Raw genomic sequence first — 71611 nt, forward strand, 5'->3', positions numbered from 1 at the left:
ACTGATAAACAAATTCAGCATGTAGCAGGATACAAGATTGACATACATAAATTGGTTGCATTTCTTTACACCAACAATGAAATATCAGAAAGGGAATGTAAAAAAAAAAAATAGCTTTTAAAATTGCACCCCCCCCCAAAATAAAATGCTTAGGAATAAACCTGACCAAAGAGGTAAAAGACTTATATGCTGAGAACTATAAAGCATTAATAAAGAAGCCTGAAGATGATTCAAAGAAAGATAAAGATATCCCATGCTCTTGGATTGAAATAATTAATATTGTTAAAATGGCCATACTACCCAAAGCAATCTACAGATTTAATGTAATCCCTATCAAATTACCCATGACATTTTTCACAGAACTAGAATAATCCTAAAATTCATATGGAACCATAAAAGACCCAGAATTGCCAAAGCAATCCTGATGAAAAAGGACAAAGCAGGAAACATAACCCTCCCAGCCTTCAGACAATATTACAAAGCTACAGTAATTGAAACAGCATGGTACTGGCACAGAAACAGACATATGGATCAATGGAACAGAATAGAGAGCCCAGAAACAAACCCACACACCTATGGTCAATTAATCTTCAACAAAGGAGGCAAGAACACACAGTGGGTAAAAGACAGTCTCTTCAGCAAGTGGTGCTGGTAAAGTTGGACAGCCACATGTAAATCAATGAAGTTAGAACACACCCTCTCACCATACACAAAAATAAACTCAAAATGACTTAAAGACTTAAGACATGACGCCATAAAACCTAGAAGAGATCATAGGCAAAACATTCTCTGATATAAATTGTACCAATGTTTTCTTAGGTCAGTCTCCCAAGGCAGTAAAAACAAAAATAAACAAATGGGACCTAATCAAACTTACAAGCTTTTGCACAGCAAAGGAAACCATAAACAAAACAAAAAACCTACAGAATGGGAGAAAAATTTGCAAACAACACAACCAACAAGGGCTAAATTTCCAAAATATACAAACAACTCATACAACTGACCAACAAAAAAAACCAAACAACCCAATTGAAAAATGGGCAGAAGACCTAAATAGACATTTCTCCAAAGAAGAAATACAGATGATCAATAGGCACATGAAAAGATGCTCAACATCGCTAATTTTTAAAGATATGCAAATCAAAAAAACTACAATGAAATACCACCTCACACTGGTCAGAATGGCCATCATTTAAAAGTCTACAAATAACAAATGCTGGAGTGGGGGTGGAAAAAAGAGAACCCTCCTACACTGTTGGTGAGAATGTAAGTTGGTGCAGCCACTGTGGAAAACAGTATGGAGGTCCCTCAGAAAACTGAAAATAGAATTACCATATGATCCAGCAATCCCACTCCTGGGCATATATCCAGACAAAACTATAATTCAAAAAGATACATGCACCCATATGTTCATAGCAGCACTGTTCACAATAGCCAAGACATGGAAACAACCTAAATGTCCATCAACAGATGAATTGATAAAGATGTGGTACATATATACAATGGAATACTACTCAGCCATAAAAAAGAATGAAATAATACCATTTGCAGAGATTATCATACTAAGTGAAGTCAGAAAGAGAAAGACAAATATATGATATCATATATATGTAGAATCTAAAATATGACACAAATGAACCTATCTATGAAATAGAAACAGAATCAGGGACATAGAGAATAGACTGGTGGTTGCCAAGGAGGAGGGGCTGGGAGAGGGTTGGATTGGAAGTTTAGGGTTAGCAGATGAAAACTGGTATATACAAAATGGATAAACAACAAGGTCCTACTGTATAGCACAGGGAACTATATTCAATATCCTGTGATAAACCATAATGCAAAAGAATATGAAAAAGAATGTGTATATATATGTATAACTGAGTCACTTTGCTATACAGCAGTAGTTAACACAACATTGTAATTCAACTATACTTCAATAAAAAATAAATTTAAAAAAAAATAAAATATGACACAAATGAACCTATCTATGAAATAGAAAGAGAATCACAAACAGAGGGCACTGGTGGTTGCCAAGGGGTAGGGGTTGGGGAGGGATGGAGTGGGAAGTTGGGGTTAGCAGATGTAAGCTTTTATATACAGAATGGATAAACAACAAGTTTCTACTGTATAGCACAGAGAACTATATTCAGTATCTGTGATAAACCATAATGGAAAAGAATATAAAAAAGAATGTATATATATGTATAACTGAATCACTTTGCTGTACAGCAGAAGTTAACACAACACTGTAAATCAACTATATTTTAATTTTTATAAAAAGAAAAAAAAGAAAATGCACATTCCTGAGTCCCCACACCCAGAGATCCTGAATCAGTGGGTCTGGAATGGGGCTCAGTAATCTGCATTTTTCATCAGCAACTCTGGTGATTCTGACATACTTACTTTGAGTATAACTTTTTGAAGAATAGGCAAATTTAAGGAAATAGTCTATCAACAAGCAGGCCAAGACTGCATGAGTTAGTAATAAGTAAGATCATTTCCAAGGTGGAATAGCTTTTAAGAAGCCTTCAGACTCCTGGAGACTTGTGTATCTGCTAGCCAAGTTCAGTTGGAGTAAGCATAATTGCTGTCATTAAACAGGAAAGTAATTTATTCTCTGTTCTTCCATTTCCACTATAAAATATGTTGACTCTAATATGCCATGCACCCAGCTTCAAATAAGCACACTTACTAACCTCAAGAACACCAAGATTGATGAGTGGTATCCAAGTGGATAGCAAACTACCTGGTTATTGTAGTGAAATACGACTTCCTAAACTAGTTACAATGCATGTGGTTCCAGCACTCTGGAAAACAATTTCACCATGTCTACAAGGAACTGCAGTCTTAGGAGCAGACAGGCACGCTGCTTGAGTGCTGTGGAGAAAGAACTCCCTTTAAATCAACAGGGAACGTTTTGATCTCAGAAGTTTCACTGACTTGGTGGGAATAGGAATTTTTATTATATATTTTGATTTTCTTATACATCACTGTCCTTTTTTTTTTTTTTTTTTTTTTTGTGGTACGCGGGCCTCTCACTGTTGTGGCCTCTCCCGTTGCGGAGCACGGGCTCCGAACACGCAGGCTCAGTGGCCATGGCTCACGGGCCCAGCCGCTCCGCGGCATGTGGGATCTTCCCGGACTGCGGCACGAACCCGTATCCCCTGCATCGGCAGGTGGACTCTCAACCACTGCGCCACCAGGGAAGCCCCACTGTCCATTTTTGACTGAGACAAACTGTCACATGTTGAAAGTCATTGTGTTTTTCTAAGATTACGGTATCACTAACATTTAATAGCTTGAAGTCACGTGCTATGTCAATTTTCCAAGTGTTTCTGAGCTAGAATGAAATTCATCTGCATATGAATAGTAGAAAGTGTTTCCACTTACATTGTACACCCATATCTTTAGTAAGTTGAAATCAGTGATTTCAAAAGAGGTTCCTGTGGGACTCTCTTTGAACTACTTTAATAGATTATCATCTCCAGAACTGTCTATAACTGATGTGACATATATAATCTGTAAGACATTATGTAACTATTATACCATAATCATCAGTGTCAAAGACCTTTTATAAAAATTGACAATACTATTCTGGTACTTTACCAATGTCTGCAGATCCTTAAATACTGTTCTAAGAAATAGGATTTTACTGTGGTTTCCTTAATGAAATGATCTTTCCCACTATAATGTGAGATCTTTCAAATACTATAATTTATCATTCATTACACGTTAGGTCACAGTAACTGAACAAGTTCATGTATTATCTAAGATATTCTCACTCAAAGTTACCATGGTAACATGAAGACAGTTTCACTTCAGACTTGTACATGAATTACTTGGAGATCAGAAAGATCATTTAGTCCAGAACCCACTTTTAATAATCTATATACATAATTTAATCCCTAAAAATATATATTTATCAGCATTCTTTCTCTTTACAATTCAAGAACATGAATTCCTAGTGTGTGATTCTGTTCTTAGTGTAAATGTTGTGTCAATTGAGCATCTTTTCTATGTGGACTTTAAATAACAGCTGCTCTCCAACCTTAAAAATGTCATTTCTCAGTGCATATACTTTAGTAACATTTACTTTTAATTTTATAAGTAAACTAAGCAGAAAGTGAAAACTAGCAAACTAATCTTTTTGTCTAGTGTGCTGTTCTCAGTTCAGCCCACTTCTGCCATTTTTCATTTTAACCATCAGTAAAATGAGTGGCTGCTCTGTGTCAGGGGTCTTTATCCAACGTCTGTCCAACATCCTCTCCGTGTGATCAGTTAACTTATGTAGACATGTGCACGTAAATAGGGTTTTTAAATGAAAATGAAAGCATTCTTACCTAATTCTGCGTGATGCTTTGCTTCAATCAAACCACAACTTTTTCTGTTACTTACAATCATTCAAATGTTTTCTTTTTTACCAAAGCCTTTATCAAATGTAAGCATAAGCTTTAACTGACCTATTTTTCTGTGTCTAGAACAAAGAAAACAAATAGTCACATTAGTCTCCCATAACTTTATGAATTATTATGAACATCTTTGGACCAGCTCAGTCACAATTTCCAAATACCACATGTCCCTCCTGGAATAGCATTCAAGGCCTGCATGGATCCAAGGGGCACAGGGAGTCTTAATGGTTAAAAGTCTTACGAGGTACTACTAAGAATCACGTAACATTCTTATTTCAGAAATTCAAAGCAGTCATGTACATCTAGGAGCTTAAGTTCCATTTCGCAGCAATGTTCTTTACTATCTGCTAATGAGATAATCCCTGATTTTAAAAACAATTATTCCTAGGATGACAAGAACTGGGATAAATGAATACAAAATCAGAAAGTTGGCTGTGAATCTGGACGTTGCACCTGGGCAGGTTCTCTCAATGAACTGAATTCCTTGACTGAAGGCACACATTGGATTAGTTGACATAGAACCATTTGAGTTGCCTGCCAGGGAAAAGATTGACAATGTCAAATATGGTACTTGCAAGGTAATTTAATCAACACGTATTTATCAGATGCCCACTAAATGCTCAGCAGTCTGCTAAGTACTCTTCTTCATGAAGATACAGGAAATTTTAGAGAGCCCAGAATTCATTATTAGATGAAGCAATAGTGAGTGTTGGGGGCCTTGAAGATGGAAATGGGTTTGTTTCCATTTTGGGTGTATATTCAGTACCATAGTACTAATAAAAATTATGATCACTTAGCACTGAATATCCCAAGGTTACTAATGTTATCACCTAAAGATAGATAAAACGACTACTAAATTCTGCCCTGTCCTTTAGGTGTCTTCACAGAGTGGCCTGGGATTTCCAATGGCCAGGAGGGCCTTGCTGTGCTCCCACTGCCCTCTTGCGGGATTAGGGAACAGATTTTTGCCAAAAATGGCTTCACTCAGCTACATACTCTGTACATTTGGGGGAAGAAGAAGCCACTGCAGCCTGCTTCAACCTGTTCAGTAGGTATAGGAACTGATCCATCCAGAATATACTAGAGTTTACCTCAGTATACATTAAGTCTATCATTTTCTAAAAACATCGGAGTGCCCTTAAGCTACTGACCTTTGACAACTGACTAACTTGACTACTGCTTATTATTTTCAAAATCAGAGAAAATGTTAGACTCTTCAAAACAAAGTTTTAAATCTCTTTTACAATATAGCATTTACTTAAAAAAAAAATACATTTCCCTCAAGGAATTGTTTTTTTCAAACTAATATGTAAAAATAAATTCCAAAATTGAGTACTTACCACAAGTGAAATTCTGGCCATAGAACTCATTGACTACAAGAATCTCACAGCAATATTTTTGGAATGTAAAATAACTGAAGATTTTAAAAGGAAGGGGCATTTCTTCTGTGTTTCTTAAGAAAAAGCAAAAAGAAAGAAAGATGAACTTCAATAGGCTCTGGTAGCAGTCCTACCAAATGAAAAGAAAGGCAACCCTTATGTTTCCCAACAGGAATATACATAGTTTTTCATCTCTCATTATAAAAATATGTTCATTAGAAAAACTTCAAACTACACTGAGAAGTATAAAGAAATACCACTGCCCAGAAATAACTATTGTTAACATTTTGGTGATATATGTAATGTGTATTTATAACATTTTACATAAATGGAATTAAACTCCTCATCCTCTTTCCTAACCTGCTTTTTCAAACAAACGTATGCCTCAGACATCCTTTCAAGTCAGTAAGCATAACACACCATCATTTTTAATCACAACTTGGTGATCCATTATAGTAGGAACCTTAATTTAACACACCCCTAATGATGGATTGGTGTCTAATTTTATTGGTAAGCACCATTGATATAAAAGAAAACAAATAACACACCACATTAGAGGAGGACGTTTGTGATTAAACAGATTTGAGGTGCTAATGTATGAAGTGAGAACTAAACTATAATACAAGGGGAAAAGGATGGTGAGAAAAGCAGACATTCGTTGTGAAACCTGTTTCAGGAGAAACTTCACGCTGACCCTGTGGCCTTCTTAGTTCACTCAATAGCTTTTATCAACCAACAAATATGTATTACATTCTATTTGTGAGGCACTAGTTCTAGGTGCTTACGGAATTCGAAAGAAGTATCCTACCCCTAAAGACTCATAATGTAGTTGGGAGACATAAACTATACATTCTCAAGGCTATAAAAATACAGTAGTGAACAATTTGTGCTTAGAAAGTACAGAAAACCAGTACTACATGTCCGTGACATTCTTGTATTTAGTATTTATGGTTTCACCAAGTGATCCCCAAACTCCATGACTTTCAGTTATTGGCAATTTTCTGAGGCACAAAATTGAATTAGCCACATTGAGAGGCTGCTAACTGGAAAGGACAGATCGGAGTCTGGGGAGGATGTAGGGGCAGAGGAAGGACACTCTAGGAAGGCAGAATGGTATGAGCACAGGCATGTGGGACTGGATGGACTAGAAAGGCAGAGGATCCGAAGTGGGAGCGGTGGGAGGTGAGTTTGGAATGGTAGCCATGAGCCGGCTACTTCAGGGCCTTGCAGGCAGTTGGCACTGAAGGACCATGATAAAAGTCACGTTGCAATCAGTGACTTAAGAAAATTAAAGTGGCACCAGCAAGTAGGATGGACCAGAATAAGAGTAGAGTAGGAACAGCAAAAAACAAAGCAGCCTACAGCAGAAGTTCAAGGATGAGATGACAAAGGCTTGTAAGAGGATGATGGCCATGAGAAGATGGCTGCCCAGATGGCTAGAGTGTGAGGTGGGAACCATGTGTCTTCATCTTGTACCATACCACACAAGGCAAACTCAAAAGCTCCACGTGCATCTGTGATTTGACATCAGAGAAGAAAACCGTGATTTGGTGACTGATCCAGTGCGTAGGCAGTCCAAGAAGAGAGAGTAGTCATTCATTTATTCACTCAATCCAAATATTTTTGGCAAACCTAATTGGTTAAAGGCCTTGGGCCAGCCACTGAGAAGAGCTATAACTATGAATGAGACACAGCTGCTGCCCTCAAGAGGCTGACTGCAACTGAGCAGCATGTGATGGGCTGTGAGACCCAACAAAGGGGGCTTTCAGAGAGAGCTCGCCCTGCCAAGGGAACAACAGCCAGGCTTTGTGCAGGCGGCAGAGGGGGGACAAATGGATCTGTGAAAGACACAGGAGGAGAGCTAGGCTGTGTCACAGCAATCCTTGCAGTACATCCAAGAGGGAGGAACCACAGATCTAAATTTACTGATGTGGGACCATCTACATTATATTGTTAAAAGGGGGGAAAAGCATGCATACCTTACTCCTTCACAATAGTATGAGCTCATTTTAATTAAAGATTATATAAAAGTCTAGCAAAATACACAACAAAATTGAACTCTGGGTTGTGATACTTCAGGTAACTTTTACTTAACTTCCTTATACATTTCTGTATTGTGTGCATTCCTCCCCCTAAGAACTTGCATTATTTTGTAAGCAGAAAGAACAACAAAGCTATTTCCACTTGTGTTTAAAGGAAGAGACAGCCAAAAGTGCACATGTTGCAGGCACTCAGTCAGGAAAGATGATGACTTGAGGGAAAATACATAAACTCAATGACTAGGAGGTTGATGTGGGGCCTTCAGGAGCGCAGTTTCACCCCAGTGATGGAGCAGAACCCAGGTGAAGCCTTGGGATGTTGAGATCTTGCAAAGAACCCAACAGCATTTTGATAATGTTGGCCACTGCCCCCCTCTCAAGAATAATGAATCCCCTTTCCTATAAACCAAATACGTGAAATAGTGCCAGACTGATTGGAGCACATAATGTTTCAAATATGAAAGAGGAGATGCTGCTGAAGATTGGGTCTGTCATTTGCTGGCTTGATCCCATGCCATTGGGGTGATCTTATCTGTGCATTTTTCATAGATGCTAACAAGCCAATTAAGCAACATAGACAAATACAATGTAATGGTGTCACTGTAAAAAAATATCCTCCCTGACTGTTCAAAACGAACTCACTTGGCTTTATAATAACTCACTACAGTTCATGAAGTGTTTCCACGTTGCTGATCTCATTCCAGTCTCATGATCCCTTGAGGCAGGTGGGGCTGAGATCATTATCTCCATTTTATATATGAGGAAACTAATTTAGGTAGAAAAGTAACTTGCCAATGGTCACTTGGCAATTAAGTGGTAGGAGAAAGACTCTGACTCCAGGGTCGGTGCTGTCTCCAGGGAGCCACATGCCTCCCCGGAGAGTCTTCACAGCGTGTGACCAGAACAAAGTCAAGTCTGAGCTTAGTTTTCTTAACTGAACGTGGATTGCTCTGAGAGTTAATTAAACAAATATGATTACATACAGTAGCTGCTCAATAGCTTTTTTCTTTGATTTTTTAAAACATCTTTATTGGAGTATAATTGCTTTACAATGGTGGGTTAGTTTCTGCTGTATAACAAAGTGAATCAGCTATACATGTACATAAAACCCCATATCTCCTTGCTCTTGTGTCTCCCTCCCACCCTCCCTATCCCACCCCTCTAGGTGGTCACAAAGGACCGAGCTGATCACCCTGTGCTATGCAGCTGCTTCCCACTAGCTATCTGTTTTACATTTGGTTGTGTATATATATCCATGCCACTCTCACTTCGTCCCAGCTTACCCTTCCCCCTCCCCATGTCCTCAAGTCCATTCTCTATGCGTCTTTATTCCTGTCCTGCCCTTAGGTTCTTCAGAACCTTTTTTTTTAGATTCCGTATATATGTGTTAGCATACGGTATTTGTTTTTCTCTTTCTGAATTACTTCACTCTGTATGACAAGACTCTAGGTCCATCCACCTCACTACAAATAACTCATTTTCGTTTCTTTTTATGGCTGAGTAATATTCCATTGTATATATGTGCCACATCTTTATCCATTCATCTGTCGATGGACACTTAGGTTGCTTCCATGTCCTGGCTATTGTAATAGAGCTACAATGAACATTGTGGTACATGACTCTTTTTGAATTATGGTTTTCTCAGGGTATATGCCCAGTAGTGGGATTGCTGGGTCCTATGGTAATTCTATTTTTATTTTTTTAAGGAACCTCCATACTGTTCTCCATAGTGATTGTATAAATTTATATTCTCACCAACAGTGCAAGAGGGTTCCCTTTTCTCCACACCCTCTCCTGCATTTATTGTTTGTAGATTTTTTGATGGTGGCCATTCTGACTGGTGTGAGGTGATACCTCATTATAGTTTTGATTTGCATTTCTCTAATGATTAGTGATGTTGAGCACCCTTTCATGTGTGTGTTGGCAATCTGTATATCTTTGGAGAAATGTCTAGGTCTTTTGCCCATTTTTGGATTGGTTTGTTTGTTTTTTTGATATTGAGCTGCATGAGCTGCTTGTAAAATTTGGAGATTAATCCTTTGTCCGTTGATTCATTTGCAAATATTTTCTCTCATTCTGAGGGTTGTCTTTTCGTCTTGTTTATGGTTTCCTTTGCTGTGCAAAGGCTTTTAAGTTTCTTTAGGTCCCATTTGTTTATTTTTGTTTTTATTTCCATTCTCTAGGAGGTGGGTCAAAAAGGATCTTGCTGAGGGCTTCCCTGGTGGCGCAGTGGTTGAGAGTCCGCCTGCCAATGCAGGGGACAAGGGTTCATGCCCCGGTCCGGGAGGATCCCACATGCTACGGAGCGGCTGGGCCCGTAAGCCATGGCCGCTGAGCCTGCTCGTCCGGAGTCTGTGCTCCGCAACGGGAGAGGCCACAACAGTGAGAGGCCCGTGTACCGCAAAAAAAAAAAAAAAAAAAAAAAAAAAGATCTTGCTGGGATTTATGTCATAGAGTGTTCTGCCTATGTTTTCCTCTAAGAGTTTGATAGTGTCTGGCCTTACATTTAGGTTTTTAATCCACTTTGAGTTTATTTTTGTGTATGGTGTTAGGGAGTGTTCTAATTTCATTCTTTTACATGGAGCTGTCCAGTTTCCCAGCAGCACTTATTGAAGAGGCTGTCTTTTCTGCATTGTATATTCTTGCCTCCTTTATCAAAAATAAGGTGACCATATGTGCGTGGGTTTATCTCTGGGCTTTCTATCCTGTTCCATTGATCTATCTTTCTGCTTTTGTGCCAGTACCATACTGTCTTGATTACTGTAGCTTTGTAGTATAGTCTGAAGTCAGGGAGCCTGATTCCTCCAGCTCCATTTTTCGTTCTCAAGATTGCTTTGGCTATTCGGGGTCTTTTTGTGTTTCTATCCTGTTCCATTGAGAGATATATATATATATATATATTTTTTTTTCCCACCAGTACCATACTGTCTTGATTACTGTAGCTTTGTACTATAGTCTGAAGTCCAGGATCCTGATTCCTCCAGCTCCGTTTTTTTCCCTCAAGACTACTTTGGCTATTCGGGGTCTTTTCTGTTTCCATACAAATTATGAAATTTTTTATTCTAGTTCTGTGAAAAATGCCACTGGCAATTTGATAGGGATTTCATTGAATCTGTAGATTGCTTTGGGTAGTATAGTCATTTTCACAATATTGATTCTTTCAATCCAAAAACATGGTATATCTCTCCCTCTGTTGGTATCATCTTTGATTTCTTTCATCAGTGTCTTATACTTTTCTGCATACAGGTCTTTTGTCTCCTTAGGTAGTTTTATTCCTAGGTATTTTATTCTTTCCGTTGCAGCAGTAAATGGGACTGTTTCCTTAAATTCTCTTTCAGATATTTCATCATTAGTGTATAGGAATGCAAGAGATTTCTGTGCATTAATTTTGTATCCTGCTACTTTACCAAATTCATGATTAGCTCTAGTAGTTTTCTGGTAGCATCCTTAGGATTCTCTATGTATAGTATCATGTCATCTGCAAACAGTGACTGCTTTACTTCTTCTTTTCCTATTTGGATTCCTTTTATTTCTTTTTCTTCTCTGATTACTGTAGCTAAAACTTCCAAAACTATGTTGAATAATAGTGGTGAGAGTGGACAACCTTGTCTTGTTCCTGATCTTAGAGGAAATGGTTTCAGTTTTTCACCATTGAGAACTATGTTGGCTGTGGGTTTATCAAATATGGCCTTTATTATGTTGAGGTAAGTTCCCTCTATGCCTACTTTCTGGAGGGTTTTTAATCATAAATGGGTGTTGAATTTTGTCAAAAGCTTTTTCTGCATCTATTGAGATGATGGGTTTTTCTCCTTCAGTTTGTCAATATGGTTTATCACATTGATTTATTTGCGTATATTGAAGATTCCTTGCATTCCTGTGATAAACCCCACTTGATCATGGTGCATGATCCTTTTAATGTGCTGTTGGAGTCTGTTTGCTAGTATTTTGTTGAGGATTTTTGCATCTATGTTCATCTATGTGATATTGGCCTGTAGTTTTCTTTCTTTGTGACACCTTTGTCTGGTTTTGGTATCGGGGTGATGGTGGCCTCATAGAATGAGTTTGGGAGTGTTCCTCCTTCTGCCACATTTTGGAAGGGTTTGAGAAGGATAGGTGTTAGCTCTTCTCTAAATGTTTGATAGAATTCGCCTGTGAAGCCATCTGGTCCTGGGCTTTTGTTTGTTGGAAGATTTTTAATCACAGTTTCGATTTCAGTGCTTGTGATTGGTCTGTTTATATTTTCTGTTTCTTCCTGGTTCAGTCTCGGGAGGTTGTGCTTTTCTAAGAATTTGTCCATTTCTTCCAGGTTGTCCATTTTATTGGCATAGAGTTGCTTGTAGTAATCTCTCATGATCCTTTGTATTTCTGCAGTGTCAGGTGTTACTTCTCCTTTTTCATTTCTAATTCTGTTGATTTCAGTCTTCTCTCTTTTTTTCTTGATGAGTCTGGCTAATGGTTTATCAATTTTGTTTCTCTTCTCAAAGAACCAGCTTTTAGTTTTATTGATCTTTGCTATTGCTTCCTTCATTTCTTTTTCATTTATTTCTGATCTGATCTTTATGATTTCTTTCCTTCTGCTAACCTTGGGGTTTTCTTGTTCTTCTTTCTCTAATTGCTTTAGTTGTAAGGTTAAGTTGTTTATTTGAGAGTTTCTTATTTCTTGAGGTAGGATTGTATTGCTATCAACTTCCCTCTTAGAACTGCTTTTGCTGCATTCCCGTAGGTTTTGGGTTGTCGTGTTTTCATTGTCATTTGTTTCTAGGTATTTTTTGATTTCCTCTTTGATTTCTTCAGTGATCTCTTGGCTATTTAGTAGCGTATTGTTTAGCCTCCATATGTTTGTATTTTTTACAGTTTTTTTCCTGTAATTGATATCTAGTCTCATAGCGTTGTGGCCGGTAAAGATACCTGATACGATTTCAAATTTCTTTTTTTTTTTTTTTTTTTTTTTTTAACATCTTTATTGGGGTATAATTACGATTTCAAATTTCTTAAATTTACCAAGGCTTGATTTGTGACCCAAGATATGATATATCCTGGAGAATGTTCCATGAGCACTTGAGAAGAAAGTGTATTCTGTTGTTTTTGGATGGAATGTCCTATAAATATCAATTAAGTCCATCTTGTTTAATGTATCATTTAAAGCTTGTGTTTCCTTATTTATTTTCATTTTGGATGATCTGTCCATTGGTGAAAGTGGGGTGTTAAAGTCCCCTACTATGATTGTGTTACTGTCAATTTCCCCTTTTATGGCTGTTAGCATTTGCCTTATTTACTGAGGTGCTCCTATGTTGGGTGCGTAAATATTTACAATTGTTATATCTTCTTCTTGGATTGATCCCTTGATCATTATGTAGTGTCCTTCTTTGTCTCTTCTAATAGTCTTTATTTTAAAGTCTATTTTGTCTGATATGAGAATTGCTACTCCAGCTTTCTTCTGATTTCCATTTGTATGGAATATCTTTTTCCATCCCCTCACTTTCAGTCTGTATGTGTCCCTAGGTCTGAAGTGCGTCTCTTGTAGACAGCATATATACGGGTCTTGTTTTTGTATCCATTCAGCCAGTCTGTGTCTTTTGGTGGGAGCATTTAATCCAGTTACATTTAAGGTAGTTATTTATATGTATGTTCCTTTTACCATTTTCTTAATTGTTTTGGGTTTGTTATTGTAAGTCTTTTCCTTCTCTTGTGTTTCCTGCATAGAGAAGTTCCTTTAGCATTTGTTGTAGAGCTGGTTTGGTGGTGCTGAATTCTTTTAGCTTTTGCTTGTCTGTGAAGGTTTTAATCTCTCCATTGAATCTGAGTGAGATCCTTGCTGGGTAGAGTATTCTGGGTTGTAGGTTTTTCCCTTTCATCACTTTATATATGTCCTGCCACTCCCTTCTGGCTTTCAGAGTTTCTGCTGAAAGATCAGCTGTTAACCTTATGGGGATTCCCTTGTATGTTATTTGTTGCTTCTCCCTTGCTGCTTTTAATATTCTTTCTTTGTATTTAATTTTTGATAGTTTGATTAATATTTTTCTTGGTGTGCTTCTCCATGGATTTATCCTGTATGGGACTCTCTGCACTTCCTGGACTTGACTATTTCCTTTCCCATATTAGGGAAGTTTTCAACTATAATCTCTTCAAATATTTTCTCAGACCCTTTCTTTTTCTCTTCTTCTGGGACCCATATAATTCGAATGTTGGTGTGTTTAATGTTGTCCCAGAGGTCCCTGAGACTGTCCTCAGTTCTTTTCATTGTTTTTTCTTTATTCTGCTCTGCGGTAGTTATTTCCACTATTTTATCTTCCAGGTCACTTATCCGTTCTTCTGCCTCAGTTATTCTGCTATTGATTCCTTCTTGAGAATTTTTAATTTCATTTATTGTGTTGTTCACCATTGTTTGTTTGCTCTTTAGTTCTTCTAGGTCCTTGTTAAACGTTTCTTATATTTTCTCCATTCTATTTCCAAGACTTTGGATCATCTTTACTATCATTACTCTGAATTCTTTTTCAGGTAGACTGCCTATTTCCTCTTCATTTGTTCGGTCTGGTGGGTTTTTACCTTGCTCCTTCATCTGCTGTGTGTTTCTCATTTTGCTTAACTTACTGTGTTTGGGGTCTCCTTTTCACAGTCTGCAGGATGCAGCTTTGTAGTTCCCGTTGTTTTTGGTGTCTGTCCCCAGCGACTAAGGTTGGTCAGTGGGTTGTGGAGGCTTCCTGGTGGAGGGGACTGATGCCTGTGTTCTGGTGGATGAGGATCGTCTTTCTGGTGGGCAGGAACGTGTCCAGTGGTGTGTTTTGGGGTGTCTGTGACATTATCATGATTTTAGGCAGCCTCTCCGCTAAAGGGTGGGGCTGTATTCCTGTCTTGCTAGTTGTTTGGCATAGGGTGTCCGAAACTGTAGCTTGCTGGTTGTTGAGTGGAGCTGGGTCTTAGCACTGAGATGGAGATCTCTGAGAGTCTTCACCGTTTGACATTACATGGAGCCGGGAGGTCTCTGGTGGACCAGTGTCGTGAACTCGGCTCTCCCACCTCAGAGGCACAGGCCTGACACCTGGCCAGAGCACCAAGACCCTGTCAGCCACATGGCCAGGTACATGGGAAGTTCCTTGCCTTTTGGGAAGTCTGAGGTCTCCTGCCAGCATTCAGTAGGTGTTCTGTAGGAGTTGTTCCACATGTAGATGTATTTCTGATGTATTTGTGGGGAGGAGGGTGATCTCCACGTCTTACTCCTCTGCCATCTTGAAGGTCTCCGGGCCCTTTTCTTTGATTTTTAAGTCAAAGAAACAGAGCTGTCTTCACATTTTCTCAGGGACCCATAGTTTACTTACTGGATCCCACTCACATCACCCACTTTCACCCTTCTAAAATTTTCTGCCCTTCCTGCTACTTAGAAAAATATACAATATGTATGTATGTGTACATATATTTTTTCTTGGTTATAAAGTAATGCTTGTCCATTATAGAAAATTCACAAAATATAGGAAAATATCAAGAAAATTAAAATAAGTATCACCCAGAGATAACTACTGTTTACATTTGGTGTGTGTCCTTCTAGTCCTGATGCTTTCTTGAGCAGTCTTTTATCCTGCAGCCTCTTTTCTTATCTGACTATTCTTACTTTCTTAAAGTAACTGAGAATTGAGAGCTGGAATAGAAACTCAACAGTGCCAGGGAAGAAATGAACCAAATGCATGCTACTTAGCCTGTAATAGGCTGTGAGTATTTCTGGAGGACAGCTTGGTTTTCCTCCTCTTGATATAATGGCTTATGACATGTGATAACATGCTTCAGTCATCACTTCCTGATTCTCATTCTGAAGACGTTTTATTTAACAAATAATGAACAGTTCAAAGTCTAAGCAATACTGACTAGGAAGCACTATAAATACTCTGGACTGTAAGGTGATAGAGTATCACAGTATCACACAGCGCTTCTCTGTAACGCCTTATAATAATCATTATGAGGTGATCATTAACATCAAATCATACCAGTCTAAATCATTTGCATTATCAGATCTTACCTCAGGAATCCAGAGCCCACAAGCACCCCAGCAATGCAGAGCAGGGCCACCATGCTGTTGACCACATTTGGGTTTTGGACCACACCAAGTAGCACAAGAGTTAGAAATTCACCAATTAAGTGGGGGGCCAAGATAGCAGCAGAGAAATATCCAAATCTTGCAGCCTCAGGGTATAAGGCCAGAGTCCTAGAAAAACATAAGGTCTTTAGTTCCTCTCCAAGGGTTATCATTTAAGAAAAATTCCACACTTGACTTCTGTGGATAAATCCATGGTGGTTAAGTGGGTGGGGAGAGTCTGCAGGGCAGGCCAAACTCCCAGGGCCAACATTTGAGGCCATTTAGTCCCTCAAATTGTTTCTGTTGGCCCCAAGTCAATGGAGCCACCTTTTCCTTTTTACAGCCCCTCAGCTCTCACAGAAAAATACTAATACTCAGAGGATGGTCACAACCAACTGCAGTAAGTAGGGCTGAACTGTCCAGGCTTCTCCATAAGCAACCACATTCTGCCTGGCTGGCACTGCTCCCACCCTAGCTAGCCTACTACCCTAATGCTAAGGACTCACCCAACCTGCTTCTCAGCCCCTCCTTCCCTGAACCTCATCCTTGTTACCTGGGGTTACTGCCAGCGTGAAAACCCTTCACTGCTTTCATCCTCCAGTGGATTAGCCCTCCCCAGGCCTGTTCCATTCCATTCTTGTCTTTTATTCTACCAACCCCTTCCACTGATTGGACCTTCATGTTCTTGTAAACAAGCTACTCTATATCCATGCCCCTTAACCTCTTACATTCCTTTCACCACATGACATTTCCCTGGTGATAGCACGTCCTCAACAACTCTTAGACATGGCTACTCTTTCTTCCATTTGTAGAGCAAGTAAGAGAAGTTGGCATGTCTTACCCTCACCCCTCCCTACCACTCTTCAAGGCCATCTGCCTTTCCTCCTATACAAATCAGGAAGTTGGCTTATACTACTAATTCTCTGCCTCAAGGCAGTCCTCTGTGACTTTTAAGACATTTTCTCACCTTTGATGATTTTGTAGCTTTTAGACCAGGGTCAGTTTTGCACCCCCGTCCACCATCATTATCCTCAAGGTTTTTAACCTTCATAATCCATCAACACCAGTGCCTCCTAATTAGGTCACCTGATCAGTTCCAGTGGCTCCACCCACCTAATCTTGATCACTCACTATGTCTTGGATTTAAATGTTACTTGTTACTCAAAACTGTTGCATGACCAAGATTTCACATTCTGAAAATGCCCCTTCTGATCATGGCCTCCTCCCGTCTCCCATTTCCCCAAAGCCCTCAATGCCTCAGATCCTCATCCCTTCTGCTATTCTTTGCCTTACCAATTCCCCACCTGGGGACCTTGCTCTCTCAATTAAGCTGTGCTAATTGGATCCATTCTGCCACTTTGCCTCAGCTGATTCCTGGACCCCTAATTCTTCCTCATTGCTTATTGGGTTCCAGTGTCATGTCCCTTCATGGCTAATAAAAACTTCTACTTTATGCTCTCTTCCCAGGGAATTTCAAACTCTCTCCCCAGTGCTCAGCAGATGGATTTACCTCCCATTTTGTGAATTTCTATCTTTATCTTCCCTGCTTTGCATCTCCTCTCTTTCTCCCTGTCTCTATCTCTTACCCCATCTTTGCCAAGCTTTATCCTGTCTACTTGCATCCTTGGTACTATGTTAATCTGATTTTCCTATTTCTGCCTTGGTCTAATCTGGAAACTTGATCTGCGAATTACCCAATTTTTCTGTAGTTTCATCTACTCTCAATCTAATGGTTTTCCCTAATGGTCTTACTTACCCTGTTGTAAAATAACCACTCCTTGAGTCTGGTACCCTTTTAAGCAACTGCCCCCTCTTTATCCTCTCCTGTACCACCAAGCTTCTCAAACAGCACCTGCTTCTCCCATCTCACTCCTTGTTCCCTGGTAAACCTGACTGGCACCCCCACCACTCTACTGAACCTCTTTTATGGAAGAGCACCAGTGACCTCCTAAACCTATGCCTCACCTCCTTGAACCTCTGCAGTACTGAACGGCTTCACTACACCGTCGTGGAACTCCCTCCTCTCTTGCCTTCTCTGACACTGCCCGATCCTGCTTCTCTTTCCACCACTCTAACCACCTCTCTGCCTCTCTCGCCGGATTGCTTCCCTCTTCCCACCCTCTGAATGTGCCTCTTAAGATATCACCCTCAGACCGCTTCCTCCCTGACATTCTCGCCTATAGAATCCATTCCCAGGCCTCTCCTCTCACTCCTCTTGCCTTTTCTTTCTACACCAACCTATTGTGCCTCTGATTGACATCTCCTGTTGGGTGTCCTGTAGCATCCCAGATGCAACATATTCAAAACCAAATCCATTCTCTTTCCTCGCAAACTTGATAAGGATACTGTCCCCTTCCCATCCTCCCAGGCTGAAAACTCAGGCATCATCCATGACTCTCTTTACCCCCCAGCAAATCCATTCCATTTCTAAGTCCGTTCGATTCTACTTTCCCAGCATCTCAAAGCGAAACCCCCTTTCTGTTGCCACTGCTGCTCTCTTCACCAGAGCCTCTGCCTTTCCCAGACTGTTACCAAGGCTCCTCACTGGGCTGTTCAGCCTCTCTGCCCTAACTCTCCAGTCTGAGACGAAAGTGATGCCAGCCTCACCCCCCAGAGTCCAACACAGATGGGTCACTCCCTGGGGATCAAAATCCTCTACTATGTACCGGTATCTAATCTACTTCAGCCCGTTAGCCTGGCATTCAGCACCTCACCTACCAGGCTCCAAGGCTGTCAGTCATATTTTCCATTATTCCTTCCAATCCTCCTTTCCCCACAGCACAACTGAACTTTTTCTCTGGAAAGGTCTTGTGTGTTTTTGCTTCTGAACCTATGCTCCTTCTCTTTCTTCCCCTGAAACGCCCTTGCTCCTTTTCCATCTATTCAAATGTTGCTCATCTCTCAAGTTCTCCTTTATAAAGCCTCCAAGAGTCCCTCTCCCCATCCAGCCAAATGGACCCTTGGTCTCCTTTGTAATTCACTGTGATAATGAATGTGAGATGGGGAAGAGACATTCCCCATCGGTGCCTCAGCTTCCTCGTCTTCAAACAAGGATAATTAATAATGCCGCCTTTATAGAATGGTGCCAAGGATTACATGAATTGATATACTTAAACCTTTTAGTGCCTGACATAAAGGCAAGTGCTCACGTGTGTCAGCCGTCTTTGTTATCATATTCCTCCGCACCGTGTTTGTGCTTCTTTATAATATTAATCTTACACTTTCTTGAATTAAAGTCATCTGGAGATTTATGTCCACAATCCATCATCTGAAATACTTTAGGGCCAGATGTGTTTTGGAATGTGGCAATTTACAGATTTGGGAAAGACTTCATTCACACTGTGTAGACGATACTTGCTGCAGTGGGGTCTGGGACTCCACCTGTAACATATCTACTAAACAGGAATGTTGCTGTGGGAAAAGTACAATGAACCTCACCTTGGTTCAGATCGGATTTTGCTACTGAGTGAGTTCAAGTCTGATGTGCTGCTAAGAGTCAGAAAACACTCCGGCTTTCAGGGCCGTCTCAGTTCAGAACTGCAAGCTTGAGGGCAGCCCCTTCAGTTTACTCCCCTTTAAATCCGTAGCTGCGCCTGGCACTGTGCCTGGCACCTAGTAGGCATTCAACAAACTTTTGTATCATTGAATCAAAGTATTTGCTACATTGCTAACAGCTGTGCTGCCACCACTAGAAATGATTATGCTTTTGTCAAAAAGAGTCATGACAATACTGAACCTAGTTTAAAACCGCCCTGTTTTCTAAAATCGTACAGAACTCTTTCTCATGGGCAGTTTTACAAATATCATATGGTCTTCAAAATCAGTGCTTTGCGAATTCTAAAGTGCCTATAAATCACCTGGGGGATCATGTAAAATGTGGAATCCAATTCAGCAGGGCTGGGCATGAGATTTTGCAGGTTAAACAAGCCCCAAGGTAACACTGACACCGGGCTTCGTGGGCCACATTGAGGAGCAGGGTTCTAAATTAACAAGGTTCTCAATTTCCAACCAACCTTGGCTTACTCAAAAACGGTCACTTAAAAAAAATCTGCTCCTGGATCATTTAGCCTAAACTAGGCGGGCCTGTGGTTTACTTACATCACAGATCAGAGATTCAGCATGTTCCTGAGTGTCAGAGGATAAGAGGCTTCATCAAGGCCAGCAAGGAGGGCCATGTGGTCCCTGCCATCGCCCTGGGTTGCGAGCGCCCGCCCTCTTGCTAACCAGAGCGAGCAGCTTTGCCTCTGTCACTCCCCAGGGTGACAACAACGTCTAAGAGTCTGCACAATAAGACCTCCTAACTCTTCATCTTGGAGCTCAAACCAGGCCCTCACTTATCTTCTACTTGTATTTCCCTTGATTCATAATAATTATTCACATCGCATACCATGGGGTCTTTATACTCGTTATGGGTAGAAGCACCTGCACGTGAATCCAGTGCCCTGAAGAAAGACAGTGTCTCCAGAACCGCCTAAAGTCCTCTATTGGAAGGACAAGCTGGGCACCTTTCACTACTGGAATCACAGAATGCCGGATGATTCCCCCCATCTTTTCTTAAGGGAAAGCCAGAGGGATTAGGGAAGATACATCTCCCTATGACAACAAATCAACAAATAACTCTACACACTTTCAGATTTGCATCTGTAAAATGTTCTATGAAATAAAAAGCACTGTCTACAAACCATCAATCAAAACCCAGCATCAGGGATGCTTCATGGTTCTCCAAAGCCCTCTTCCCATAGTCACTCTTGATTCCTCCACCCCCCGTCACCCCAGCCCAACCACGATGCCCCAGGTCGGTCAAATGAAACCTCAGGCAGCGTTGCCGCTCCAGCTCACAGCAGCCTGGGAGCCACGCTGAGCTGGGTGGACAGCCTCGCTGCCTCTGCACCTGGTCCCAGCTACTCCAGAGCCCTCCCCTCAGGCCAGGCCCCGCAGTGAATGCAGGACAGGTTATTCCCTGGTGCGTGTAGTCTTGCTGGTCTGCTCTCAGGTCCCGTGTGGCCCACAGTGGGGGGTTCCTCTCTTTGTCCTGTTTACCCTGGGGCTCTCCCTCCACAGGTCCCACTGGCCATCTGGGACCCCACCATCTGGGAAGCATGGCCCGGGAAAACTGAAGGCCTCTGGACACCCTCTTCCTTACCAGTAGCACACGCTGCAGAAGATCATGGTGGCAATGACACTGAAGGGGAGCACGTACAGCACGTAGGCTAGCAGCATCTGCCACTTCTGGTACAGGCCATCCTCGCTCTCCTGATCGCTGACGGCTCGCAACACAGGAACTGGGCATGGGAGGCAGGTTGCAGAACAGCCGGTCACCACACAGCTGGAGGAGGAGGGGTGCTAGCCCAGGCTGAACTTGAGATCTATCAGCACTGGATGGTGAGGACCAGCTGGGGCCCCCTAGTCATGGAGAAAAGGAACCTGACATCCATAGAACTATAAATACCCCCACCCCAGAAATCCACTCTACCTGAATTACAATAGGATTACAAAAGCCGTCACAATTTATTTCCGTCTCTCTAAAGTGGGGGGGAGGGGTGTCACCAATTCAAGAACACACATGCAAAAGGGACACAAATGAGTGACGTGAGGCACTCTGTCCTCTTTTCTTGCAGGGTGTTGGCACAGAACATCAGGCAACTAGGTATTGCTTCTGGACTCCCACTGAGTTTGAAAACCAGGTGTTGGCTGTCCTAAAATAGGCTCCAAAAAGAACGTTAACAGTGCAAAGTTGGCCAGGCATCCGGGCCCCCATGGGCTGTGCCTCCTAATGGATAAGAGAAGATACCAGGACTGAGCTTCTAAAAAACCCTGCCCAAACTCTGCTGCATCATCTCCTCATAACTTCATGCTTCCCTGGATCCTCAGAGACCCTCAGGGAGATCCACTTGGAGAGCTAATTCCCACTAAGGTGTTACTAATTCACGAGTTACCTTGTCCCAGAGAGAGAACCCGGAGGGGGCCAGGTTGAGCTCAGAGAAATACCCCTATAATGGTGGAGTCTTGCAAGGCGTCAGCTGGAGAAAGGAGATATTCAGGGAGAGAGAAGCTCCCGCGACCCCGGGGGCCCACCTCCGGGGCAGGGCACTCACACAAGTTCACAGCGTTGAGCATGCCCGTGTACGGGACGGCGCCCACAAACTGGTACAGGAGACCCACACGGTCCTGGATGGCACCCCTTAGCACGTCGTTCTGGACCCGTAGAAGGAAGAAAACGATGAACAAACCCACGATCAGATTCTGAGTGAGACGCATAGTCACCGCCAGCTTATTTCTCATTAAGTTTCTCGTCACTCTCCTGAAAGCCAAACAACCCCGTTTTCATTGCTTTTTTTTAATGGGTGGACGTCTACCTATCTAAAATGGGGTGAGGCTCTTACCTCAAGAGAACACACAGTTTAGAAAGGGCTCCAGGAGAATCTTTGGTTTTGAAAGGAATCACTGGTAATGTTTTCAGGTGTTTTGTTCTTTCAATATCCTCCAAGGTTTTACGATACATTGCTGATTCTTTGTAGGCAGATTCAATCATCTGGACTCTCTTGTAGGTTTCTATTTCCCGTTCTTTGTTTTGGGTATCCACTGATGTCAGGTCCACTGAAATTTTTTTTCCCACAAAAAAATGACCCATGTGTTTTTAAATGCACATATATACACAGTGACTAATAATATATGTTCCATCATTGATTTAGGAGTGCTAACCATAATACCTCATCTCATCAAAATAATACCTGTTGTTAATCCCCACCTATAAAATCAGAATATTTTAAAGCTACCACAGCAGGGCCATGAAGATCCTGATAGGCCTGTCTGGGAGAATTCAGAAGTTCAGCTAATTTTTCTCTGACAAAGTAGAAGTGCACCATTTCAAGAGAGATCCCCGGGACTTTCCTTGTGGCACAATGGTTATGAATCCACCTGCCAGTGCAGGGGACACGGGTTCAAGGCCTAGTCCAGGAAGATCCCACATGCCGCAGAGCAACTAAGCCCGTGCACCACAACTACTGAGCCCGTGTGCCACAACTACTGAAGCCCATGTGCCTAGAGCCTGTGCTCCACAACAAGAGAAGCCACCGCAATGAGAAGCCCGCGCACCGCAACTAGGGAAAGCCCGCGCACAGCAACTAAGACCCAACGCAGCCAAAAATAAATAAATAAAATAAATAAATTTATTTTTTTTTTAAAGTGAAGAGTAGTGGTAAAATGTTTTAAAAAAAAAGAGATCGCCCACCTCATTCTGATAGGTCATCTATGGCAAGTTAATTGGCTCGGCCAAATTAATTTTTTGAAGAGTAAAAACACCAAAACAAAAGGAGAAATAAAACCCACGTGTGCTGGTGTCATCTAGGCAGAAATCTGAGAAGATAAAGTTTAGAAAACATATATGATGGGGACTGTGAAAGAAAAACTTACCATAAAAATCAAAAGGGTTTGAATGTTCGGGACAAGGGTAGCCGCAGCCACTGAAGAAATGAAGCATCTCCACCGGTGTCCCGCAGAAAACCAGCTCTCCGCAGCTCAGAATGGCAATTTTATCAAAGAGCTGATTGAACGACAGACAGTGTTAGTGTGTAATCAGGTCACCACATCCTTATGGAAAAGAAGCCTCAAGTAGTCAGTCCTTTGACTCTCTCAGCCATACATCAGTACTCTCACTGCGGCCATCAGAACCTCTCAAAATGCATCCCTCTTCCTTCCAGCCTGGGTTGCCTCTGTGGGTCCTGCTGCCTCCCAGCCTGCACCCAGCATCATGTCTAGGATAGAGGACAGCTCATGGAACTGGTCAGAGGACCTATAGGTTTGAGGCCCCGCCGTGCCCCGGAATGAGTGACTTTGGACCGAAAAAATTTTTTTAGATCTCAGATCCTCATCTATAAAAGGCAAATAATAGCTCCCTAAAAGGATCCTAGGAGATCAAGGTGAGATTTTTGGGAAGGAACTCTATATGATTTAGTGGAAAAGCACAGACTTGAAAGCCAACTGGAATATGAATGCCAATTCCAGCTTTTTATTAACTGTGATATTGGCTCAATGTTGGATCATTTCTAAGTCTCACTCTTCCCCTCTGTAAAGTGAAAATGCTGGTACCCACCTCATAGGGTTGTTGTGTGGATTAAAAGAGCTAGTGTATAGAAGGTATTTGGTACATGATAGGTGCTAAAAGAACTGAGTTTCCATCCTTGGCCCTTCCCATCAGGATTGCTCTGGTTTAAGTACTAATCTCTACTCCGAGATCCCCAGCCTGGCACACCTATACCCACCCTGGATGAGCTGAGCTGGAACAACAGACATCCCCCTCACCTGGAAGAGCTCGGAGCGGGGCTGGTGGATGGTAAGGATCACGATGCGGCCCCCGCGAGCCAGCTCTGCTATGAGGACAACGATCTGATTTGCAGTCACGCAGTCCAGGCCTGTGGTTGGCTCATCAAAAAGCATGACCTCTGCGGCAAAGGAAGGTCAGACATCTGAGTCACTGCCGAGCCTGGGCTCTGTGCTCTAGCCTCAGAAATTTGAACAGTTCCTTGTTGAGCTGTCTTATCCCATCCAAACAGTGTGCAGTGAGCAGTACTTTAGCCTGAGCCCAGGAGAAAGCACCTGACCTGGAAGGGCCCAACTCCCAGCTCCAGAGCACATCCCAGCCTGAATCCTTGAAGGGACAAGGCAGCAACCACGTCAGGCCTCTCGTGTGGCACTATAGACTGTTTGGGCTCCATCCAGGGGACCCTAACAGGGAACGAGGGCTGGCAGGCTGGCACCCAGGTGTTTCTAAAAGGCTGAGAGGAGGCTGGTTAAAAAGGCAAAATCTCACACATGGATAGACCTAGAGATTATCACAGTAAGAGAAGTAAGTCCAACAGAGAAAGACAAATATGATATCACTTATATGTGGAATCTAAAATATGACATAAATGAACTTATCTACGAAACAGACTCACAGACATAGAGAACAGACTCGTGGTTGTCAAGGGAGAGGGGGAGTAGGGGAGGGTGGATCGGGAATTTGGGATTAGCAGATGCAAACTATTATACATAGGATGGATAAACAACAAGGTCCTACTGTATAGCACAGGGAACTATATTCAGTATCCTGTGATAAACCATAATGGAAAAGAATATGAAAAACAATGTGTATATATGTGTGTGTGTGTGTGTGTGTGTGTATAACTGAATCACTTTGCTGTATAGCAGAAATTAACACAACATTGTAAATCAACTATACTTGAATAAATTTTTTAAAGACATAATGTCACTTCATGTCTAGCACTTTCCAACACCAACTGCGTCTTTGCACTGCAGAAAACTCTGACCTGTGAAACAAAGTCCGAGATGGGACAGGCATTTGGATTCTTTAGCGGGTTTAACTGTAGCTTATTTCTACCCAAAAGGTACAGGGTACTTTTTGTACCCTGTTCTTAAGAACATCCCTCTTATTTGTTCTGAAGAGCAGGCAGTCTTGGTCTACCCCAATGTGAAGAAAGTATCCAAATGTATCATGTCCTCTTCCAAGTGTATGTAAGTGGCAAGGTTTCCCCAGACAGTGGGGAGAATGAAGCCAGGCAGGAGAGGCAGGTGACTGGCTACCCCATCTTGATAGCCCCTCCTTCCAATATATATACTTTCTCATGTATCACTTAAAATCCTATTTTAATTCCTGCCGTTTCATAAATACTTCTAGTCACAGCAAAACTCACTGGCTTTCCAGAGTAGACACGGTGGTGCTGCTCTAGTAAGAAGTAAGGAGGGACAGGACATTCATGGAAGACCCTAACTGAACATGAACACAAACGCAGTGCTTCCAAGTCCAACAGCTTTTTTGTACCTGGGTGATGGAATCGCATCAGGAACTACTTAGATTTCCAAAGAAACTGGGTCCCCAGTTTGAGAAACCTCAGTGACTTCAGTTCCCAACCAACCAAGCCCTTTCCAAATGGAGACTGTGAAGAAAGGGCTGAAAATGTCTGCAGACACATGGAAGATGACAGGCAGCAGCCAGTAGCAGTTCTGGGTCCCACTTACTGGGATCCTGGAGGAGCTGGGCTGCAATGGAGACCCGGCGCCTCTCACCATGGGAGATTCCCCCAAAGTTGTAGTTGCCAATCAGTCGATCTGCCACGTGGCTCAGACTCAGCTCTGCCATGACTGCCTCCACCTGTAAGAGACACAACGTCCAGGAAGGCTGGTCACTGCTGGGCTGCGTCCCGATTCATGGGCTGAGGGTGGCAGGGGAAAGTGCTTCCCTTGAGTGCTTGGGCCACTTCCAGACTCACCACATCCTAGGGAAAGCACGCCTATTACAAGAGAATCCAATTTGGTTTAAATCACAATATATGTATCAGATTAAAATAAATAATATTGACATGAATTTTTTTTCAGAAGTCCTTACAGCAACAAAAAACTGTTTCAACTTGCTTCAGGGAAAGTCAGCAGTAAACTATGCAGATTTTGATGGACTCCTGTTTTCAGATGCTACAGTCAGTCCAGCCCATAGAGAAACCCCCCCCAAGGCATAGTTACAATATAGCTTATTTTTTTAGTCTTTGGTTTTTGAAACTTTATTATAATAAATGTTTTACATGTAAAAAAAAATCAATTTGGTTTGAACTAAACCTGGCTTCCCCTATGTAACCCAAATAAGTCCTGGAGTCCCATGTGGCCCAATCTCACTGTGGTTTTGCATCAAATATAATCCAGCTATCAAAAGTAATTAAAAATAAAGCCAATCTTTATTGGAATCTCTTTAAGGACTTTAAAAGGAACCCAGTTTATAACTTACAGACACACTTTTAAAAATTTCCTTTTCCCTAATTCTCCTCACTCTGCTTATCTTATACCCTTCAGCTCCCTGAAATCCTCTGCTTACTACTCAACTCCCCAAAACCATCATCACTAAAAAAAAAATTCTTTACTGACTCTCTAATCAAGAAGGTTGGCCTTTTCCCTCCCTCTCCCTCTTTCCTTCCTTAGCTTATCTCCCCACCAGAGACCCTTTCAAAAATCTCTATTTCTGGTCCTCCCCTGACTGAGTACCCCTATCTGCATTAGGCCCTGGGGAAAGCAGAGAGAAAGAGACTGGGAATACTTATATATATGATAATGAGTTTTGTTCCCATACATCTCTAATGAGATTGTGTTTCTTTTATAATGAAAAAAAGAGGACTTCCCTGGTGGTGCAGTGGTTAAGAATCCGCCTGCCAATGCAGGGGACAAGGGTTCAAGCCCTGGTCCGGGAAGATCCCACATGCCGCAGAGCAACTAAGCCCGTGCGCTACAACTGCTGAGCCTGTGCTCTAGAGCCCGCAAGCCACAACTACTGAGCCTGCGAGCCACAACTACTGAAGCCCATGCACCTAGAGCCCGTGCTCCACAAGAGAAGCCACCACAATGAGAAGCCCGCGCACCGCAACAAAGAGTAGCCCCCGCTCACCGCAACTAGAGAAAGCCCACGTGCAGCAACGAAGACCCAGTGCAGCCAAAAATAATTAATTAATTAATTTTTTAAAAATACCCTATTAAAAAATAACAACAGCAAACTAAACTGGAGTAAAGGAGGGGATGATTTATGGAACAAAGTTCCAGAGGAGACAGGGAGTGCGATCAATAGATGATGCTTTGACCAAAAGAAAGGGATACACCTGAAATAGATACAAAGGAATAAGGAGGAGGTTAGAAATGCATATGTAAACCAGTATGATTGTCTCTTCTTGCCATCAGAGTAGAAGGATTCTGGAACTGAGCTTCACTTGACATGGCAAGGTTTATGTGTTCACCAGTCAGGGTAGATTCCTGAGTGTCCCTTTCATCTTCTCTGCAACGGCAAGAAAGGAGTAAAGCTTGCCCCTCCTGGCTCAGAAGCAATGGACAGGGGAGACATTTACTTCATCTGTTTCAGATGTCTCTGGCTAGAAGCCTCTCCCATGTTTTGCAAACACTGCTGGGAATAGAATTCACAGAGTCTTGGAAGGGACCACTGGGATCATCAATCCTCTCCATGCTATGTGATTTCACATAAACTGATTCATTCCTCACATCAGCTCCAGGAGAGATGCATTATTACTCTCTCTATTATAGAACAGAAAACAGATCCTCAGACAGGTTCATAGATTACCCAAGGTCACACCACTAGCAAATGGCAGAGCTGGGACTGAGAGTAAACTGTGTGGGTTCTCAAGGGGTCCAAGAAGCACAAGGGTGGACAAAGCCTGCCACATCAATCATGGCTTTATGTTCAGGTTCGCAGAGGACAAAAGCAGATCTGCTGCACACTCTGCTCTGTTATCACAGGCACTTCCTTCTCCCTAAACTACTTTGTCGGGATTTTACATCCTGTGGACTGGATTTGCTCAGAAAGTACTCTCAAGCAGGGAGAACTTTATGATAGGAAACTTTGCAGGACACTTCGGGGCTGCCAGTGCCAGGGAGAGGGACCATTCACCGGGGGCAAATTTGCCATCAACCAACTTCAGGTACCTTGAATTTTCTAAATATTTATGCAAATATGTGCATTTTCAGGGGAAAGGTTCGGTGGCTTTCTCGGATTCTCTCCCTGGGGTATGGGATGTAAATGGATCACTCTCTCAAAAGAATCTGCTTATGACTTCATTTCTCCAACTCAAATACCAATGAGATCCTCTCCTACCCATTTTAGACACAAAAATACTAAAACAGGCAGACAGGAAGCCTACATAGGGGCTCACCTGTCACTCACTGTCAGGGCAGCTAAGTCATGTGAAGATGCCTGTGCCTCCCCGTGGGCCAAATTCCGACCTCTGTCTTCTCAGACCACAGTGAGGCCCAGGGAGGCATGATGGAGCCAGAGGACCTGGGTCCATGTCCCAGCTCTGCCAGTCCGAGGTGTGGGATCTTAATATCCTTGGGCGTCAGTTTCTTGATCTGAAAGTTGGAGATAACGCCTCCCTCATAGAGCTGATGCCAGAATGAAATGAGATGTGTGTGAACAAGGCCTGATGGATGTCAGCCACATACGAGAGCCCAGAGAATAAGCTGGTAGAATAGCAAGAACCTCGCAATGCCTTCTGAGCACTCTAAGGTAACCTCCAGGTAGGAACAGGGCTCTGTGGGGCTAATGGTCTTTCTTGAAGGTTCCTCTGGAGTGAAAGCTATGCTCCAGCACGTCCAGGACTCTGAAACAGAAGAATGCCCTTTCCTGACTTGGCATGACAACAAACAAGCCTGCTGGTACTCTGGACGCAGTTCAGACCTGGCTGCACTGGCCAAGCCCTGTCTGAGAGTCCAGCACCAGGGACAAAGAGGAGTAACTCCCTGGTGACAGGCTCAGAGGTGCCTGATAAAAAGGGAGTAACTTACTGCCCCTTCAGCTGAGATGGAGGATTCCCTTGGATCCTCAATGGCATTGAAGGAAGGCTAGCTTTGGAGCCTGAAGTGCAGATGTAATTTGTGTGCCCAGGAGGAACCTTCACTGAGGCCTCAGAGTGGTGAAGCCTCTGAGGCAGATGTCACCAGTGATCTCCGGCACCTCTGAGAGCCAGTTTCCCAGAGAACTGTGCCTGCTTCGCAGGTGTTACGTTGACCTGTCCTTGGTCGTATGTTTCCAGCCCAGACAGAAACAAGGCAATGTTTCCAGGTAAGGCCCCTGTGAGTTTACTCGCAGCCTCTTCCAAATCAGGTCCACTTAAAGAAACAGATTGGAACTTAGAGTTGACAATTCAATAGTTCCTCCTTCACCAATTGAATCCAGTTTGGATGAGGCACATTCAAGACGCCTCAAAGAAAGTTGAGAAAAATCTCAACAGGGCTGCAGGGCAACGCACAGTGAGGAAAATAGCCATATCTGTTCAAACACAGAGCTCTCAGGACAGCGCCACCCAACAGAAATATCACGCAAGCCACATTTAGAATCTAAATATTTCAGTGGCCACATTTTAGAGAGTGGAAAGAAACAGATGAAATAAATTTTAGTGGTATAATTTCTTTAACCCAATACAACCAAAATATTTCCATTTTGACCAATAAGCAATATCTTAAAAATTGTTAATGAGACGTTTCACATTCTGTGGTTCCAGACTAAGTTCCTGAAGTCTGGTGTGTATTTTACACTCACAGCACATCTCAAGTAGGTCTAGTCAGTTTCAAGTGCCCCAAAGCCACCTGGGACTAGCGGCTGCCAGCGCAGCCCTTGACTCTTAAAGGGTGGAGAGCGAAGGGGAGGAAGGGGCAAGCGGAGGGACGAGGGGGTGCAAAGCCACAGCGGGGTGATCCCTTGGGTGGCCCTGGGGCAGTACCCACCTTCTTCTGGAAGAAGCCCTGGGAGCCGCCGCGGATGGCCAGCAGCGCCGTGTAGCACAGCGTCTCGCGGACCGTGAGGCTGCTCAGCAGAGTGTCGCTCTGCAGGGGAGGGATGTGTCAGCAGCCCCCTCGCCGGCTGCGGGGCCAGCGGGCAGCCGGGCAGGGGCCGGGGACGCGCGCACCTGCAGGACGTAGGAGAAGCAGTCCTGGAACTGCTCCCTGCGCAGCGCCCGGCCGTTCACGAACACGTCTCCGAGCAGGGTCCCCGTGTGCCGCAGCCTCCTGGACATGGCGTCCAGCAAGGTGGTTTTCCCCGAGCCTGGGAGGAGACAAGAGAAGGTCCTGGAGGAGGCCCTGCACGAGGCCTCGCGGGAACTTCCCGAGACCCTCGGTGAACCCGCGGTCCAGCCCTGACTTGTTCTCTCTTTGGCCTCATGGGACAAGCTCATGGCTGGAATGAGTCCTTCCAGCTTGTCTCCTCAATGAGAGGGGACAAGCTGTTTCTCTCCTCCACGTCAGGACTGGAGGAGCTTTGTCCTCCTGTTTGTTTGTTTTTAAAGCTGCTTGAGGCTGAAAAAGAAAATACAGGATCAGAATAAAAGGAAAACCAGGGTTCTTGGAAACGTTTGGATCCTAGGACATCTGAATTTGTTTCTGTGACCCCCTGGGATCCTCTGGTGGTTCCTGAATGTAAGCGACACCGCCCAGAGCCTCGCTGACTTAATCAAGTGTGGTCTGAGGCCGAACAGCCTCAGCTCCACCTGAGAGCTTTTGCTAGAAATGCAGAATCTCAGGCCCCAACTCCTAACCCGGATTCTGCTTTTTACAAGATCCCTGGGTAGTTCTCATGCATGTTAAGAGTTTGAGAAGCACTAGCTTAGCGAGTCCTTTGGTTAAAACCAAGTTGGCCTCAGCCTACACTGAGAGCCTTGGGCATAATAACCCAGCTGGCTGTCGCTAAGGACTTGCCCACAGAGGAGGTGGGATGAACTAACTACCCTGTGCTGAGGTGACTGGAGGGTGAGGTTTCTCCTGGTTTGCTTTTTCTAGGGTTACAGTGATCCTTCAGGGTAGGACACCAGCTGGCCCTTCCCATACACAAGCTTGCATGGGCCCAGAGAGTTAATGGAGACAGGAAGAGGAGCCACCAGGCCTCTCCTGACCAAGGCTTTTAAGCAGTTAGAATGAGTAACAGGAAACAGGCAGGAGGTTCTGGGCTGTCTGAGAAGATGGCAATAGAATTCTACTGAGGATGTGATGACTTGCGCAAAACCAAAGAAAAGACCTTTTGTTCAAATATTTTAAAGAAACCGCTGGTTGCTCTGAGGGGTGCAAAGATGTATAAGCCAAGCTCCTGGAGCAGTGGTTTTCTTATCTAACCCACGACTGACACAGCTCAGAGTCAGCCCCACTATGTTCAGGTAGAGGTCAGCGTGGGGAAGGGGGCAGAGTTTTTGTAAAGAAACAAAATGTGACTTCACTGGGGTTGTCTTTCAAAATGTGCTCTGCAGTGTCCCAGTCACGATATTAAGCCTTGTCTGTGGTTCTTCTAACTTCTAACGTAGCCTCCCTAGCCTCACATTTCTGGGATCCAATCTCAACTCTGACAGACCTTCCAAAGAGCCTGTCACCTGGATTCCAGTTCCACCACTATCTCAAAACTAGCCTCCTTCTTTGTTGCCAAATCCAGTAGATGCTTCTCTGTATGTTGTCTGACTTCCCAGCAGCAGCTGGTACTGTTGCTTGCCCTTCTCTGTCAATCTCTCTCCCTTGGCCTTGAGGCCACCTCATCCTCTTGGTTCAATCCTGCTGGTCTGGCTGCTCCTTCTCAGCCTCTTGTGGGTGACCCTCAGGGTTCCTCTCATGTCACACATCCTCACTGCGCAACAGTGAGCACCAACTTGCTAGACAGCATGTGAGGGAGCCACTTTGGAAGTAGCTTCTCCAGTCGCATTCAAGCCTTCAGATGACTGCAGCCCCAGCTGACATCTGACTATCACCTCATGAGGGACCCCACACAGAAGCATCCAACCAAGGCACTTCCAAATTTCTGACTTGTAGAAACTCTGAGAGATAATTAATGATTTTTATGAAGTCACTTAGTTTGGGGATCCTTTTTTAAACATAGAAAAAGGTAACTAATATTATCCTTTTTTGAACATGTGTCAAATACCTATTAACTCATTAATGAGGGTACCAGCAGGATGACCAAAAAGGATTCATATCCTCATTCAAAAAAGGATATAAGGGACTTCCCTAGTGGCGCAGTCGTTAAGAATCCACCTGCCAATGCAGGGGACATGGGTTCAATCCCTGATCCAGGAAGATCCCACATGCCGCGGAGCAACTAAGCCCGTGTGCCACAACTACTGAGCCCACACACTGCAACTACTGAAGCCCACACGCTCTAGGGCCTGCATGCCGCAACTACTGAGCCTGCATGCCTAGAGCCTGTGCTCCACAACAAGAGAAGCCACTGCAATGAGTAGCCCGCTCACCACAGCAAAGAGTAGCCCCCGCTTGCCGCAAGTAGAGAAAGCCCATGTGCAGCAACAAAGATCCAATGCAGCCAGAAAAAAAAAGGATATAAGGAACTAGTATGTACAAGTAGTGGAGAAAAGAAGACTGGAATAAGTGGCAAAGTTAGATGCAAAAATGGTTAATGCCCTAGGATGTGACACCAAAGGGATGGGTAACAAAAGACAAAGTAGAGAAACTGGACTTCATGAAAATTTTAAACTTATGTTTTTCAACCAAAGACACTATCCACAGTACAAAAAGGCAGCCTACAGAATGAGAGGAAAATATTTGCAAACCTTATATCTGATAAAGGATTAATATCCAGAATATATAGAGAGAACTCCTAAAACTCAACAATGACAACAACAACAGAAAACAAACAAGCCAGTTCAAGATTGGTTAAAGGACTTGAATAGACATTTCTCCAAAGAAGATACACAGATGGCCAATGAGCACATGAAAAAATGTTCAACATTACTAATCATTAGGGAAATATAAATGAAAACTACAATGAGATACTACCTCATACCCAACAGCTACAATTAAAAAAATAGAAAATAACAAGTGTTGGTTAGGATGCGGAAAAACTGGAACCTTTGTGCACTATTGCTGGGAATATAAAATAGTATAGCCACTGTGGAAAAGAGTATAGAGGTTCTAAATAAATTAAAAATAGAATTACCATATGATCCAGCAATTCCACTTCTGGATATATACTCCAAAGAACTGAAAACAAGGTCTTGAAGATATTTGTACACCCTTGTTCATAGCAGCATTATTCACAATAACTAAAATGTGGAAGCAGTGAAAGTGTCCATTAATGGATGAATGGATAAGCAAACTATGTCTCTACATACAATGGAATATTACTCAGCCTTAAAAATGAAGGAAATTTTGCAATATGCTGCAACATGGGTGAACAATGAAGACATTATAAGTGAAATAAGCCAGTTAAAAAAGATAAATACTGTATGATTCCATGTATATGAGGTACTTTGAGTAGTCAAAATCATAAAAGCACAAAGTGTAATGGTGGTTGCCAGGGGCCGAGAAAATGACAGAAGGGCAGTTATTATTTAATAAGAATAGTTTCAGGACTTCCTTGGCAGCACAGTGGTTAAGAATCTGCCTACCAGTGCAGGGGACACGGGTTGGATCCCTGGCCCGGGAAGATCCCACATGCCGCAGGCCAACTGAGCCCGTGCGCCACAACTACTGAGCCTGCGCTCTAGAGCCCACAAGCCACAACTACTGAGCCCATACACCACAACTACTGAAGCCCGTGCACTCTAGGGCCCACATGCTGCAACTACTGAAGCCCACGCGCCTACAGCCCGTGCTCCACAACAAGAGAAGCCACTGCAATGAGAAGCCCACGTGCCGCAACAAAGAGTAGCCCCCGCTCACCACAACTAGAGAAAGCCCACGCGCAGCAACAAATATCCAAGGCAGCCAAAAAAAGAATGCTTTTAGTTTTACAAGATGAAAGGCTGTGGGGATGGATGGTGGTGATGGTTGCACAACTGTGTGAATGTATTTAATACCACTGAACTGTACAGTTTAAAATGGTTAAGAAGGTACACAAAAATATACTCAAAATAGCCTAAAGCCTTAAATACAAGACAAGACACCATAAAACTCCTAGAAGAGAACACAGGTAAAACGTTCTCTGACATAAATCGAAGCAATGTTTTCTTAGGTCAGTCTCCCAAGGCAAAAGAAGTAAAAGCAAAAGTAAACAAATGGAACCTAATCAAACTTACAAGCTTTTGCACAGCAAAGGAAACCATCAACAAAACAAAAAGACAACCTACAGACTGGGAGAGAATATTTGCAAACGATTCAACCAACAAGAGCTTAATTTCCAATATATACAAACAGCTCATACAGCTCAATATCAAAAAAACAAACAACAATCAAAAAATGGGCAGAAGACCTAAACAGATATTTCTCCAAAGAAGACATACAGATGGCCAACAGGTACATGAAAAGATGCTCAACACGGCTAATTTTTAGAGAAATGCAAATCAGAACTACAATGAGGTATCGCCTCACGCCAGTCAGAATGGCCATCATCAAAAAGCCTACAAATAACAAATGCTGCAGAGGGTGTGGAGAAAGGAAACCCTCCGACACTGTTGATGGGAATGTAAATTGGTGTAACCACTATGGAAAACAGTATGGAGGTTCCTTAAAAAAACTAAAAATAGACAACCTAAGTGTCCATCAACAGATGAATGGATAAAGATGTGAGATAGATATATATATAAAATATAAATATAAAAATACTCATACATACACACACACACACACACACACACACACACACACACACACGACATAATGGAATATTACTCAGCCATAAAAAAGAGTGAAATAATGCCATTTGCAGCAACATGGACAGACCTCAAGACTACCATACTAAGTAGGACAGAGAAAGACAAAAATCATATGATATCACATATGTGGAATCTAAAAGATGACACAAATGGACTTATTTACAAAACAGAAACAGACTCACAGACATAGAAACAAACTTATGGTTTCCAAAGGGGAAAGGGGAAAGGGGAAAGGGGAAAGGGGAATGGGGAATGGGGAATGGGGAAAGGGGAAAGGGGAAAGGGGAAAGGGGGAGGGATAAATTAGGAGCTTGGGATTAACAGATACACACCACTATATATAAAATAAACAACAAGGGGACTTCCCTGGCAGTCCAGTGGTTAAGACTCCACGCTTCCACTGCAGGGGGTACAGGGTCGAACCCTGATCGGCTAACTAAGACTCTGCATGCCTCATGGCGTGGCCAAAAAAAATAATAAAGTAGATAAAATAAACAACAAGGACCTACTGTATAGCACAGGGAACTATATTCAATATCTTATAATAACCTATAATGAAAAAGAATCTGAAAAAGAACATATATATAACTGAATCACTTTGCTGTACACTTGAAACACGTTATAAATAAACTATACTTCAATAAAAAATAAATTAAATAGTTAAGATGGCAAATTTTACATTATGTATATTTTACCTCAATTAAAAAAAAAGGAAAAAAGGGTTAACGCCCTACAGGGCCATAAAACTGACCTTTGGGTTTATCCTCTCTAAATGGACAGAAATCACCTGTAACTAAATAGTCTTCTGCAAGGGAGCATGCAGCCTAGAGTCTAGGTCCTAAATGATCAAAAATAATGAGTCAAATAAAATTACCTTCCCCTGGAGTGTTGGTTGACTGTAGGCAGGCTTACATTATGCAGACCATTCTCTAGTGAGACTTTGAACACCTAAGTCATCTTTTGCCTCACTAGTAAAGATTTGATAAACAATACTGCTTTAGATGAGACATCAATGAAATCATGTTATTTTCTGAAAAACTAAGAGTAATTCATAGAATTAATTCATTTGCTTAATCATTTATTCAGCAAATACTTATTAAGCACCAACGATGTGGCCAGCCCTCTCCTAACTGTTGAGGATACAGCAGGAAAAAAAAAAAAAAAGACCAAGCTCCCACTCTCAGGGAACTTGCAGTCTACCTTGAATTCATGTTCAGTATAAAAGGATGGACAGTCATAAAAGCATGATAAGGTATCATCAGACACCAGCCCATGAGGCCCTAGAACAGGGGGCTCCACCCACTGTTCTGCTGAGATGTGCATGAAGATGTACATTGGCCTGTGAGACACACTTCTGAAAAGTGGCTTCAATTCCTTGTTGTGCTGCATGCCACCCTTTTTTATCCTACACAAGGAAGGAAACAAGTGACACATTATTATAGGAATAACTCAGCTTTTCTTTTTAAAGAAGTATAATTATCAAAAGGAAAATTAGGATGACCCTGGATGTTATGGTACATGCATACAATTAGAAATGGTTAAAAATTGTAAAAAGAAAATAAAAGGAGGGACTTCCCTGGCGGTCCAGTGGTTAGGACTGCCAAGGGCCCAGGTTCAATCCCTGATCAAGGAACTAAGATCCCGCAAGCCGCGTGGCGTAGCCAAAATAGGGGAAAAAAAAAAAAAAAAAGGAAATCTCAGGGAAGTGTAACCATTCTCACCAGTGAATTCCTTTTCATTTCATCTTAACAACACTACTGTTACCATCCAGCTGTCCCCCCACTGCAGCAGGGGAGTGGCTGTGGATTTAACTCCCCAGGTCGAAAGAGGCTAACCATGCTTACCTTTTATCACAGACTTATATTGCACACCTCTATTAAAGAGCAATGCAAGTGAAGACTGGCAGGAAGTGTCAACAATTTGCAAGCAAGAACTCCATCAAGAGGCTCCTGGGAACCCAATTTGTCCGAATCTTTCAACCTTAAAACGTGCAGGATAGCCTAGTGTAGTGGACCCTGTGATGTGCCACACAGATTCATTCCCTCTTCAGGGCCAATGCACCCATCCCCCCATAGCTGTGCATCCTCAGCTGTGACCTTCACAGGGCATTGCCCCAGCCTCAAGGGGCTGCCTCCCCGGAGGCTCCACCCTCCCCAGCAATGACTTGCTGATGCAGGGAAACAGGAGGGGAAGAATGAGGTGGGGAACGGGCACATAGATAGCCTCAGTGGAATCTGTGATATTTAACTCCTTTAAAAAAACAAAAAAAGGATCTTAAGTAAATACAGTATAATGTTAAGATTTGATAAAGCAGAGGTTAAGACACGAGCATTCTTTATTTACTCTCTATCTTGCCTGTGTGTTTGAAACACATCATAATTTTTAAAAGACCAATGAATATGGGGGATAAATGGGCATCTTTGTGCTTATTTAATTCCTTTTCCCATCTCCAGGCAGGAAAATTGTGTTTACTGAGCACCCCTATATGCCAGGCACTGTGTTAGGTGCTTTCCAAACTGAAATATGAATTAACTTACATGTTCGGCAGGACTTCGTTTTTTTCAAGGATCTTCCTAAAGATTACACGTTAGCACCAGGTTCTATTCACAGTCACACAGGTCATCAGATTTCATTCTAATATCAGACCTGTGGCCTCCTTGGTACAACGTGAAACTGTTTCCTCAATGTGGTGTTCAAATCAAGCCACAGACTCTTTCGAGTCCTCGTGGAGGATTTAGGGGACCCCCCAGCTTACCTGAGCTCCCCAAGATGCACATGATCTGCCCACTCTCGACGTACAAGGAGACATCCTTGAGGATCTGCCTGGTCCACTTCTGTCGACGAGACGCGATGTCCCACCAGGGCCCCACGCGCTGGCTTTAAGGGAAACCCCGTGAGGGAAAGGCAGCATGGGGTTCTGGAAGGGTCCAGCCCCTTGTCCCCCAGCACCGATCCCAGCTCTGCCCAGCCCAAGTTGTCTCTGGACAGGCTCCTAAGTGTGTTTTAGCCTCAGTGTCCTCCTCTGTAGACCCTGGCAGGTAGTGACAGAAGATCATCTCTATAAAGCACCTGTCTAGCAGCTGCTCTGAACACCAGCTCTCTCTGGCTGGCTGGCAGATGGCAAACAGGACACTGTTAATTCCTTCGGTTGACGCTGCGTTCCTTCACCCGGTTTCATTACACCTCATGCTCCCAGCACCCCCGTTCCCCAAGCGCTCGCCATCCAAGTAGGGAAGGCCATCAACAAGGGAGACACGGGGGGAAGGGGCATAAAGCAGGGGAGGGGGGCAGAGCACAGCTGCTGCATCTGTCGTTTGTCATAGCTTCCAGTCCTGCTGTGGACAGAGGGGCTGTTCACCATGGCCCCTCACTTCCCTCTGGCAGCCCTTCCCCTCTCCTCTCTCTACCTCCACCCACTAGAGAAGGAGCCCAAGCCTCCATGCATGCCCCCCCTTAGTGAGGAAAGCCAGCAGAGGGCAGGGAGGCCCACTCACCTCAGGCCATGCCTGTCCCTGACCACAGCTCAAAGCTCCCAGCAGATGAAAGAGGCACTGGCCTTACCTGACACTGTAGGAGGCATGGAGAATGCCCAGGCTGTGTCGAGGCTTAGAAGCAGCTGCAGGAACCTCCTCTAGGGAGCACTGAGAGCTTCTGTTTACCTGGAGTTCCGAGGACCCCGCAGGGGTCAAAAAGTGGAGTTCACTCATGGCTAACGGGCCGCAGAGACAGGGGAATTCTCTCGCCTGACCCTCCCTGGGGCGGCTTCAGCCGAGGAGCCAGAGGCAGACAGTCCCGCCTGCCCCTCACCTGGCCCTGGAGCCCCTCCTCAGGCCTTCCCCGTGGCGGGCCTGGGGTTTGGCCGTGGATGCCATTATCTGATGTACCTTTAGCCAGAGTGTGTCTGCGTGTTATCTCGGCAGCGGGCAGAGCACACAGCCCGTGTTTGTGGCAGGGCTGGCCAGAGAGGAATGCTGGGAGCCAGACCAGAGGTTGCCTAGCTCTGGGAGACAGAGAACATTGGCCCTGGCCGGCAGTGGTTAAGTCCAAAGGAAGCTGCAGAGACAGGCGCAGACACCACTGGGCCCCATGGCTGAGGAGGCCCCACAGGAGACAGGGCTGGGGGACAGGGCTGCTCCCCAGGATGACTCGGTGAGTGATGGGGAGTCACCACAGTCCTGGTGGGAGGGGGCACATTGGACCTTTCTCTCCCTCAGGAACTTTCGGTCCTAAGTCACCAGCAGGACCACAAGCAGAGCGAGGACGTGACAGCAGGACTCCACTTGCTGGGCATCAGAGGGCTGAGGGGAGCGGACTCAGGGGCCAGGGGTTGGTGGGGGGCCTCTGAGGTCCCTTCCTGTCCTAAGACGTGCTCCTACAGGGAAATGATGTTCTTGTTTGCGACCTGAGCCGATCTGGCTTCTTTCCAAATGAGACTCCATCACGGAAATGCGCCCGCACCTCGCGGGGATGTTGCCGTGTCTCCTCTGTCCGTGTGGCTGTCAAGTTCAGAGCCTCAGTGGCAGCAAACTGATGAGACAGGATGGCAGAGGACTCTGTGGGAACATCAGAATTTATGCTCCAAATACAGCAGGCGGTCGTAAGATCCCGGAGAGAGCTGGAAGGAATACACGACGCGAGGGGGCCAAGAGGTACAGGGTCTCCGCCATCATTTTACATGAGAAATGTTTGCCTGAAAAATGGCCTTTGACTGAAATCAGGATGTGGGTGGGGTTTGAAGCAAGAAGTGAAATCAGAAGACAGAAAGGAAGCAGATGCCCACCTTCCACGCCCACCTCGTGCCACTGTCCCATCTGTCTTCTCTGGCTGTGGGTGGGCTGAGGGGTGGGGACAGAAAGACATGAAGGGCCACAGGCCACCTGGACTGGCCTTGAGTGGCTAGGACCTGACTTCAGCCAGGGCTCGGGAACCCACCACTCCCAGTCAGCTCTGCAGACACAGCAGGTGACCAGCTGTGCTCTGGGAACACCCCCCGGGGCCGACCCTGCCGAGAAAGGATTCCTAGGGGCCGTGGCTGCAGTGCTTGCTCTCAGCCTGAACAGGAGACAAAGTCCCCCGTGGCTTTGGGGACACTTTCTAGAAGGTCTGACAATTCAGCCACCACCGCTTGGGATGCAAAGAACTGCCCGAATCTGACATCCAGGAATGTGTGCGGGCCCTGCCATTTCCAATTGCCTTTTCTCCACTCCCGTTATTCAAGGTGCCAAGCGACAGTTTGCCCCTAACATTTATGGAGCCTGGAATAAGAGGCTGAGGGCTATGTACCCTATGTCTAGATATTTAAAAGTTACCAGTCAAGTTAAAAGCTATTAAATAAAATAGTTTTTATCCCCTTAGCTTGACATACCTTCTTCACAATGTGCAAGGCCAGGTGTAAATTGAAAAATTCTAGGATTTGTGGCTTCCAGTCCAAGCCACAGCCTGTCTCCCTTATCTGCCCACACCCAACGCCACACATGACCACACACACCCCTACGTGGTCACCCCATCCTGCCCACCCACATTCCATCCATACCCTCCACAAACAAATGCCCCTCTGGCCTGGGGTGCCCAGGAGGATAGGCCTGAGACGAAGTTCATGCAGCCCTGGGAGTGGGCTTGTGGCCACCTGCACAGGGAATTCTGGGGTCGCAGGTACGTAGAATGGCAGGCGCCCTCGGCCCATAGGCTCTTCAGTCTGTGGGCAAAAGCCCGGCCAGAAGAGGACAAGAGGGACTGAGGCCTGTGTGTGGAGTCCTCAGCATGACACTACTTTTCCAGGGCACGGGTTCCTCATCTCAGAGCAAGGAACTTGGGTTCTGCGCTCCCCGAGTTTCCTTCTCTATGCTCCTGACTCAGGAATCTGATCAGAAGTTAATACAAGGAGAAATTACAATGTAGCCCAGCAGCAGCCGAGCTGGTTACCTACAAATAAACCTGCTTTTGCTTTTTTGGGTGTCACCTGTCAGAAATTCAAGTGATGTTCTGACAGTCATACTGATTAAGATGTCAGCTGAACAGATATTTAAGCACTTGAAAAATACAGAGAGTTTGTCAAAACCTCAGGAAGCCTCTAACAAATCCTTCCTGGGAGCCAAGGAAAATATTTCAAAATGGAACAGAGGTGGTCCCCAGCCTAGCCACGAATTCACTTCTTCTGAAAGTTGAGCGTTCTATGCAGCTCTGGATAGCACAGGCCCTTGCTGGTGGCCGGGGCCCCTGGCTGGCCTGCGCCTGCCAACTTAGCCCAGGAGCAGGGAGCATGCACCTCTCTCCTTTCTTTCATCTGTCTTCCCATCTGACACCTCTTTCCCCAGGGCCCCAGCACCCTCCACCTCCTCCAAGCTCCCACCTGGAGAGTGGAAGCCTCTAGGCTTAAGGTCACCACCACACACTGCTCCAGACTCCAAAGTGTCCAGCCCTCCTTTCTCAGCAGCACCTCTACCTCCAAATCTAACCTGGGGAGATTCTGGCCCAGCTGTTTGTTGCAGAAGCAAATTCTGAGCTAATTCATACCTTCTACAATTGACTAATGTTCCTCCTGCAGATATTTACCTTTTAAGAACAAACAAGCAGGATGCATGTTAGCCCAAATGAGTCTCTGAGCAATGGACAGACTTTCTGATGGTTTAACCAAATACAATAGGAAAACTAGGCAGTGGGAATGCCCGTTGTGCAGGTGGTGACTGAGGGGCAGGGCTGCAGGGCCGACCCGCCGGAATCCAGAGCTACCCATGACCTCCCCACCAGCTTCATTCTCCATCTCTGAGGGCGTGACCCTCTCGCCTCCTGCAGCTGGGGGTCGAGGTGAGAGCGGAACTCTGGACTTCTCCTCAAGGACACACTCTCTCAACTTGACAACATATTTTGAAATATTTCAGACAAAGCAGTTTAAAGAATGGTGAACTAGGGCTTCCCTGGTGGCGCAGTGGTTGAGAGTCCGCCTGCCGATGCAGGGGACGCGGGCTCGTGCCCCGGTCTGAGAAGATCCCATGCCGCGGAGCGGCTGGACCCATGAGCCATGGCCGCTGAGCCTGCGCGTCCGGAGCCTGTGCTCCGCAACGGGAGAGGCCACAACAGTGAGAGGCCCATGTACCGCCAAAAAACAAAAACAAAAACAAGAATGGTGAACTCCCATACCCATCACAAATTACCAATAGCTTTGAAGCCCATCCACTCCCCCTACCCACCATGGACCCTTCCCTCCTGTAACCCTTCCTATACCCCAAAGACAGTCCTTCTGCTGACTTAGCTGTTGATCTTTCCTATGTTTTTCTATATAATATAGGATCTATACTGTACTAGTTTAAACATTAAACAAGGTAAGTAGCTATGGTCTGCTGTTTCCACACTCTCCCAGAACTCTGGGGGTACTCACAGTGAGCCTGCAGCAGACTGTCCCCCGGATTTACTTCCCTCCACTTCCATTGGTCTCAATGTCCCTTTTAAGGACCTCCAACATTGCAGGGATGCTTTGACAAAGACTGCTGGATGTTATTTTCACAGAAGTCACAAGCCATGTTGTTTCCACATAAAGCACACGGACGCTGTGGAGACAGTGAAAATATAGCCTGATTGGGTGCTCAAGGTCAGCCTGCCTCTACGTCTGCCTGTCTTGCTCCATCCTCATCACCTGTCTCATCCACTGAAATCTAAGCTTCTCAAAGACTGTTCTTTTCACAGTCACACCCCAAACTCAAGACTAAAGCATGATGTGGGCCCCCATAAGTATTTGTTGGATGCTTGATTGATTGATTGAAGGAACACATCAGTGGGGGAATGGCAGCTCTGAGGGGAGATCGGAATCAACAGGAACTTGTTATCAACAGGAACTTATTAATGAATGTGTACTTTCCCCTGCACTGCTGCAATGAAAGAAAAATTGAATATGTTAAAAAAAAATAACAGAAATCTTATGAGGCAGGTTCTTCCTTGCTTGGGCCTCAGTGATTTAAATGATTGAATTGATAAAACAGAAGGAACTCAGATCTGCAGATGGTTAATATCATTCGAAGTTATCAGCTGATACCATGAAGCATTGATTTGTTTGATGTACATTCAAATAAAGCAGCACTCCAAAAACAGCAACAAGATGGTGATGAGGAGGAGGATGACAATGATGGTGATGACAGGGACTTCCTCTAAAATCTCCCAACAGCATTTTGAAGAGCTTTGTTGTGAAAAATCGTTACCAAGATAAGATGCAACTCCTCTAATGGTAGTGTCTTCACAAGTACCGAGCACTAGCTTGTTGACAGCGGTCTTCCTCTCACATGCTGGGTATGGAAAGTCTGTTTGGCATCAGGAGATACTAAGCCAGATGCAGGGAAGAGAGAGTTAAAGGCCAGCCCCCAGCCCAGGTCTTCTCTGAGCACAGAGGCTCACGAAGCTCTCTCCAGTCCAGGGTCTGGGTCTCTTCTAAGAGAGATCTGCGTTCAGCTTCCAGCAGCCTGCGGTTGAGCTTCTCTGGGGCCAGAGGCTGTGCTGGAGGGAAGCCCCAAAGCTCTCTCTGCAGGGAGGCGGAGCCCTGCCCTCATGGATGCTCCTGTTTCCTCAGAGCCCTTGGGTTCCTCCTGCAAATCCATCTCTTGTCCACTCGGATCTCACCCATGCTAGCTCCTGCTCTCACCTCTCTGGGTCTCCTCTCTCTGTTTTCTCCTATGTCCTCCTCCTTCTGAAGGAGCCCCTCACCTGTCATGTCTCCCGGCAGGGCCTCCAGGACAGCGTGTTCTCCTCTGAAAGTGACAACAGCCTGTACTTCACCTACAGTGGCCAGTCCAATACCTTGGAGGTCCGAGATCTCAGCTACCAGGTAGAGGCACACCTGAGTGCAGGTGGGAGGAGCAGGCAGGGAGGGCCAAACAATTCCCCAAGTGGAAGGGAAGGGTGAACCCAGCTGGGGGCCCTCTGCCCTAAGGACGGAGTCCAGGCCGCAGTGATACCTCACGTTTTGGCTGCAAGCACCACGGAGACGTCCGTCAACTACACATATTGGAGCTGGGGGTTGACAGACATGAAAAAGACAATGAGACCTTTGTTAAAACATAAAGCCAACCATGTGAGCCCGTGGGGGAAAATCTCTAAAACTCATTTTTAACTTTATATTTTGAAATAATTTTAGACTTTTGAAAAAGTTGCAAAAATAGGGCAGAGTTCCCATATACACTTTGCCCACCCTCCCCTAATTTTAACATCTTGCTTACCCATAGCACAGTGATCAAAACTAAGAAATTAACCATGATATAATACGATTAACCAAACTACAGACTTTATTCAGATCTCATCAGTTTTACATACATATATATATACACATATGTGTGTGTGTATATATATATATATATTTTTTTTTCTTTTTGTAAAATGTACTTCCCTGGAGCTAATAAAATATCAGAGTGCAAGGACTGCTGCCCTTTCAGAGGCTGTCAGGAATCTCCTGGTCAGATTCTAGGACCCCTATTTCCCACGCCTCCCCAGGGCCAGATATGAGGTGGCCCAGGCAGAACATGCTGAGACCTGGGATGGTAAACCTCGGAGGCCCAAGTCTGGCTTCTGGGAAAGTGAGTTAGAACAAGCTGACAAGCCCCACCATAACCTTTCTCTGCTCTGCCACTTACTAGCTGTGTGACCTTGAGCAAGCTACTTCACTGCTCTGAGCCTCATCTGTAAACAGGGATTATAACAGTACATACGTTATAGTAGGTTTGCAATGAGGACTGAATGATAATGGATATAATAAGCAGATGAATACAATGCCTTGCACACAGTAAATGCCCGGTAAGTTATTAGTAAATTACTATTAAATAAAAGCATTGTTTTGCTCCACGTTGTGTTTTTTTTTAATATTTTTATGTTGTGTATTTTTTTTTTAGGCTGCATTGGGTCTTTGTTGCTGCACGCGGGCTTTCTCTAGTTGCGGCGAGCAGGGGCTACTCTTTGTTGTGGTGCGCGGGCTTCTCACTGCGGTGGCTTTTCTTGTTGCAGCGCATGGGCTCTAGGTGTGCGGGCTTCCGTAGTTGTGGCTTGCGGGCTCTAGAGTGCAGGCTCAGTAGTCGTGGCTCACGGGCTTTGCTGCTCTGCGGCATGTGGGATCTTCCCAGACCAGGGATCGAACCCATATCCCCTGCATTGGCAGGAGGATTCTTAACCACTGGGCCACCAAGGAAGTCCCTCCATGTTTGTATTTATTTCTGTTCTGCTATTACACATGCTTCCCAAGTCTTCTCTTCAGACTTGGAAATGGCAGCTTCGGGTTCTCAGCATGGTGGGGTCCACCTCCATGTTTGGTAGAACCTGAGTGGGTGACCCCTCAGTCCTGTTTTGTATCAGCAGGAGGATGTCTCCTGGAGGGAGCGGAACAGAAGTGAAGGTCTCTGAAGAACCTTTTCATGTCTCCCCACAGGTGGACATAGCCTCCCAGGTGCCTTGGTTTAAGCAGCTGTCTCACTTCAGGATGCCCTGGACATCTCACAAGGACTCTTGTGAGCTAGGCATTCAGAATCTGAGCTTCAAAGTGAGGAGTGGACAGATGCTGGCCATCATAGGGAGCTCAGGTACCAATAAGGGCAAATAGCTGGGCAATGGGTTCTCTCTCTCCTGGGATGCAGAGTAGCCCCTCAAACAAACAGATGCTCTTTACAGAACGCTTTGCTGACCAGTAGAATAATATAGCAGAGTGATAAGAGCACAAGTTCTGGGTCTGACAGCTGGGTTCAAATCTCAGCTCCTCCATTTACTTGCTCTCAGGCAGTCACTGCCCTTATGAATCATGAGTGGGCCTCTTACAGCTACAGTCAGAGTTTTGGTCCTTCATTAATATCAAGGTAAGGCCTTTCCAAAAGCATCATGCAGCTTTGGAATTGAATATTCTTTCCAGGGTACTCCTCCACCACAGGAAGCACTCATTGATTGCTCCCCCTGAATCAGATTCCTGTTTTGGTCAAACAGTGGGTAGGCACAGCCCCTGCCACAATTCACTTCTCAGATACCCCAAGTCTTAGCTCAACCTTCAACCATCTGCAAAGATCCAGATTTTTGGAGTGCTTCAAAAAGTCACTTCTGGGCTTCCCTGGTGGCGCAGTGGTTGAGAGTCTGCCTGCCGATGCAGGGGACACGGGTTCGTGCCCCGGTCCGGGAAGATCCCACATGCCACGGAGCAGCTAGGCCCGTGAGCCATGGCCGCTGAGCCTGCGCATCCGGAGCCTGTGCTCCGCAACGGGAGAGGCCACAACAGTGAGAGGCCTGCGTACCGCAAAAAAAAAAAAAAAAAAGTCACTTCTGCAGGCCAAACTTAAAAGTGTAGAATGCCAGAACTGGAAGGGGGCTTGGAGAACAGAGTTCTTTCCCTTCCACTGTATTCTACCTTTCTTTCTCCTGACCAGCCTGGAAGCATCTTTAGAGGAGGGTTTTCAAACTGCCTAGTTCTCAATATTGCTAGAGTATCTTCCTGCCCCATACCACTCCCCCTTCATCTGACAGATGAGAAGACCAAAGTTTAGAAAAGAGGAATGATGTCTAAGGACATACATTTAATGCAGAGCAAGAACTAGAACTCTGGTCTCCTGGTTCTCAGATGATGAAACAAATTCAACTGATTAAATTTTAAAGATCTTACTGACTTTATTCAACGAGTCATGAATTGGGCAGCAATCCAACTGGCAGACAGAAAGTAGCACTGGAGAGCTGTACGAAATGAAAGACTTTTATAGGCAGAAGGAGGGAGGACAAGGAAGTTATTCTAGCAAAGGGCTGATTGTTTTAGGCAAGGTCACCTTCCTTTGGGGGACAGTAGGGGTCTATCAGTGCTTACCAGGTAATGTCAGATGGGCTGGTTTAAGATTCCACTCCCGGGAGAGATTGAAACTGTAATTAAGTTAGGTATTAAGTCTCAGTCCGGTGGTGTGGGGCTTAGGACAGGTGACTCCATTTGGGGTTTGCTGTTACTTTCTTTCTTTCTTTTTAAACACAGATCAAGGCATTTCTCCCTTACACAGTGTTAGAGGGAACACTTTATACCTTTCAATTAATCATTTCCAGAAGTAGAGATTACTCAACTTTTTGAACATTTTAGTCTTTAGTCTTCTGATGCGGAAAAGTTCTGTTTATTGTCTAACCGAAGATCAAATGCGACGATGTGTGCATATGCACTTTGTAACCGAAACAACTCCCACAGATCAAGTCTCGCCAACTTCTGGTCCTGCCCCTGCAATTCGGATCTAAACAAGAAAAATGTGCAAACTTCACAGGCCAATTTTGTTTTTGTCTGTAACACCTGGTGGCTTTTCTGGTTATACCTGCTTTTTCTCATGAACTGAGAGTCGAGGGGGCATATGGGCCTTACTAGGCACTTCCACAAAGCTGAGTGTCATGATTGTTAATCCTGGCCACACACAGTCCTGCAGCTGTTAGCAACCCTGATTTGCGGCTGAAGAAAAGGGCAGTCGGGAGAGGCCAAGCAGGAATCACACTGAGCATCTCCAGAACTTTCGACTCTAGGATCAGTGTGGTTTAGCTGCAGGTTTACTTGGCTGAAATTATTTAAATGATTTCTTAGAAAGGTTTACCAATTATACCACCTGTGATCTATACTCCGCTCACCAAAATTATAACAGTAAAGTGAAACTAATTAAAACAGCCCCCCAGGCATTTTAGCTTCTTCTATAGAATCAGCAGTAGTGCCAAAGGCGAATTAATTTACTGATTTGGAGATTCCAGCCATTTTATAAGGGTCTTGAATGCCTGTGGGTGTTTTCTCCTGGTTCACAGAGGATCTCCCCAAACATACTTGGCAACCTCCCCTGGAAAGGCTGCCCACACCTCCCACGGTTTTGTCTAGGAAATGTAGTCACCCTGCTCCCTGACTGGGAATCCTAAGGTCTCTGTAAATGTTAGCAAAGTCCCCTGCGCTCCCAGAGCCTGGACCCTATGATGTCCGAGGCTGAGCCGGGAGCAGGGCCAGAGCCCTCCCCTCTGGTTTCTCTCCTGGCTATTTTGTGCCACCTAAGTTCTCAGGGACCTTGAATGAGGTACACCCAGGAGGCAGCGTACAGGTCCCCTTCCACCCTGAGAACCTCCAGTAGGTAAGCAGCCGGATCACCGGGAAGGCCTCTGGAACTTTGTTGCACTGGGGGCAGGGGGCTGCCTGCGGAAGGCCTGGACTTGTGGTAAGGAAGCGCTGTTACACTGTGTATTGGAGTTTTCCCTGTTTAAAACAACTTGAAAAATTCGCCCTCCAAAAGGAGTTTGCAATAAGGAAACCAAACCCCCACCTGGGGGAATTGGACTGAGCTATTCCCAGCACCTTTGCAAGAAGGCCTTCTCAGAGCCTGAACCCTATTTGCATTTACAGTTCAAGTGGCTGCCAAAGAAAGAGTCTCATGGAATCTCATGGAAGCTGATCCAATCTGACACTTACGTCCCCAAATTGATAGCAATCACTATGTCATTCAGAAGTGGATGGTGTTAATTTGCGTGTCATGGATCCTTTTTTTTTTAAGAGTGGAAGGTACTACTGAGAAAAATGAGTGCAGAGGGTGTAGAGAAATTCAGAACCCATATGCACACTGTACTGTAGTTTTAAAATCATTTCCACATTTATTACTTCTCTGTTTTTCTCCCTTTCTGAAAATACGTTCCAATTTTGCATTTTTAAGAGACACCCTATTAATTCTCCAAAATTAGTTCTTCCCACAACGCCAGCTTCTGAGCCAAATGATGTTTGAATGATGAAATGTTGCCGGCATGTTTGCCAGGCAAAAATAGTTAAGCTTCACAGTGCAATTAACACCAGCCTTGCTTGGAGGGGGGGGGGGGCATCGCTCCAGGCATAGGCAGTCATGCGGCAACTAGGACTCCAGCCTTCTGTCACGCAGCCACAGGCCGACGTGGCCTGAACACCCCGCACCCCTCAGGATGCTCAAGTTGGCTGCCCCAGGCAGGTCTGAGAGCTGTGCCACCTTCCCTGAGGGCTGGTTACATCTGCAAGGACAGAGCAGTCTGGAGAGCGCACAGGCGGCAGTGGCTTCCAGGATGGCCCCCGCAGAAGCTCCGCTCTCAGGGATACTTCTGGTGGCTTCTCAGGCTGTGGGAGAGCCTCTTTGCTGGATGTGATCACCGGGCGAGGCCACGGCGGCAAGATTAAGTCAGGCCAAATCTGGATCAACGGGCAGCGCAGCACGCCCCAGCTGGTCAGGAAGTGCGTGGCCCACGTGCGACAGCACGATCAGCTGCTCCCCAACTTGACCGTCCACGAGACCCTGGCTTTTGTTGCCCAGCTGCGCCTGCCCAGAGACTTCTCCCAGGCCCAGCGTGACAAAAGGGTAACTAACAGACCCCAGTGACCCCCAAGGAGCCAAAACACCCTTCCCCTCCCCGTCCCTCACTTCCTGCCTCAGGGTCCGGCCACAGGTCAAGTTTGAGCGACCCAGCTCACCATCTGTCCGTCCGAAACGTCCACCGTGCGCTCAGCCCTGCCCCTCCATCCCCCGTTTTCCTTGAAAGTCCCATCTCAGCCCCAAATGTGTGATGAATATTTGCTCACTTGTTTTCCGGTTCTCCGTGAGGGCAGAAAGCCGGGGCATGGCCACGTTCCCAGTAAGTGGTGCTGTGCTCGGCACGTGGGAGCTGCTCTGGATGTGTGGAAAGAATCAGGGAACAAACGTTGAATCGGGGAAATGAAGGCTGGCGCCGTAAACCCAGGCGTCTTTCCACTGTGGGTCGCCACAGGCCAGGCCGCGAGCAGGCCGGCGCAGCCCTCCTAAACCCGCAGGCCCCTGCCTCCCAGGTGGACGACGTGATCGCGGAGCTGCGGCTGCGCCAATGCGCCAACACGCTCATGGGTAACTCCTACGTGCGGGGCGTGTCCGGGGGCGAGCGGCGCAGAGTCAGTATCGCAGTGCAGCTGCTGTGGAACCCAGGTGAGGCAGGAGGGGCCTGCACCGCCCGCCTGGCTTAATCCGGTTCAGCCGGAGCCCTGCCCCTTAACCAGGCTTCTCTTTGTTGGGAAGGAATCCTCATCCTGGATGAACCCACCTCTGGCCTCGACAGCTTCACGGCCCACAACCTGGTGAAAACCCTGTCCAGGCTGGCCAAAGGCAACAGGCTGGTGCTCCTCTCCATCCACCAGCCTCGCTCCGATATCTTCAGGCTGTTTGATTTGGTCCTCCTGATGACGTCCGGGACCACCATCTACTTGGGGGCAGCCCAGCACATGGTCCAGTATTTCACGGCAGCCGGCCACCCCTGTCCCCGCTACAGCAACCCTGCCGACTACTATGGTGAGCCAGCCAGGCCAGAGGCAAGGAACAGGGCTCCCCTACACCCCGAACCCCGCCAGGAGAGAAACTCTCAGAAGCTTCAGGAGAACAGGACCGAGCATGGAGATGGGGGGCAGATGGGCTGTATTACAGGCTTCAGTTTGCCAAGCATCAAATGCTAGGAATGGGGGCCTGAAGAAAGCAGCTTCTGACATAGCCACCCTTGTGTGCATGACAGATAAGAACCTTCGGAGAGCTCCAAACCGGAGGAGATATAATCCAAGAGAGTTTGGATCCATTTCTGGAACTGTGGTCTTCATTCAGATTCTGTAGGGAAACAGGATATTAGAGGTCGGAAACCACCAGGAAATCTTAAAGCCGTGCCCTGGTTCCCCCACAAAGGCAGGGAGCCCAGAGGCTCTGGGTGGTGGAGGGGGACCCAGGGCCCAGGCCAGCTCAGGGCTTTTTGGTGGTCTTGGCCAATGAATCTCTAGGTATGAAAATTGCGGTCAGCACCAGAGATGCCTTTCTGCTTGGGGTCCTGAGGCCTCAGCATATGGCCCTCAATTCTTGTGGGGACAGTTGCCTTTCCAGGTGCCCACCCTGAAAGCAGGTGCCTGGATCCTGAGTGCTGAGGAATGCTGTGGCTGCCGGACAGGCTGCGTGGTTGTACCGGGGCTGGGGAAGCAGCAGCTGGGGCTTGTCCCAAACATAGGTCACCTGGAGCCCAGCCTTCCTCCCAGGATGGCCTGGTGTAGCAAGGGCCTCCCCAGTAAACATGATGACAAGGACCAGCTCCTTGAGGGCAGACACTGTGCCCACAGGTGCCAAGCACCAGAGGGTGTCCCTTTGACCCTCACAGCCCTGCCAGGCCACGGTCATCTTCGTCCTTATAGATGAGAAAACTGGAGTCCTTATAATCAGGCGGCAGAACTGGGCCTCCCACCTCCCAGCCCAGCCCCTCCCAGACTCCAGGCCCTGCTGCCCACACCTTCCTCCCGGCATCTACCCTCCAACTCTCCCCTAGGAGGACAGGCCACTCTCTCTGGCCCACCAGCCCTCGCCCTCTGCACTCACTGCCACTGTGTGAACTCACCTAGAGGTCACCCTCCCTCCCTGTGCCCACGTGCCAGTTTGGCTTCCTGCCAGTGTGTCATCCTCTGGCCGGTCACCCCCAGATAAGGGGGTAGAGGGCACCTGCCAGCCTGGCCTTTGGGAACAATATGCTGTAGCCCTAGAGAGAAGTTACCAGAAGTCAGGTGCCCAGATCTGAAAAAACAAATTTTCTTTTTCTTAATTTTATATTATTATCATTTTTGGGTGGCGGGGGGAGCTCTTGCCCACAAACCCTGGGGCAGATGGCCCTCACGGATCCGGGCCCCACGGTCTGGCAGAGAATCTGGCGTTTGAAGCTAGGGCCCCACACACTGAAGGGACCTTTCATGGTTTACAAGGCCTCTCCGAGACGTTATCCCGCCTTGAGATGTGTCATGAAAATGGGAGGAGGGAAGGGGCAGAGAGGTTAAGAGGGATCCCCTGACCAAGGGAGGGATGGAGGGAGGAGAGGCCTAGGAAGGCCCTGGCTGTGACTGGCGGGTGTGCCCTTCTGGCATTTCAGGGGCCCCGGGAGAGGAGGGCTGTGGTCTGGGGCTACCAGGTGCTACCAGCGGGGGTGACATGGAGGTGCGTGCGGCCCAGTCTGTTCTCCAGCTGGTCGTGCTGGCTCCCTCCTCCCGGGGCACTGAGAATTACACTTAATATTTGGCCAGACCCTGGCACCCTCCAGCCAAAACATTCTTCCCTTTTGGGCAGGCTGCTTGCGAAGCCAAAATGACTAATTTGCATTGAGAACTAGAACTGCTGGGAGCCAGACTGCTCAGCCTCCCCGTGGCCAGCCCGCCTTCTCCCCATGGTGGGCACGCCCGGGAGGCTGAGTCCTCATCACAAGCTTCTTGGACGGCTAGAGTTAGAGCCAGGGCATAACTGTGCTGTGGCCTTGGGCTCCAAAAGCCCAAAGCCTCCTTCTCTGTCCTGGGGATGTCCCCATAATAAGCCTGCTTGGTGGGACCAGTGCCAGTGTTCACTGGCCCTTCTCCCGAGGAAGGCTCTCTGTAGACATCGGGGACAGTCCTGGGCAGCTCTCTGCCTCTCTCTGCTCTGACCGTCACTTCATGGTCCACTCTCAGAAGGTGGGGATCATGTCCCGGGGGCCCCGGGGGCTGACCAGTGTCATGGGCTGTGAGCACCTGCGGGGCCCGGGTCGCCCTCTGCTTACAGTGGACTTGACCAGCATCGACAGGCGAAGCCAAGAGCAGGAAGTGGCCACCAGGGAGAAGGCTCAGTCCCTTGCAGCCTTGTTTCAAGAAAGAATACGTGGCTTCGATGACTTTCTGTGGACAGTGGAGTCAAGGGAGCAGGGTGTGGGCACTTACGTGCAGAGGTAAGGCAGCCAGGTGGCCCTGCGTGAAGAGCGCCCTGCAAAAGGTGGCCGCCCCCAAGCCCCCATGACACTCTCTGTCTCCTGACAGCCCAGCTTCCCCGAGGGACACCAACCCCTTACAGCCTCCCACTAAGCTGCCTGGCCCCCTACAGCAGTTTGACACGCTGATCCGGTAATTGCCATTTCATCACACACACACACACACACACTCCCCAAAAGTCTTTGTTGTATCAAATTAAGCCCTTTGGATCTAAAGTGAATTTGAAAGAGGAATTTGAATTTGAAGAGGCAGAATCATTTGGAAAAAACCAGCACCAGCCCTCCATGTGCTGCAGAGCATTCCTCTGACTTTGATTATTTAAACAAAATCAAAATTTCCTTGATAGCCAGATGCTCGTAGAAATCACCCAGAATGACTATGAAAAATTCAGTTGACACAGGAGACCCTCAAGTAGAAAGGGAAGGTTCCTTGATCCACCGGCCCTCAGAGAAAACCAGACCTGAGTGTTTGGTGTGAGTCTAAGATGTTTCCATGCACATAACCATTTTAATACATAAATGGGATCACACGTGTTGTTCCGTAACCTTTTTCCCCCCCCGCCTTAGAATAGCGCCTCTGCCTCTCATCTGGTTAGGTCTTCCTCAGGGTTTCCAAATCTAGCCATAATTCATTTACCCATTAAGTCCATATTGATGGTCAGATTACCTTCAGTCATTTGCTATTACAAGTAACTCTATGACAAACATCCTTGTACATACACCTTTACGCTCTTGATTGGTTATTTCCTCGGGATAACTCTTTAAATAAAATAGCAAGGTGATACAGTGGTGATAAAAGTCACAATCATTGACTGAGTACCTACTGTGAGACAGATGCGTTCATCGATTTTCTCGTTTGATCCCTCACAGTAACTGTGAGGTGGGCACTGCCCTCCCCACGGTACAGAGGAGAAAAATGAGCCTTACGGAGATTCAAGGACATTGCCAAGGTCACAGTGCTGGTGCCTATTGTCCCTTGGCACATCTTTATTCTGTTTTTTAAGTCGTCAGATTTCCAATGACTTCCGAGACCTGCCAACCCTCCTCATCCACGGGGCAGAGGCCTGCTTGATGTCCCTGATCATCGGGTTCCTCTACTATGGCCATGGAGCCGTCAAGCTCTCCTTCATGGACACGGTGGCCGTCTTGTTCATGATCGGAGCTCTCGTCCCTTTCAACGTGATCCTGGATGTCATTGCCAAATGTGAGTGTGGCCTGCTCTCCATGACCCACATGTGGAGCAGCGTCGGCCATGCCATGAGCTGGTCCAGGGCCGGCCTGAGTTCCTCTGAGCTCCTGGAGAAGACGGGTTTACTGAGTAATTTCACTGTGACTGCGAAATAAAAGATGATGGTTGTTTTTCAAGTTCGAACATTAGTATTAGTATGCAAATGAGAACAAATTACCAAGGAGTCTGAGGCATTCCTGTCCTAGCAGGAGTTATACTGACAGCAATGCAGAACTCACAGAATTACAAACATCTAAATTAGGATCTAAAATTGCCTGTTTTTTAAAAAAAATACATGACATTGAGGCAATAAAACTATTTTTAATTGTACTAAGAGAGACTCAAACAGAGACACTGTAAATTAATTTCACTTTTTCATTCTCCTTTTCTCCCCTTTCTAGGTCACTCAGAGAGGGCGCTGCTTTACTATGAACTAGAAGATGGGCTGTACACTGCGGAGCCGTATTTCTTTGCCAAGGTGACTGGTCAGGCCTGAGAGTGAGTGGCCACCCCGGGTAGGAGGAGGAGCAGAAAAAGCTGCTCCACGTTGTACAGAAGTTACAGGGAAGCGTTTTGCTGAACTGTGGGGCCATGCATCGTCTGTGGTTACAAATGCCACGTTGCTCTGGGGAGTTTCAGAGACTTGATATTGTTTAAACATTTACTACAAGGCCAGGACTATGGACCAGGAATGACGTTTTTCTGGTCCTCAGAAACCTAACAAAGAAGAGGTGGGAAACACCTAGCATACTTCACCTCTCCAGTCTCACCATGTCCCTGGGAAGTGGGTCAAGCAGGTGTGACTGTCCTCATTTCAAGGAAGCGGAGGCTCAGAGAGGTTATGTGGCTGTCTCAAGGCCACACAGCTACCAGGTCTGGGCAGGCAGGATGGGGACTTGAAACCAGGTCTTAGGAGCTCTGAACTGCCCCAGAGGGAGCACATGACATCTGCAGGGGGAAGCCAGCAGTGAGCTCATGCTTGAGAGTCCCACACACCCACGCCCACCAGCCCTCCGTGCTGCAACCCCGATCAAACCACCAGGAGGGAAGGTTGGTGTCACTGGGGGCTGCTGCTTTTGAACATTTAAAGAACAGTAGCAGATGAAGGCATTGGCTCCACATCCTTGCAAGGTCTGTCCTTCGCAGATCCTAGGGGAGCTTCCCGAGCACTGTATCTATACCATCATCTATGGGATGCCTACCTACTGGCTGGCCAACCTGCGCCCGGGCCCCGAGCCCTTCCTGCTGCACTTCCTGCTGGTGTGGCTGGTGGTCTTCTGCTGCAGAACCATGGCCATGGCCACCGCCGCCCTGTTCCCCACCTTCCACATGTCCTCCTTCTTCGGCAACGCTCTCTACAACTCCTTCTACCTCACTGGGGGCTTCATGATAAGCTTGGACAACCTGTGGACAGGTGAGGCCTGCTCCCCTCACCTGGTCAAGGTTTTGAGGCCTTCTGTGGATGGATTGGCCTGCTTTCCCCTGGATATGAGAGCTCAACCCTTAGGTCCGACTTCTGGGAGCAGGTGCCAAGGGAGTGGCTCTACACAGGGGGAGTGGGGCGTGGTGCAGATGACACCTTCTCATACAGCCCGGCTGACACCCAGGGCCCACCCTTGACTCTCCCTCACCCTCCACGTCACCAGTGAGCCAAGTCAGTTCTGCCTCCTGTGTCTTTCTGAAGTGTCCTCTTGCCTTACCCCCCCACCCTGGCCCCCATCAGCCCATCGTGGGCCACTGTGATAGGCCGGTATCTGTGACCCTGGTTCCTCCATGTCCCCTCTCAACCCTCATCCATGCAGCGCGAGCTTCCTAAGGTGCAGATCCAGCCACTGCTTTCCCCGAGTGTTCCTGGGGCTGCTCATTCCCTGCTGCCTCACCCAGCTCTTCTGAAGCCCCCAGGACACTCCATGCTCTCACGATGGAGTCTGTGCATCCCATCTCTATAGGAACGCCACCTGCCACCATCCACAGGCCTTTCCTGTCCTGTGCGATCAGGGTTCGTTCCTTCCTCCTCCTCCCTGAACCGTGATGCCTCCGCAGGGTCAGGGTACAGACTCAGTAATCTCTGGCTTGGGGCTGCTGAGTCTCCCCAGTCCGTAAGCGATGTGAAGCTGAGCACACGCTGGACACCTGATGAAATTACTCTCTGGGGTTATTATGGGTCAAACGTGCGGTGATCCTGCAGCCACTAGGTCCCTCTGCCCCAGTCGGTGTCCCGAGCTTCCCCTCTGCCCGTTCACCCTTTTGTTCTCACCCCCACCCCTCCTTGCTCCCTCAGGGGACTTGCTGTCCTTGGGTCAGAGCCACCATGGCCACTCTCCAGGCTTACTTCCCAGGGAGCAGATGATTAGACTGTGTGAGTAATGTGACTCTCACCGCCTCCAGTGCCCGCGTGGATTTCCAAGATGTCCTTCCTCCGATGGTGTTTTGAAGGGCTGATGCAGATCCAGTTTGGTGGGCACACGTATCACCTGGCAGCTGGCAACATCACCATCCCTATCCCGGGAGACATGGTAAGGAGCCAAGGCTTTGGACGCTAAAGAGATGGCAGCCGTCTGAGCATGTTCTTAATGAGCTCACTGATGTCTCTGTCCCCAGATCCTCAACGCCATGGGCCTGGGCTCATACCCTCTCTACGCCATCTACCTCTTCATCATAGGCATCAGTGGTGGCTTCATGGTCCTGTACTATATGTCCTTAAAGTTCATCAAACAGAAGTCAAGTCAGGACTGGTGATTCACGCCCAGACTCCTGCCCGCCGGTGGGGGACTCGAGAAGGCCCTTCCACTGCACTTCCTCCCAATGAGACCCTTCCCAGGCACAAAGAGGACCGTGAGAACACAAAGCTCAGCTACATCCTGTCCACAGTGCTGCAGTGGCACAGGCTGGCCACAGGATGGCAGTAGAATAAAGACAGTCGAAAGATATTTCTGATCCCCGGCCAGAGCTTGCGATTTACTGGGAATGTGAAAACCATACTTGGGGACACCTACAGTGTCGTTAATTTATTTCCTTTTGATATGTATTTGCATAGGCAACTAATACAAGACAGGAGCAAATTAGGTATGAATCGAGTAGTTAGGCTATGTGGAAACAACAACATAATAGTTAGTGGAATATTTGGCTTCATCTTCCAGGGTCCTCAAACTCTGTTGAGCCATTCTCAGTACAGAAAAGGACCTAAAACATACCAGCAAGGTACCATCCCTTCTTTCTGGGTGAGGTAATGGGCTGCAAAAGCCAAACTGAACAATTAAATATTTACTGAGCAATTGCTCCACACCAGGTTCAGGGCAAAACACTTTATTTATTTGGATCACGTCATTAATTTCTCTGTTAAAACAACCATTTGTGGTGGACAGTATCCTGTTTTATAGATGAAGAAAGAGAGGCACAGAGTAATTGTCTGCTAAGTAAGGTCACAGGGCTACTATGTGGTGGAGTCATGTGGGGTCAGAAAGGCCTTCGAGGCCTTTAGGAGTTAGTGGGCAGAAGGCAGGTCTGAGCCACTGTGAGGCTTGGAAGCCAAGGAAGGCTCCAGAAGATGAAGAGGTTTATAGACACTGTGCCAGCTCAGCCAGGACTCTTACAGTTGCATCTCACCGGCCCTGGCTGAGTCTCAGAACCAACCTGGAACCTTCCACAGTGGCTCAGTATGGGATGGAGCAGGCCCAGGTCACATGCTTCATGCCTGAGCCTTGAGGACAGGCTGACCCAAAACAGGTGCACAGAAAGCAGGCAGGGAATGATCCCCAAAGGAAAACCAGAGTCTGGAACCAAAAGAAGGGGGAAGGTGGATGTTTAAGAGGCAAAGAGTGAATGTTCTCCATGGGTTTCCTAGGCCCTTGCTACTTTGAGTGCGGTCGCTGGGCCAGCAGCATGGGTGTCGCCTGGGAGCTAGTTAGACTGACAGAATCTCAGGCCCCACTGAGACCCACTGAATCAGAATCTGCATTTTAAAAAGATCCCCAGGAGATTTGAATATACATTCAGACTTGAAGAGCAGTGCTAGCACACTTCCCTTATACAATACAACCATCAAACTTGGGATATTCATGTGGTGAAACTGTAACACTGCACATGTGTCACTTTTATATCGCCACCATCCAAAGGGCAGACATCATTCAAGACTCACTTACTTTGGCTATTTTGGCTATTGTGAGTCTTGAATGATGTCTGCCCTTTGGATGGTGGTGATGTAAAAGTGACACATGTGCCGTGTTACAGTGCCAAAGCAATCTTGAAAAAGAAAAACAGAGCTGGAGGAATCAGGCTCCCTGACTTCAAACTATACTACAAAGCTACAGTAATCAAGACAGTATAGTACTGGCACAAAAACAGAAATATAGATCAATGGTTCAGGATAGAAAGCCCAGAGATAAACGCACACATATATAGTCACCTAATTTATGACAAAGGAGGCAAGAACATACAATGGAAAAAAGACAGCCTCTTCAGTAAGTGGTGCTGGGAAAACTGGACAGCTACATGTAAAAGAATGAAATTAGAACACTCCCTAACAGCATACACAAAAATAAACTCCAAATGGATGAAAGACCTAAATGTAAGATCAGACACTGTAAAACTCTTAGAGGAAAACATAGGAAAAACACTCCTTGACATAAACCACAGCAAGATCTTTTTTGACCCACCTCCTAGAGTAATGAAAATAAAAACAAAAATAAACAAATGGGACCTAATGAAACGTAAAAGCTTTTGCACAGCAAAGGAAACCATAAATGAGACAAAAAGACAACCCTCAGAATGGGAGAAAATATTTGCAAATGAAACAACAGACAAAGGATTAATCTCCAAAATATACAAACAGCTCATGGAGCTCAATATCAAAAAAATAAACAACCCAGTTAAAAAATGGGCTGAAGACCTAAATAGACATCTCACCAAAGAAGACATACAGATGGCCAAGAAGCACATGGAAAGATGCTCAACATCATGAATTCTTAGAGAAATGCAAATCAAAACTACAGTGAGGGGGGCTTCCCTGGTGGCGCAGTGGTTGAGAGTCCGCCTGCCAATGCAGGGGACGCGGGTTTGTGCCCCGGTCCGGGAGGATCCCGCGTGCCGCGGAGCGGTTGGGCCCGTGAGCCATGGCCGCTGAGCCTGCGCGTCCGGAGCCTGTGTTCCGCAGCGGGAGATGCCGCGACGGTGAGAGGCCCGCGTACCACAAAAAAAAAAAAAAAAATTACAGTGAGGTATTACCTCACACCAGTCAGAATGGCCACCATCAAAAAATCTACAAACACACACCTGGAGAGGGTGTGGAGAAAAGGGAACCCTTTTGCACTGTTGGTGGGAATGTAAATTGATACAGCCACTATGGAGAACAGTATGGAAGTTCCTTAAAAAACTAAAAATAGAACTACCATATGATCCAGCAATCCCACTACTGGGCGTATACCCTAAGAAAACCATAATTCAAAAAGAGACATGTACCACAATGTTCACTGCAACACTGTTTATAATAGCCAGGACATGGAAGCAACCTAAGTGTCCACCAACAGATGAATGGATAAAGAAGATGTGGCACATATATACAATGGACTATTAGCCATAAAAAGAAACGAAATGGAGTTATTTGTAGTGAGGTGGATGGACCTAGAGTCTGTCATACAGAGTGAAGTAAGTCAGAAAGAGGAAAACAAATACTGTATGCTAACACATATATATGGAATCTAAAAAAAATTAAAAAGGTACTGATGAGCCTAGTGGCAGGGCAGGAATAAAGACACAGACATAGAGAACAGAGTTGAGGACATGGTGGGGAGGGGGAAGCTGGAGCAAAGTGAGAATAGCATCGACATATATACACTACCAAATGTAAAATGGCTAGTGGGAAGCAGCAACAGCACAGGGACATCAGCTCAGTGCTTTGCAATGACCTATAGGGGTGGGAGAGGGAGGGTGAGAGGGAGGCTCAAGGGGGAGGGGATATGGGGATGTATGTATGCATACGGCTGATTCACTTTGTTGTACAACAGAAACTAACACAGTATTGTGAAGCAATTATACTCCAATCAAGATGTATTAAAAAAAAAAAAGACTAACTGTTCTGACAATGTCCTTCATAGCAAAAGGATCCAGATCAGGATCAAGCATTGGATCTAGTCCTCAATTCTCTTTGGTCTCTTTTAGTTCAGAATAATCATCAGCTTTCCTTAACTCCCATGACCTTGTCACATGAAGATTTTGTAGAATATATCTAGATTTGGTTTGTCTGATATATTTTCATGATTAAATTCAGGTCACGCACCTTTGGCAGGAATATCACAGAAGAGATGTGCTTTTCTCATTACATCCTATCAGTGGCGCATGATTTCGATTTGTCCCAAACTGATGTTGTTCACTTTGATCACTTGATCAAAGGAGTAGTTGCCAGGCTTCACCACAGTCAACCATTTCCCCTCCTTTTGTAATTAATAAGCATTTGTAGGCAGGTATTTAGAAACTGTGTAAATGGCCTATTCTTCATCACTTTCCATTAATTCATTTTTAAATTTATATCAATATCAACTTGTGGTTTCCTGGTTTATTCAATGGTTGTAATCTTTTACCATCATTATTAACTTGGATGTTCAGATTGTCCCTGATGTGGCAATGGGAGCCCATTCAAGCTGGCTTCTGCCTCCTTTGACAGGTCCCCATCATTCTCTGAACACTTTCACAACAAAGTGTTTCAGGCTCATCATGTACTTTCCCAACACCTAGTCATGGAAGCAGACATTTCTCTAAAGAATCTTGGTTCCTTTCAGTGGAAAATGGTATTTAGAAGCCAAGATCTGAGTGATAAGTATGCTCATTGGTACTGGGGCATTACTGTTCCCAGGCCCTCTCAGTGGACAAAGCTAGGGACTATATGTATGCATATATATGTTTATGTGTATACATGTGTATGTATGTGTGTACAGACATACACACAGACACATCTGTCCAAATTTTTATATATATATTTTTTCCCCACATTGATACATCCAATTCCAATCTACCACCACAGAGCTGAGTCTAGTTTTTGTCCCTTTTTGCAATTATAACTCCCTCCTCCAATTGTAAGAAACCTGGCTTCCACTAGCCTTAATATTTTCACTCATTTAATTAACCTCCAATACATAACCAATCTCCCAACTCCACTGCATGTCTTCCCCTGTGTGGACACCTTGCTAAGGCCCTAACTCCCAAATCAAGTTCTCCCTAAGTCTGCAGAGGTGTCCTTCTCACCCTACTCTGGCCCACCACAGTTCTCCCACCCCAACTCACACCCCACAGCCACTCCCAACCACAGTGTGGTCAGCTAGTGGCTTTAGGCCTGAATGGAGAATGGAGAAGGAGGAAGAAGACTGGGTTTTTTCTTTAACTCTCCAGTGATTTCAGAGTGAAGTGAGGGTTGACAGCCACTGAGGTACATCATGTGACGTCATGAGTGTTAGAACCATTCAGTCTTTTCTTCCTTTCTTTCTTTGTCTCTCCCTCCCTCCCTCCCTCCCTCTCTTTTTTCCCTAGAGCAGTGGTTCTCTACCTTGGAGCTTTAACAGATGCCAATATGGACCCACCCCCAGAGATTGGTTCCACTGGTCTGTTTTAAAAAAAAATGCTCCTCAGGGCATGTGAGGCCAAGGAGAAGAACCACTGTTCTAGAGGCGTGCACACAGTTCAGTGAGCCCTCCCTGCATTAGAAGGGTAGAGATCTGCTTCTGTGTAATTACCACAAACAGGGGTTGTGAAGAGAACATAGGAAAAACATCCTTGGACATAAATCATAGCAGTATTTTCTTAGATCAGTCTCTCAAGGCAAAAGAAATAAAAAGAAAAATAAACCAATGGGACCCAATCTTTTGCACAACAAAGGAAACCATCAATAGAATGAAAAGACAACCTACAGAATGGGAGAGAATATTTGCAAATGATGCAACTGACAATGTGTTAATATCCAAAATATACAATCAGCTCATACAACTCAACGACAACAAGAAACCCAATCAAAAAAATGGGCAGAATAGTTATTTATTTTGTAAATAATGGACATTATTTACGAAAACAGGGAGCATGCTGGATTTGGCCTGAGGCTGTAGTTTTCAGACCCTTGGTCAACAGGCACATGAAAATATGCTCAACGTCGCTAATTTTTAGAAAAATTCATAGCAAAACTACAATGAGGCAGCACCTCACACCAGTCAGAATGGCTATTATCAAAAAGTCTACAAATAATAAATGCTGAAGTGGATGTGCAGAAAAGGGAACCCTCCTGCACTGTTGGTGGGGATGTAAGTCGGTGCAGCCACTATGGAAAACAGTATGGAGGTTTCTCAAAAAACTAAAAATAGAGCTTATTTTGATCCAGCAATCCCACTCCTGGGCATATACCCAGAAAAGATAAAAACTCTAATTTGAAAAGATACATCCACTCCAACATTCATAGCAGCACTATTTACAATAGTCAAGACATGGAAATAACCCAAGTGCCCATCAACAGACGATTGGTTTAAGAATATGTGGTGTATATGTATACACAACAGAATACTACTCAGCCATAAAAAAGAATGAAATATTGCCATTTGTGTTAGGAAACTGTTGACTGAAACCACCCACCTTGGCCAGGCACAAAAATAACTGCTCTATGAGTTGTCTCACAACAGGAGGTCCTGATAAAGAACTCGGTGCTGCCACCAAAAACTAACCAGGAGAATTCAGGAGGGGCCAATAGGAGGGAGGAGATGCCAGTCCATAATATGTCCTGCCAAATTCCTAGAAACCCTCACAATGGAATCCATCTTGGCTGAGAGATGCACATGCCACCAGGAAGGACCTTGAGCCAGACCACATATGGGCACGAGGAAGATGATTGGCTAGAAACAACCCAGAAACTAACCCCATTACCATAAAACCTGAGACTGCAAGTCACATGGCAGAGCAGTTCTCCTGGGTTTCCTTACCCTGCTGTTCTTCACCCAGGCGGCCCTTCTCAATAAAGTCTTTTGCTTTGTCAGTCCGTGTGTCTCCTCTGACAATTCACTTCCTAGTGTTATAGGAGAGCACACTCTCGGGCCTCAGCAGGGGGTCCCACTCTGGTAACATTTGCAGCAGCCCAGATGGACCTAGAGAATATCATACTGAGCCAAGTAAGTCAGACAGACAAACATTACATGATATCACTTACATGTGGAATCTAAAAAATAATACAAATGAACCTATATACAAAACAGAAAGACTCATAGACATAGAAAAACTTACGGTTACCAAAGGGGAAGGGGAGGGGGTATAAATGAGGAGTACGGGATTAGCAGATACAAACTACTACACATAAAATAGATAAGCAACAAGGATTTACTAATATAGCACAGAAAACTATATGCAATATCTTGTAATAACCTATGACAGAAAATAACCTTAAAATATATAAATGAATCACTTTGCTGTACACCAAAAACTAACACAATATTGTAAATCAACTATATTTCAATTTAAAAAAAAAAGCAGGAGTTGCAAGTTTTTCCCATTAAGGGTGAGACAGTAAATATTTCCTTTGCAGGCCATATAGTCTGTCGCAAATACCCAAGTTGCCTGTCGTAGTGTGAAGGCGCCACACACAACTCTGAAGTATGGGTGGGGTGGCTGTGTCCCAGTGAAACATTATTTATGAAAACAGGGAGCATGCTGGACTTGGCCCGAGGCTGTAGTTTGCAGGCCCTTGGTCAACAGGTAAAGGTTTTGAAATTGGCATTTTAAGCCCTCCAATTGCAAGTTGTGCTGACGGGGAAATTTTAATTAAGCAGAAAATAATTACCTATATTAACTCAAATATTTCCTGAGGTGATTTTTTTAAACGGCTTCCGTTCCTATAAAGATTATTTAAGACACAATCATGCCCTTGGTCAAGCTGATCTCCCTGGTCAGGCTCACAGAAGTAGATCTTGCATTTGTTTTCTTCTTTTCTTCCACTCTCTTGTTTTGATCCCAGATGAAACAGCTAGCAGCAGTGCTATTTAAAGCTACACCAATCCAAGTGTTAACTACAGACCTGGGGCTATAGGGGTTTCTACTGAGATGCACATTAGTCACTTGGCAGAGTTTAGCACAGCTGCCCTGAGCCACTCTCCTTTGGGTCCAGTCATGGATCTGGAGCACCGAGCAGACTCCGAGGAAGAGAGCGAGGGAATGGGATGCTAGGATGCAGGAGTGAGGAAGCATCTTACTGGTGGATCTGTGCTTATTTGGAAAATACATCCCATGCTCGTGCCTGAAAGAAGGCATCCTTATTTGCAAATAGTCTAAACTAGGTAATTCAAATCTCATCTGTCATTTGTTTTTGATAAAATGATTGGTTCTTCTAAAGTGGCCAGGCGATAGAGCAATATCCTGTCTTTATTCCATGGTCTGCCTGAGACAGCCTGGGTGGAGGTAGGCAGATGGAGCACAGCCCATTTTCTGGTGGCGGCCCGGGAACAGCCATGCATGTGGTGTTAGCAGCTTAACAGTTAAAACAATGATGTTTTAAGCGGTGGGTTAAGATTTTAATACACCAATTCAAAGGATGGATAACACTTCGCAGCTTTTCATGTAATAGTCCTCACAGTTACCGTTCGTGCGGTGCGGTGGTCTTGTCTTTTCGTGAAATTGGAGGTGTTCCTTTTTCCCCCAAACTCTAAAAAGCTCTATGGCCCCATGTTAAAAACAAAGCTTTGTTTTTGTTGATTCCACTCTTGCACTGTACTTGTACTCAGCTTGAGTTGTCTGATTTCATCCCACATTTGAGAGCCCTCTTCCTCCTGGCAGCAAATCCAGAAATGCTAACATGTGGGCACACAGGGTTTGAAAGACTTCTCAACTCTCAACCCCAGTATCCTAGATCTGAGGTAAAAAGTGGCACCTCTATCTCCTATAATTTGTGTGAGGAAGAAACCCCCCAATGCACACAAACCATACGTCTCAGAAACAACATGCCTTGGAAAGGGGGACAGGTGATGTGCCCACTGATTCAATCAGTGATGCTTATTGGGCACCTACCAGTGCCAGGCTGTTCTAACTGGTGGGGCTGCAGAGCACTGGGAGAGCTCAAGTTCTTGGGGGAGGAAACTACAAAAAGAAGTAAATAATTAAGAGAATCTCAGCAAGTGCACACAGGGGGCAGGGTTGGTGAGATCTATTCTCTAGTGAACTCTTGAAACATGGATCCCAAGAGCCAACCGTTGTCCAAATGAATGTGCAGAGGTGGCAGATCTTAAGTTGGTTAAGTGTTTTTTGCTCTACCTGGACCTGATGATGTTTATTTCATGCAAAAAAAAAAAAAAAGTGCCTATTTTGAATTTGCTAATGCAGCTATCTTATTTGTACCAAGGCTGCATAACGTGGGCTTTGTAGAGTCCACAAGCCTGAAAGGATACGTTTCTGTTGGAAACTCAAGCTCATGATGTCCAACAGCAAAGCGATAAGTTACCATGATTTTGTACCCCCTACAGCTACTATTTCGACCATACTTCAGGAATGTTGCTTTCACTTACAGAAACTCTACAAATATTGGTTTTTCAAAAAGGCAAATACTAAATGAATATTGTTTGCTCGAAGACATGAGGAAAAATGTGCACAGCACACACACTGCAGACAGACTGGAGAAATAAATTGTACCGGGAAGCACAATTTGCAATATAAAGCTCGCTTAATAATTTATTGGAACTTGAAAACTCAGTGATTATGCCAGGCACTGGGTATTTTGATTAACTGGTAGAAAATACAGTGCTAGCTGTCCAGAGACTGCAAACACTTGTATTAATGTGAAAGGTTTTTAAAAAATATTCCTATAGTTTAGAGATTCCAATTTGATTAACTGGATTTTTAACTGAGTTTAGGCTGGATTCCATCGGGTTTTTTGTAACCTCAGAGTAAGTACATGACTCTCAAAGTCCTGGCCATGTGATATTATCGCTGTGATTCTGTGCAAATTAACTTCCCTAAGTTTCCTCACTGTGAACATCAGGCAAGAGGGGCACCTGACACACGGTAGAACCCACAGAACTGACCACTGATAACTCATGAATGTGCTAAGCTGGGGACACACAGACAGGAGACAAAGAACTGATCCTCAGTGAGTTTACAACCTGTGTGGTCGGTACCTGCTGCGTTTTCAAGTGGCTTCAGGAGGGCCCTGGAGAGAGAATTAATATTCCTGGTGGGAGAGGGGACACTGAAGCGGCCTCAGTGAGCATTCACAAGTGAGGAACAGGAGGAAGAGGGGAGTGTGCTGAAGACAGCCCTGGTGGAGTGGAGCCCAGTCATCCGTGCAGCTGTAAAATGCTCCCTCTGTCTGACACTTAGAGCAAGATAAAACCCCCTCTGTTGTAAGTGTCATTCACCACACACCCAACTCTAATTCTTGCCAACTTTGTACCTCAGAGATCTCAGACTGAATTATCTGTTTGTCCTTAAAGCAGATAAGCAGTGACTTCCCTGGTTCCCCACTCACAACCTGTACACCATTTAAAACAAGGAAATTCCGGCCACAACAGAGGCCACCACACAATTTTTAATTAAAAATTTTAAGACTCAAGTCCTTGAAATGGCTTAAAGTGGTTATATAAAAACATAATAAGATAAAAATGAAGAAGCCCACAGGTTGCTGGAATACAATTTATTCAAAGCATTTCACATTAAAATTATATTAGGTTTAAATACATGAACATACAATTACATATAAAACACTATACTTTCCCAAAGTTTATGACATTTACTTTTTAGAATTAGCTGTTTGCTTATAATTTGAATCTAAAAGGTACCATTGAGTGCTGCTATAATTGTGTTTATATTTCTATTTATTTCAATTTTGCTATTAGATATTTAGAAAGCATTCATAAGCTCACCTAGAATATACAATGATTACATGTTAAATATTTACATTCAAAACAGGAAGCCAATACAGTGCTACAGATGCATGACTTGATAGTTCTTTAATGTATGTAATATATTGAATGGTCCAGCCTGCTGTTCAGAATGCTAGAAATGTTATTAAGCAGTAGAAAGCTCATCGAGGGATTTATATCTATTTCCTCTGCACTAGACCCACATTTTACCAGAGTCCATATACAAGGCTGGCTTGGAGTCACTTCATGCAAATGAGATTGTACTCTGAGCTTCCCTAAAGATAACTGGGAGGTCCAGATTATGCCCCAAGGTCGTTCCTCATCTTAGAGACCTAATTCAATGACTATCAATAAAATTTAGCTCAACTATCTTATGGTTGGCATAACTATAAAATATAAACCTGCTTCAGTGGAATCCCTAATAGAGTGAGGCTCATGGCAAATCAGTAGTGTCAAAACAACACGTACAGGTCCTGCACCTGAGGAGTACACAGAGGAAAGCTTTACTAAGTCCTCTAGGCTGGGACTCGGCACTGGCAGAGCCCGATTCCTTAGGTCTAACTCTACAAAACAAGAGATGAAGCATGGTTGATGCCACGATGACATTTATTTTTTGGCTTCCCTCCATCTACCCTCCCTCTCACGCCATCTGCAGGCTGTAGATGCAGAATGGTTGATCCCACAAGACACAGGTTAGCAGCATAAACAGTGTGAGGCTGGCTTACTCCCCAAGGCAAGGTCTCCCTTCACGTAAATGGTGGGAACCAAGTAACCTCACTGAAACCAAAACAGTAGCTAATCACCGATTTCAAATGAACAAGGGATACACCAAAGTGGGGATAACTCTCACACAAAGCATTTTCAACTTTTTAAATAATATAATCCCCAAATAGATTAACATTATATTAAGATGGTAAACTGTCTTGACTACCTATCTTAAATTCTTTTATAGTAACTATTTACAGTATAGATATTAACAGGCATGAAGGCCAATTTGAGGATAACTTTGATAAAACTGAATACAAACAAACAGAGGTTGCACTCCTTCATATACTTACTCACATATTCATTGATAGGCAGTATGAAGTAACAAGTCCAGTGTAGGGTGTAGCTTGTGCTGATGAAGACCTGAAACCAAGATGAAGGAAATGCATTGCTCTTACTTCATGATCAAACTCACACTCAGATGCAGTTTTGGAGACTTCAGTGAACAGAGGTTTGTGGGAGCCTCCGTGGTAGAAGGGAAGGCATGGAGGGAGCACCCTGACCAAACAAGTCTCTTTGGGTCTTAGCTTCTCACTGGGAAATGAAGAGTGCTGGATTTGATGACTCCTGAGATGCCTTCTGGCGCCAACATTTTACAAAACTGGAAAAGTACGCAGGGCTTTACACTAATAAAGAATTGTTACTTCATAGAATATTAAGCATTAGAAAGCCCACTAAGCATCATTTTGTCCAGCTCCAAAATTTTTCAGATAAACAATATTGACAAGCAAGTCTTAACTAAAGGAACAATCTTTTTATGAAAATAATAAATGAAATAGAGCCGGGAATCTGAAAAGTCAAATGGGAGAAGAACCCTGAAAAACTATGGCTTCTTACACCAGGAGCCTCAAGGAAAATGCCATTGATTTACATTGTAGGCAAAACCCAAAGAAGTCTAGTACCTTAGTATACACAGTTATTGTCAATAAGATGTTAAATATTATCATAGATTACGAATAAATAAAAGTACATAAACAAAGTAACTTTTCATTTGTTTATTTTGTCCTCTCAAATACATTTAAAAAGTAACATTTTAGACACAGAATCACAAATACACACAAAACAAAGTAGTGCCGGCTTGCTTCACAAAAGGTTTTCCTTTGACTCTTTTAGCTGCTTTGCATAAAATTCAAAGCTTTCCTGTAGAGGAAAAAAAAAGGGAGGAAAGTTACAGATAAAAGTTACCAGCGGGGCTCCCCTGGTGGTGCAGTGGTTGAGAGTCCGCCTGCCGATGCAGGGGACACGGGTTTGTGCCCCAGTCCGGGAGGATCCCACATGCCGCAGAGCGGCTGGGCCCGTGGGCCATGGCCTGCGTGTCCGGAGCCTGTGCTCTGCTACGGGAGAGGCCACAGCAGTGAGAGGCCCGCGTACCGCAAAAAAAAAAAAAAAAAAAAAAGTTACCAGCAAGAGGTGATGGTACAAAACTTAAAAACATAAAGTACTGCAAACTGGTAGCAAAGACTGCTGGGCCCACAGCGGCTGCAGTCTCCTCAAGCTTCAGCACTCTTCTCTATTTCATGAAATCACCAGTTCAGGGCCCCCAACTGAGAATTAAGGCACCAGGAGCCTCTGCTGTGTGTGTGCATGGGCAAGTGCATGCAGGTATTTACACCTGGGTATGGAAGGTTGAGGGGTTTGAAATAAACATGTTTTAGGTGACTTTCAGTTCAATGAAACAATAAAAAGGAATTTTGCACTCATGATTTCTCTTATTAAACAAAGCAAAGTAAATAAAACAAAATTTCCTAGGCAACCTACTGAATGGGAGAAAATATTTGTAAACATATATAGCTGATATGGGGTTAATAGTCAAAATATACAAAGAATTTATATAACTCAATAGCAACAGGGGAACTGAATAGACATGGGGCCAAAGAAGAACTACAGATGGCCAACTGGTACACGAAAAGTTGCTCAACATCACTGATAATCAGGGAAATACAATTAAAAAACACAGTGAGATATCACTTCACACCTGTTAGAATACCTATTATCAAAAAGACTAGGAATAATAAATGTTAGCGAAGATTTGGAGAAAAAGGAGCCCTTGTGCACTGTTGGTGGGAATGTAAATGGTGCAGCCACTACAGAGAACAGTATGGAGGTTCCTCGAAAAATTAAAAATAAAACTAACATATGATCTAGCAATTCCACTTTTGGGTATTCATCCAAAGAAAATGCAAACACTAATTCAAAAAAGATATATGCTCCCTCAGTTCACTGCAGCATTTACAATAGCCAAGACATGGAAACAATCTAAGTGTCCATCAATGGATGAAGGATAAAGAAAATGTCACACACTCTCTCTCACACTCACACACACACACACACACACACACACACACACGAATATTATCCAGCCGTAAAAAGAATGAAATCTTGTCATGTGCAACATGGATGGACCTTGATGGTATTATGCTAAGTGAAATATGTCAGACAGAAAAAGATAAACACTGTATGATTTCACTTATATCTGGAATCTGAAAAACACAAACAAACAGAACCGAGCTCATGGATACAGAGAACAGATCAGTGGTTGCCTGAGGCTGGTGGAGGCAGGTTTGAGGAGGAGGAAGATGGGTAAAGAGGTTCAAACAGCACAAATTTCCAGTTATACAATGGGTAACTCAAGGGGATACAATGTACAGCACAGTGACTATGGTTAATACTGGATTGCATATTTGAAAACAGCTGGGAGAGCAGATCTTGAAAGTTTTCATCACAAGAAAAAAATTTTTCTTTTGTGACTATGTATGGTGGCAGATGTTAACTGGGCTTATTGTGGTGATCATTCTGCTATATATACAAATATTGAGTTATTATGTTGTATAGCTGTAACTAATATAATGTTGTCAATTATATTTCAATTTAAAAAAATCCTAGATAAAGAGAGAAAACCCAACTTACTTAAAATGGAAATGAACAAGTAATTAACAGTGACATAATATGCTTAGCTATTGAAATACAGGCCATTAAACCCTATTTCAAGTTGAAATGAAGAGGGAACTGCCCCAAGGACATTTGATAAATTCATACCTACAGTTGAAGGTCTCAGACTGACCTTGTATTTTAAACCTCAGCCCCAGAGGGCTATGTTCTCCTGCAGCCAAACCCATGGCATGACTGTTCAGTTCCCAAAGCCCTCTCTGGAGGATCCTTCACAGAGATCTAATCCTCATGTAATTAAGTATTCAACTTATTCTTTACACATTATTATGAAGCACACACAAATCTTTAGAGGTATTTTTTTTCCCTCTTAATTAAGAAATACTCACAGGGGGTTCAGTGAAAGGGACAGACTCTCCAGCATTCTTCAGCAAAACTGCATAACGCTTTAGAAACAGATCATTCAATTTTACATCCTTCGCAGTCAAATTTTCATATAGTGCTTTAGCAGATGCAACATCACTGTCCAAGACTAGAGAAAAAGATATTAATCACAGATAAAGCCAATTTATCTTCTTCTTTTCCCAAAACACTTAGCCATTCAGGGACTCCTGGATCCCTTTATCCCAAAGCAAAGGAATACTTAACTACCTTCAGCATTCATAATCTACAAGCTCCGCCCTTCCTTCCCCACACCTCTCATTCAGCATCACCCGCTATGAAAGAGAAGGAAAATGACAAATAGCTATTTTAAAGACCCATGCTAGTTAAAGTGACCACAAACTGAAGTCTTCCATCATAAAGTAAGCATACACCATTCAATCTTCTGCTTAAAACCACACTTTGAAATTAAGCTAATCCAGGGACTTCTGTGGTGAGGAGTGTGTAAAATAAATTATGTGGAAGTCTGTATCTACATCAACATCAAGATCAGCAGCTAAACACCACCAAAAGACTTTCAATAAGGGAGGGTGGGAGGGAGGGACACGCAAGAGGGAAGAGATATGGGAACATATGTATATGTATAACTGATTCACTTTGTTATAAAGCAGAAAGTAACACACCATTGTAAAGCAGTTATACTCCAATAAAGATGTTAAAAAAAAAAAAGACTTTCAATATACTC

At 44.9% G+C, this 71611-nt stretch overlaps 3 protein-coding genes across 5 annotated transcripts in view; 1 reads left to right on the forward strand and 2 right to left on the reverse strand.

Moving 5' to 3' along the window:
* Nucleotides 1-4040: 4040 nt before the first annotated feature.
* On the reverse strand, nucleotides 4041-38720 carry ABCG5 (ATP binding cassette subfamily G member 5; the record flags this gene model as incomplete). The annotated part of the gene is made up of 13 exons (XM_082671999.1): nucleotides 4041-4940; nucleotides 5747-5859; nucleotides 15833-16018; nucleotides 21033-21171; nucleotides 21985-22190; nucleotides 22273-22486; nucleotides 23303-23432; nucleotides 24191-24330; nucleotides 25907-26039; nucleotides 30155-30253; nucleotides 30337-30473; nucleotides 37769-37890; nucleotides 38575-38720. The coding sequence occupies 13 exons, from the start codon at nucleotides 38718-38720 to the stop codon at nucleotides 4747-4749; spliced, it is 1959 nt and encodes a 652-aa protein (XP_082528125.1). The 3' UTR covers nucleotides 4041-4746.
* Nucleotides 38721-39037: 317 nt separating this feature from the next.
* Nucleotides 39038-56886, forward strand: ABCG8 (ATP binding cassette subfamily G member 8). Of its 3 annotated transcripts, none has more exons than XR_014297784.1 (13): nucleotides 39038-39162; nucleotides 43721-43822; nucleotides 45410-45560; nucleotides 49087-49325; nucleotides 49790-49922; nucleotides 50013-50282; nucleotides 52539-52701; nucleotides 52790-52873; nucleotides 53745-53944; nucleotides 54370-54446; nucleotides 55115-55382; nucleotides 56250-56484; nucleotides 56570-56589. XR_014297784.1 is itself a non-coding variant. In XM_082671997.1 (13 exons), the coding sequence occupies exons 1-13, from the start codon at nucleotides 39100-39102 to the stop codon at nucleotides 56705-56707; spliced, it is 2016 nt and encodes a 671-aa protein (XP_082528123.1). In that variant the 5' UTR covers nucleotides 39038-39099; the 3' UTR covers nucleotides 56708-56886. The 3 variants fall into 3 exon arrangements, 2 of the variants coding, with proteins under 2 accessions (XP_082528123.1, XP_082528124.1); XM_082671997.1 differs by having other exon boundaries at nucleotides 56357-56484; nucleotides 56570-56886; XM_082671998.1 differs by lacking the exon at nucleotides 43721-43822 and having other exon boundaries at nucleotides 39045-39162; nucleotides 56357-56484; nucleotides 56570-56886.
* Nucleotides 56887-66670: 9784 nt separating this feature from the next.
* Nucleotides 66671-71611, reverse strand: part of LRPPRC (leucine rich pentatricopeptide repeat containing) — a 105933-nt gene continuing 100992 nt past the window's right edge. Inside the window, exons 37-38 of the mRNA XM_082671730.1 lie at nucleotides 70875-71017; nucleotides 66671-68739 (exon numbers count right to left, since the gene is read on the reverse strand). Coding sequence (XP_082527856.1) covers nucleotides 68683-68739; nucleotides 70875-71017 — 200 coding nt within the window. The 3' untranslated portion in view covers nucleotides 66671-68682. The remainder of the gene's footprint in view (nucleotides 68740-70874; nucleotides 71018-71611) is intronic.

Source organism: Grampus griseus, assembly GCF_964374135.1.
Source record: "Grampus griseus genome assembly, chromosome: 15".
NCBI lineage: Eukaryota > Metazoa > Chordata > Mammalia > Artiodactyla > Delphinidae > Grampus > Grampus griseus.

What these genes read in the sequence shown, in the direction of transcription:
- ABCG8 (XM_082671997.1), top strand. Translation starts at nt 39,100, where the DNA reads ATGGCTGAGGAGGCCCCACAGGAGACAGGGCTGGGGGACAGGGCTGCT. An exon ending in CTGCTCCCCAGGATGACTCG is followed by an intron (nt 39,163 to 43,720) that starts GTGAGTGATGGG and finishes GTCTCCCGGCAG; the next exon opens with GGCCTCCAGGACAGCGTGTT. An exon ending in CTTGGACAACCTGTGGACAG is followed by an intron (nt 55,383 to 56,356) that starts GTGAGGCCTGCT and finishes CACCGCCTCCAG; the next exon opens with TGCCCGCGTGGATTTCCAAG.